Source organism: Oncorhynchus clarkii, chromosome 20 (assembly GCF_045791955.1).
Source record: "Oncorhynchus clarkii lewisi isolate Uvic-CL-2024 chromosome 20, UVic_Ocla_1.0, whole genome shotgun sequence".
Taxonomy (NCBI): Eukaryota; Metazoa; Chordata; class Actinopteri; order Salmoniformes; family Salmonidae; genus Oncorhynchus; species Oncorhynchus clarkii.
Genome location: NC_092166.1, coordinates 10181270 through 10232914, shown reverse-complemented (window position 1 = coordinate 10232914; position 51645 = coordinate 10181270). Strand labels below are relative to the sequence as shown.

The 51645-nt window shown below is 42.8% G+C and overlaps 1 protein-coding gene across 1 annotated transcript; it reads left to right on the top strand.

Moving 5' to 3' along the window:
- The first annotated feature begins 22459 nt into the window (after positions 1-22459).
- On the top strand, positions 22460-44547 carry LOC139375856 (SERPINE1 mRNA-binding protein 1-like). Its single transcript, XM_071117786.1, has 9 exons — positions 22460-22804; positions 32646-32838; positions 37078-37221; positions 37352-37420; positions 37544-37621; positions 38330-38531; positions 42091-42147; positions 42347-42508; positions 44303-44547. The coding sequence occupies exons 1-9, from the start codon at positions 22549-22551 to the stop codon at positions 44360-44362; spliced, it is 1221 nt and encodes a 406-aa protein (XP_070973887.1). The 5' UTR covers positions 22460-22548; the 3' UTR covers positions 44363-44547.
- Positions 44548-51645: the final 7098 nt, after the last annotated feature.

Here is a 51645-nt window from a genome sequence, read left to right as displayed (position 1 = left end):
GCACTCCACACTGCCCTTTTCCACCTGGACAAAATGAACACCTAGAATGCTATTCATTGACTACAGATCAGCGTTCAACACCATAGTGCCCTCAAAGTAACCAAGATCGCATAGCAGTTCAGACGTCTTTTGTCCTCGTCTCGTCCTGTATATATATATATTTACAACTTTTTTCACATACATTTTATTTTTATTTTCCATCAACTCATCTTCAAAACACTCTCCTGCAACCCGCCTCACCAATTTATATTTATAAAAAAGTATTATTTACCTCAGATCTGTAATCCTCCAAGAAGCTAGCCAGAAACTCCAAGAAGCTAGCCAGAAACTAGCCAGAAGCTAGCCAGGAGCTAGCCCAGAAGCTAATCCAGAAGCTAATCAGAAGCTAGTTAGCTTCTTTACTGGCAAATTGTTAGTATTCAGCTAACCACGGTTTGTGGTCGTCAGCTATCCTTTAGCTCGAAAATCTATCGCCAGTTTTGTACGGCGCAGCGAGGCTCGGAACGGAACATACCGGACCAATTTTTCTCTCCATGTCCCTGGATTTCAACTGCTCTCTGGACATTCATACCCGGATCTCACAGCTAGCTAGCTGCTATCCGTGTGACAATCGGCTTTCGTCGATTCCGGAGCAAACATCAATTATTCCGGTGCTAGCCAGCTCCGTCAATCACTCCTGAGTTCCATCATTCACTCCTGGGCTGCAGTCACCTATCCGGACCCGTTTTACTGCCTACGCGGAGCCCCACCGGGCCTTCACAACTGGACTGCCGACGTTGTCTACCCGAAGGAGATCCGGCTGGCTGCTCCGTCGCGACGTTACCTGAACGCCCATCTGCGGCCCGCTAACCGTTAGCTGTCTTACCGACTGCTATCTGAATAGACAATCGGACTATTTATTTATTTTTATTATTATTATGTTTTCTTCTTGGGCCTCTATAACTATATCTATTGTTCTTATTTTTGTTGTTGTTGTGTGATTTGGATAATCCCCTCTACCACACGGAACCCCAGTAATCTACTGACCGAACGCAAGAGGTGGCTAACAACAGACCTCCATCCTATGCTAGCTTGCTACCGATGGCCTGGCTAGCTGTCTAAATCGCCGTGACCCTCAACCAACCTCTCCACTCACTGGACCCTTTTGATCACTCGACTAAGCATGCCTCTCCTTAATGTCAATATGTCTTGTCCATTGCTGTTCTGGTTAGTGTTTATTGGCTTATTTCACTGTAGAGCCTCTAGTCCTGCTCACTATACCTTATCCAACCTATTAGTTCCACCACCCACACATGCAATGACATCTCCTGGTTTCAATGATGTTTCTAGAGACAATATCTCTCTCTTCATCACTCAATACCTAGGTTTACCTCCACTGTATTCACATCCTACCATACCTTTGTCTGTACATTATACCTTGATGCTATTTTATCGCCTCCAGAAACCTCCTTTTACTCTCTGTCCCAGACGTTCTAGACGACCAATTCTTATTGCTTTTAGCCGCACCTTTATTCTACTCCTCCTATGTTCCTCTGGCGATGTAGAGGTGAATCCAGGCCGTGCAGTGCCTAGCTCCACTCCTATTCCCCAGGCGCTCTCTTTTGACGACTTCTGTAACCGTAATAGCCTTGGTTTCATGCATGTTAACATTAGAAGCCTCCTCCCTAAGTTTGTTCTATTCACTGCTTTAGCACACTCTGCCAACCCGGATGTTCTAGCTGTGTCTGAATCCTGGCTTAGGAAGACCACCAAAAATTCAGACATTTTAATTCTAAACTACAACATTTTCAGACAAGATAGAACTGCCAAAGGGGGCGGTGTTGCAATCTACTGCAAAGATAGCCTGCAGAGTTCTGTCCTACTATCCAGGTCTGTACCCAAACAATTTGAACTTCTACTTTAAAAAATCCACCTCTCTAAAAACAAGTCTCTCACCGTTGCCGCCTGCTATAGACCACCCTCTGCCCCCAGCTGTGCTCTGGACACCATATGTGAACTGATTGCCCCCCATCTATCTTCAGAGCTCGTGCTGCTAGGCGACCTAAACTGGAACATGCTTAACACCCCAGCCATCCTACAATCTAAACTTGATGCCCTCAATCTCACACAAATTATCAATGAACCTACCAGGTACCTCCCCAAAGCCTTAAACACGGGTACCCTCATAGATATCATCCTAACCAACTTCCCCTCTAAATACACCTCTGCTGTCTTCAACCAAGATCTCAGCGATCACTGCCTCATTGCCTGCATCCGTAATGGGTCAGCGGTCAAACGACCTCCACTCATCACTGTAAAACGCTCCCTGAAACACTTCAGCGAGCAGGCCTTTCTAATCGACCTGGCCGGGGTATCCTGGAAGGATATTGATCTCATCCCGTCAGTAGAGGATGCCTGGATATTTTTTTTAAATGCCTTCCAAACCATCTTAAATAAACATGCCCCATTCAAGAAATTTAGAACCAGGAACAGATATAGCCTTTGGTTCTCCCCAGACCTGACTGCCCTTAACCAACACAAAAACATCCTATGGCGTTCTGCATTAGCATCGAACAGCCCCCGTGATATGCAGCTGTTCAGGGAAGCTAGAAACCATTATACACAGGCAGTTAGAAAAGCCAAGGCTAGCTTTTTCAAGCAGAAATTTGCTTCCTGCAACACTAACTCAAAAAAGTTCTGGGACACTGTAAAGTCCATGGAGAATAAGAACACCTCCTCCCAGCTGCCCACTGCACTGAAGATAGGAAACACTGTCACCACTGATAAATCCACCATAATTGAGAATTTCAATAAGCATTTTTCTACGGCTGGCCATGCTTTCCACCTGGCTACTCCTACCCCTGTCAACAGCACTGCACCCCCAACAGCAACTCGCCCAAGCCTTCCCCATTTCTCCTTCTCCCAAATCCATTCAGCTGATGTTCTGAAAGAGCTGCAAAATCTGGACCCCTACAAATCAGCCGGGCTAGACAATCTGGACCCTTTCTTTCTAAAATTATCTGCCGAAATTGTTGCCACCCCTATTACTAGCCTGTTCAACCTCTCTTTCGTGTCGTCTGAGATTCCCAAAGAATCAGCTGCGGTCATCCCCCTCTTCAAAGGGGGGGACACTCTTGACCCAAACTGCTACAGACCTATATCTATCCTACCATGCCTTTCTAAGGTCTTTGAAAGCCAAGTCAACAAACAGATTACCGACCATTTCAAATCTCACCATACCTTCTCTGCTATGCAATCTGGTTTCAGAGCTGGTCATGGGTGCACCTCAGCCACGCTCAAGGTCCTAAACGATATCTTAACCGCCATCGATAAGAAACATTACTGTGCAGTCGTATTCATTGATCTGGCCAAGGCTTTCGACTCTGTCAATCACCACATCCTCATCGGCAGACTCGACAGCCTCAAATGATTGCCTCGCCTGGTTCACCAACTACTTCTCTGATAGAGTTCAGTGTGTCAAATCGGAGGGTCTGTTGTCCGGACCTCTGGCAGTCTCTATGGGGGTGCCACAGGGTTCAATTATTGGACCGACTCTCTTCTCTGTATACATCAATGAGGTCGCTCTTGCTGCTGGTGAGTCTCTGATCCACCTCTACGCAGACGACACCATTCTGTATACTTCCGGCCCTTCTTTGGACACTGTGTTAACAACCCTCCAGGCAAGCTTCAATGCCATACAACTCTCCTTCCGTGGCCTCCAATTGCTCTTAAATACAAGTAAAACTAAATGCATGCTCTTCAACCGATCGCTACCTGCACCTACCCGCCTGTCCAACATCACTACTCTGGACGGCTCTGACTTAGAATACGTGGACAACTACAAATACTTAGGTGTCTGGTTAGACTGTAAACTCTCCTTCCAGACCCATATCAAACATCTCCAATCCAAAGTTAAATCTAGAATTGGCTTCCTATTTCGCAACAAAGCATCCTTCACTCATGCTGCCAAACATACCCTTGTAAAACTGACCATCCTACCAATCCTCGACTTTGGCAATGTCATTTACAAAATAGCCTCCAATACCCTACTCAACAAATTGGATGCAGTCTATCACAGTGCAATCCGTTTTGTCACCAAAGCCCCATATACTACCCACCATTGCGACCTGTACGCTCTCGTTGGCTGGCCCTCGCTTCATACTCGTCGCCAAACCCACTGGCTCCATGTCATCTACAAGACCCTGCTAGGTAAAGTCCCCCCTTATCTCAGCTCGCTGGTCACCATAGCATCTCCCACCTGTAGCACACGCTCCAGCAGGTATATCTCTCTAGTCACCCCCAAAACCAATTCTTTCTTTGGCCGCCTCTCTTTCCAGTTCTCTGCTGCCAATGACTGGAACGAACTACAAAAATCTCTGAAAATGGAAACACTTATCTCCCTCACTAGCTTTAAGCACCAACTGTCAGAGCAGCTCACAGATTGCTGCACCTGTACATAGCCCACCTATAATTTAGCCCAAACAACTACCTCTTTCCCAACTGTATTTAATTAATTAATTTATTTTGCTCCTTTGCACCCCATTATTTTTATTTATTTTACTTTGCACATTCTTCCATTGCAAAACTACCATTCCAGTGTTTTACTTGCTATATTGTATTTACCTTGCCACCATGGCCTTTTTTGCCTTTACCTCCCTTCTCACCTAATTTGCTCACATTGTATATAGACTTGTTTATACTGTATTATTGACTGTATGTTTGTTTTACTCCATGTGTAACTCTGTGTCGTTGTATCTGTCGAACTGCTTTGCTTTATCTTGGCCAGGTCGCAATTGTAAATTAGAACTTGTTCTCAACTTGCCTACCTGGTTAAATAAAGGTAAAATAAATAAAAAAGCTCATCACTAAGCTACAAACCCTGGGACTGAACACCTCCCTCTGCATCTGGATCCTGGACTTCCTGACGGGCTGCCCCGAGGTGGTAAGGGTAAGAAACAACACATCCGCCACGCTGATCCTCAACATGGCAGCCCCTCAAGGGTGCTTGCTCAGTCCCCTCCTGTACTCCTTGTTCACTCATGACTGCACGGCCAGGCACTACTCCAACACCATCATTAAGTTTGCCGATGACAGAACAGTGGTAGGCCTGATCACCGTCAACGACGAGACAGCTTATAGGGAGGAGGTCAGAGACTTGACCGTGTGGTGCCTTGCATCACTGCCTGGTATGGTAACTGCTCGTCCTCCGACCGCAAGGCACTACAGAGGGTAGTGCGTACGGCCCAGTACATCACCGGGCCAAGCTTCCTGCAATCCAGGACCTCTATACCAAGCATGGTGTCAGAGGAAGGCCATACAAATTGTGAAAGACTACCGCCACCCTAGTCATAGACTGTTCTATCTGCTACCGCATGGCAAGCGGTTCCCGAGCATCAAGAGGCTTCTAAACAGCTTCTACCCCCAAGCCATAAGACTCCTGAACAGTTAATCAACTGGCTACCCAGACACGCTGCTGCTACTCTCTGTTATTATCTATGCATAGCCACTTTAATAACTCCTACATGAACTGTACATGATTACCTCAATTACATCGACACCAGTGCCCCCACACATTGACACATCGACTCTGTACCGGTACCCCCTGTATATAGCCACGCTATTGTTATTTACTGCTGCTCTTTTATTCTTATCTCTTACTTTTTTTTAGGTATTTTCTTAAAACTGCATTACTGGTTAAGGGCTTGTAAGTAAGCATTTCACTGTAAGGTCTACTACACCTGTTGTTTTTGGTGCATGTGACAAATACAATTTGATTTGATTTAACACCAGGTATGACAGTCTTGTTTAGTAATCCAACAGTAATATATATACACTATATGACTTCTTAAAGGAAAACTCCACCCAACAACCATCATTTGCTATTTGTTTCATTAGTCCATTGTTGACATAGTTCCAAAAATGTTTTGCTTGTTAACAATTCAGTTTTCAAGATATGTAACTTTCCATATACAGAAATCATCCCTGTATGATGCATTTTGCCGGGATCATTTCAGTATTTTGAAAGTTACATATCTTGAAAACTGTCTGAATGCCTCTTGATTCAACTAGCTTCCCACAATTAAAAAATATATACATATTTATCCTTTATTTCAACAGGAAAAACGTGATTTTAATCAGAACAGGACATCCATTCCATTTAGCTACTGTTTGTGTTACAGTTCTCAGGTGAGAAGACTGAATAAAATTATCCCAATTCTAGTAGGCCTGTAGCAGCAGCTTGTGACTAATTAATGTTTAAGAACTTGGATAAGCAGCCTAGGCTATATCAAATAGCTGTGTTATATTTGACATGAACTCACACCTGTCTGAGCTGTTGTTATTGTCTACGGTGGAAGGTTTTAAAGCTCTTTGTATCTATAGAGACAGTTCTTTTTTCCTATAGTCAACCATTCATATCACATCAGAATTCTGAATAATGTCCCCAAAGTAAATTTGGCCTTGTTTTGTAGATTATTGTTCTGCTGAAAGGTGCATTTCTGTCACGGTGTCTGGTGTAAAGCAGATTGAAGTAGGTTTTCCTTTAGGATTTTGCCTGTGGTTAGCTCTATCTTGTTTCTTTTTATCCTGAAAAACTCCCCAGTCTTAGCCAATGTCAAGCATACCCATAACATGATGCAGCCAGCACCATGCTTGAAAATAAGGAGGCAATTACTCAGCAATGTGTTGTACTGGATTTTCCCCAAACATAAGGCTTTGCATTTAGGCCAAAAAGGGGATTTATTTTCAGTTTTTTAAAAGTATTACTTTGTTATTCTGTATATTTTTATTCTTATTTTCTCTCATTTAGGTCATTATTGTGGAGTCACGACAATGTTGTTGATCCATCCTCAGTTCTCTCCCATCACAGCCATTGAACTCTGTAGCTGTTTTTAAAATCCCCAATGGCCTCATCACTAAGCAGTTTCCTTCCTGTCTTACAGCTCAGATCAGCAGGACGACTACATCTTTTATGTGTCTGGGTGGTTTAATACATAATCCATAAAATGATTCTTACCTTGACCCTGCTTAAATTTATATTCAATGTCTGATGTGTTATTGTTACCCATCTACCAATCACTGCCCTTCTTTATGAGGCTTTAGAAAAAGCTCCCTGGTCTTTGTAGCTGAATCTGTGCTTAAAACTCAAAACTTAACTGAGGGAACTTACAGTTGTTGTACAGTATGTATGGGGGACAGAGGAAGGAGTAGTCATTAAAAAATCATATCAACCCCCTATTATTTCTCACACAGTGAGTCCACGTAACTCATGTGATTTTTTAAGCCGGGTACGACTCCTGAACTATATCTGATGGAGAAGTTGGGCACTTGGAACGCCACAGTAGCTCGCTGTCTACAACTTTTTATGACTCCAAACCTTGTGATAATGACCACACTCCATATACAGTCAATTGCTTCCACCACTTTCTTTATGATAGTGTTCATTAAGTTGATCATGGAGAAATTGGGCACTTGGTAACTCTACAGTAGCTCTTTAGCTCTCTGCCACCTAATGTAGTTTAATGACTCCAAGCCTTGTAGCACATTTCATCACTGTACTGAACATGAGGACACAGTCTTTGCGTCTGTAAGCACTTCACTGTAAGGTCTACCTACACCTGTTGTATTCGGCGCATGTGACAAATATAATTTGATTTGACTATTAAGTTGATTATGGAAACTGGGAAGGTATATTGCTTTGTGACTCCAATACTTAGACCACTGTATCCTACATGATCTGGATCATACATGATCTGTATTCTACATTATCTTTATGCTACATTATCATTATTCTACATGATCTCTATCCTACATGAGCTGAATCCCACATGAGCTGAATCCTACATGATCATTATCCTACATGAGCTGAATCCTACATGAGCTGAATCCTACATTATCATTATCCTACATGAGCTGAAACCTACATGATCTGTATTCTACATTATGTTTATGCTACATTATAATTATCCTACATGATCTCTATCCTGCATGAGCTGAATCCTACATGAGCTGAATCCTACGTTATCATTGTCCTACATGAGCTGAATCCCACATGAGCTGAATCCTACATGATCTATATCCTACATGAGCTGAATCTTACATGAGCTGAATTCTACATGATCTGTATCCTACATGAGCTGAATCCTACATGATCTACATCCTACATGATCTGTATCCTACATGATCTTATTCCTACATGAGCTGAATCCTACATGATATTTATCCTACATGAGCTGAATCCTACATGAGCTGAATCCTACATGATCTTTATCCTATATGAGCTGAATCCTACATGATCTTAATCCTACATGATCTTTATCCTACATGAGCTGAATCCTACATTATCTTTATCCTACATGATCTTAATCCTACATGATCTGAATCATATTTGTAGCTGTTGTTGTTATTTCTTGGTGGTGTTAATGTATTCTACCCGCGTGCGAGAATCTGCATGTTCTTCATATATTATGTATTCATAAATTTTATATCAGATAAAAATGTAAATTTTATTACAGCTTGTTGTACTTCACATACATCGTGTGTCAAGCTCATTCCATGGAGGGCCGAGTGTCTGTGATTTTTCGCTCCACCCTTGTACTCGATTGATGAATTAAGGTCACTAATTAGAAAAGGAACTCCCCTCACCTGGTTGTCTTGGTCTTAATTGAAAGGAAAAACCCAAAACCGGCAGACACTCGGCCCTCCGTGAAATGACTTTGACACCCCTCACTTACATGCAAGCGTCACTTATTTTCTTTCAATGATAATATGGTGACTGAGACATGGCATGTTTCATACAGAGCAACATGTGTTATACTGAGATGGGAGACCTGTGCACATACTGATTCAACTTTCTTTCTCTAAATTGCAGCTGTAATCTTTGGAACTCTGTCTCATAACTGAACCTGTGACGTATGTTGGCATGATAAGTCATAGTGTGTGTTCATTATAGTAGAATAAAGTGGATTTCTCTCCTGTGTTCATTATTTTAAAGTGGTTTCCTCTCCTGTCCTTACCTTAATCTGCACTGATGGGAAAGAAATTGGGCATGTGAATTCAATTCCGGGTAAGGATCCACCATAATGCTTTCACATTATTTATTTGATCTTTGTTAATAGTGAAGATGAATGAGTGGCGACAAGAGAGGGAGCCATGTAAGACAATTATTGAGATATATTCATATTTGATGTTGTTCTGCACAAGACAAGCCAATATGAGATCATCACGGACTTCTATTGCCCTCTCATGGTCAAATCAGAGGGCTCTGACTAAAGCGTGAAGCAGTGTATATTTCTTCAGACTTTTTTTAAAGAAAGGCAATGGGATAATTTGGTCAGCATGAAAATGTATTGCTTATTTGCTACGTGATGTCTAAAGCACTTTATGAGGTGGCAAAGCCGGGCATGGAACCCCCCAGATAGAATTTGTCCCCCCCCCCAGTTTTGTTTCCCCTTAAACATAACAAATGGTATATGAATTGCAATGCCCAGTTTTGCCAATGTAGCGTTGTTGGGCCTGCCAGGCATGTCATCCTGGGGCTGGGCCTGCCAGGCATGTCATCCTGGAGCTGGGCCTGCCAGGCATGTCAACCTGGAGCTGGGCCTGCCAGGCATGTCATCCTGGAGCTGGGCCTGACAGGCATGTCATCCTGGAGCTGGGCCTGCCAGGCATGTCATCCTGGAGCTGGGCCTGCCAGGCATGTCATTCTGGAGCTGGGCCTGCCAGGCATGTCATCCTGGAGCTGGGCCTGCCAGGCATGTCATCCTGGATCTGGGCCTGCCAGGCATGTCATCCTGGAGCTGGGCCTGCCAGGCATGACATCCTGGAGCTGGGCCTGCCAGGCATGTCATCCTGGAGCTGGGCCTGCCAGGCATGTCAACCTGGAGCTGGGCCTGCCAGGCATGTCATCCTGGAGCTGGGCCTGCCAGGCATGTCATCCTGGAGCTGGGCCTGCCAGGCATGACACCCTGGAGCTGGGCCTGCCAGGCATGACACCCTGGAGCTGGGCCTGCCAGGCATGACACCCTGGAGCTGGGCCTGCCAGGCATGTCATCCTGGAGCTGGGCCTGCCAGGCATGTCATCCTGGAGCTGGGCCTGCCAGGCATGTCATCCTGGAGCTGGGCCTGCCAGGCATGACACCCTGGAGCTGGGCCTGCCAGGCATGTCATCCTGGAGCTGGGCCTGCCAGGCATGTCATCCTGGAGCTGGGCCTGCCAGGCATGTCATCCTTGAGCTGGGCCTGCCAGGCATGTCATCCTGGAGCTGGGCCTGCCAGGCATGTCATCCTGGAGCTGGGCCTGCCAGGCATGTCATCCTGGAGCTGGGCCTGCCAGGCATGTCATCCTGGAGCTGGGCCTGCCAGGCATGTCATCCTGGAGCTGGGCCTGCCAGGCATGTCATCCTGGAGCTGGGCCTGCCAGGCATGTCATCCTGGAGCTGGGCCTGCCAGGCATGCCATCCTGGAGCTGGGCCTGCCAGGCATGTCATCCTGAAGCTGGGCCTGCCAGGCATGTCATCCTGGAGCTGGGCCTGCCAGGCATGACATCCTGGAGCTGGGCCTGCCAGGCATGACATCCTGGAGCTGGGCCTGCCAGGCATGACACCCTGGAGCTGGGACTGCCAGGCATGTCATCCTGGAGCTAGGACTGCCAGGCATGACACCCTGGAGCTGGGATGCCAGGCATGTCATCCTGGAGCTGGGCCTGCCAGGCATGACACCCTGGAGCTGGGCCTGCCAGGCATGACACCCTGGAGCTGGGCCTGCCAGGCATGACACCCTGGAGCTGGGCCTGCCAGGCATGACACCCTGGAGCTGGGCCTGCCAGGCATGTCATCCTGGAGCTGGGCCTGCCAGGCATGTCATCTTGGAGCTGGGCCTGCCAGGCATGTCATCCTGGAGCTGGGCCTGCCAGGCATGACACCCTGGAGCTGGGCCTGCCAGGCATGACACCCTGGAGCTGGGCCTGCCAGGCATGACACCCTGGAGCTGGGCCTGCCAGGCATGTCATCCTGGAGCTGGGCCTGCCAGGCATGACACCCTGGAGCTGGGCCTGCCAGGCATGTCATCCTGGAGCTGGGCCTGCCAGGCATGACACCCTGGAGCTGGGCCTGCCAGGCATGACACCCTGGAGCTGGGCCTGCCAGGCATGACATCCTGGAGCTGGGCCTGCCAGGCATGTCATCCTGGATCTGGGCCTGCCAGGCATGACACCCTGGAGCTGGGCCTGCCAGGCATGACATCCTGGAGCTGGGCCTGCCAGGCATGTCATCCTGGAGCTGGGCCTGCCAGGCATGACACCCTGGAGCTGGGCCTGCCAGGCATGTCATCCTGGAGCTGGGCCTGCCAGGCATGACACCCTGGAGCTGGGCCTGCCAGGCCTGTCATCCTGGAGCTGGGCCTGCCAGGCATGACACCCTGGAGCTGGGCCTGCCAGGCATGACACCCTGGAGCTGGGCCTGCCAGGCATGACACCCTGGAGCTGGGCCTGCCAGGCATGTCATCCTGGAGCTGGGCCTGCCAGGCATGACACCCTGGAGCTGGGCCTGCCAGGCATGTCATTCTGGAGCTGGGCCTGCCAGGCATGACACCCTGGAGCTGGGCCAGCCAGGCATGTCACCCTGGAGCTGGGCCTGCCAGGCATGTCATCCTGGAGCTGGGCCTGCCAGGCATGACACCCTGGAGCTGGGCCTGCCAGGCATGACACCCTGGAGCTGGGCATGCCAGGCATGACACCCTGGAGCTGGGCCTGCCAGGCATGACACCCTGGAGCTGGGCCTGCCAGGCATGACACCCTGGAGCTGGGCCTGCCAGGCATGACACCCTGGAGCTGGGCCTGCCAGGCATGTCATCCTGGAGCTGGGCCTGCCAGGCATGACACCCTGGAGCTGGGCCTGCCAGGCATGTCATCCTGGAGCTGGGCCTGCCAGGCATGACACCCTGGAGCTGGGCCTGCCAGGCATGTCATCCTGGAGCTGGGCCTGCCAGGCATGTCATCCTGGAGCTGGGCCTGCCAGGCATGTCATCCTGGAGCTGGGCCTGCCAGGCATGACATCCTGGAGCTGGGCCTGCCAGGCATGTCATCCTGGAGCTGGGCCTGCGTGAGGCCTATGACCAACGGTTCCTCATGTTTAGGTTGTTGTTACGAATTAAGGTGCAGTCTTACATTACATTTGATTTTCTTTGTATCTCAGTTGTGCCTGTTGTTCACATGCAAATCTGCCACCTCATTTACTAAAATGTTTCCGCCTCCTCCTGTAAACAAATGCTGAATAGCTTTAAATGACGGCTGATCTATAATATTGATCTCCAGTCCGTGTATCCATTAGGTCCTTCTATGAATTTGAGGGGTTACATTTCTCTAGCTCTATCCCTCAGCTGTTTACCCCCCAAAAATAGTCTGGGTGTCGCCTTGTTATTGTATGATTCCTTGTATTCCCACTTAATATTAACATTACACATGTTTTTATTTTAATAGCCAAGTTATATTTAATAGGCCAATGTTTACAACAGTCAGCCTGAGTACGACCTTTAGTAACCCGACTTAAAAAAGTGAATCATGCTTTAAGTCTGAGTGCCGGTCTGTTTGTGCTATCATGACAAATCCTTCACTCATTGTCCTGCTAAACGTTTGGCTTCATTGACAGCGTATGAGTACGCAAGATCACAAACAGATCTGGGACCAGACTAGGTTGCTTTAGGTTATACAATTTGTCAATGCAAAGAAACAGCTCCCTGCAGAATCTTAAACTTGACAAATAGAACATACTAGCAGCACCCTGCAGAATCTTCAACTTATTAACCCCATCCAACCCCCCCCCCCTCAAAAAATGATCAGAGCACCATCGACTGGTGATGGACTCCGAATAATAAGGTGTCAGTTTAGATAAGGGTAAATTGCTCCTGGGTAAAAGCACAATGGCACAATGATGGAACAGGACACAGGCTAAAGTTGAACCCTTTATTATGCCTCAGACACACACGGCTTTATGGTGCAGATACTGATAATGACCGGTGTTATGTCATTGATGCATTCACACCACACCAGGGACTTTCAGAGTTCATGGAATTCCGTATGGGAAAGAGTGGCTCATGGAGAAGGGGTCCAGTTGTTTGTAGAGTACTCCTTTCTTCCGAAAAGTGATAATGACTTCTGATCCCGGCATGGTCTAATGTACTTGTCCCGGCCTAGAGTTCTTATTTGCTCAAGGCCAAGAGGGGCAGAGTCAGAGGTGGTTCAAAATAAGTGTGTTGTCCAGGAACATGCCATTGGCTACTTTATATTCCGATGGGCTGTGTATTTATTTTTTTTTTCCTTCTTTTTTTTCATTATTGGAATCTTGATGACCCAGAGCAACAATGATGTCACAATGCATATGCTGTAGCCATTTGTAGGCAAATGTGGAAACTGTAGAATGACTGCGTTACCCACAAGTCTATCTGCTACCATTACACGTGATGTCATGTACATGCGTCATAAATGTCTGGGTCATAATGCTTTTGGTAAAAACATAAATGACCAAACTGTATCACCCCTCAAAACAGATGTTGGAGGTTAAAAGGCGTCCACTCCCAAAAACTGCATATATCTCATGGCCCTGTAGCTGCCCTGTTCTCCCTAACTCTTAAACTAACCCTTTAATCCTTTCAAATGGTCCTAATGAAGCGTTCCTACCCAGTGCTCTATTGCAAAAGGCCTTATTCAGGCTGAGGAGGGATTTTCACAGATGCTACACCATGGTCCTAATATAAATATGGGAGTTTTTTAAATGCTTTGAGGTTGAGAATAAGAGTGATAAGTGGCATATCCAGAGACCCCCAAAAACCTGAAACACAGATTATTACCTTGTTCTTTGTGTTATCTTGACATAAAAAAGGAGCCGTTTCTCAACTCATACCTTGACTTTCTAGAAGGTACTGCATGACACAGCATGACAGCGTGAATGTGATTGGTCAAGAATCCCCATTCTCTGAGTTTCCTGCTTTTCTCCATTCATCGCCAGCATCTTCCTTTTATGAATATATCTGGCGGGACTTGCTATAGGTTAAGGAAGGATCACACAAATCCATCCAGGTCAGCAGGAGGGTCGGCCAATTAATTATACAACTTGGCTAGCATTCCATAACTGCAGGTGGCAGTAAATCACCAACCTTGGTTTTATACCTGTTTGGACTGCCCACACTCCAGCACAGCAGGTGGTGGTAAGCACCTTTTCAGGTCATTTACAAACTGCCAATACAATCATAGAAGTAGAAAAATAAGAAATTGACTACTTTATTAAATTAAAGGTATTCCTCAATGGCACTGCGCATTCTGTCACAGAAGTGGCCATTGCAAAGGTAGGATATGAGCTCTTTAGGACATAGGTGTTATAGTATTAGACCAATTCAATAGCACTCAATCTGAATGCACTACATTTCCCTGTGTCCTTTTCTCTCTGCTTCGTCATTGATCTGTCAGGACTTGGCAGGTGGAGGTGATATGGTTTATCTTAATTCTCATCCTTTAGGCCAGGGTTTCCCTAACTCGGATCAACTCATCGTGAAGCTTTGTTATGTGAATCAGCCAGGGCAAAACATGCACACAGGATGGGCCCCAGGACTCAGTTTGAGAAACCCTGCTTTAGGCTTTCAATGGAAACTGTTGGATGTTGAAAAAGTGTTTCATAAAAAAAGAGTGATGTCTGTTTGCTGACTATTTCAAACAGTCAATAAAGAGCAATAAAAGGAGCATCCAAGTTCAACATCATTTTACTTCCATGTCCAACAATTGTTCTTTTTTGGTCTACATCATTTGCGTTCCTTTTAGAAGACATATAAAACATCATCACTCCCACAGTAATGAACAGGTTTTTCAGAGGAGGAATGTAAGCTCGGGTTCTAATTCAGTAGCCTTTGGCTGCCTAACAGAGGCGTTAAACTAACGGCCCCTTCAGCTCTCCAGACCCTAATTGGAACCTTATGTGGATAAGGTGGAATTCTGGGGATTTTTGGCGACATCCCAAAGAACCACAGAATATGTTATTTTCTTGTTATGTTTTTTTCCATTTCTCCTCCTTCAGCGAGAGAGCTTGCTTTTTTACCTCAGCCCCTCTCTTCCTCCTTTTCCAGAAAGTCGTTCCCGGGAAGGGGGTAGGAGTTTGTTGCGGCATTCCCAGATCTGGAATTGTATCCCGTCAATTTTGGAATAATATTCTCCTGGACTCCTAATGATTTTGGAAAGGGAGTGGGGCTGTTGATAACTAAGTGTGGTCATTATTTTCTCTTCGATAACTCTTTCTTTTATAGACAGTCATGTGATGCTGTATTTTGACACTGGTAGTAGCCATGTTTCAGTGACAGCTATGGGTATGGGTTTGTTATCAATCACATTGAACGCTGAGGAAAGTTGAACTATTACCTTGCAACTTAATTGACAAATAAATATAAATAAGTGATTAAACAAAAATATGTTATTTTCCATTAGACAATGCTTCATAATTTGACATTCATTTCATTAATTTGAGGAAAGAGTGGAATCCCTTTCTGTGCTCTTCTAATTATTTATTTGTTTTTTTTTTATGTTAGACTTCATTTGATTGAATACACTGGTAACCTGACATTCTGTAAGTGATATAAGGTCATTAACATAATCAGTACATTGGGCCTCCCGAGTGGCGCAGTGGTCTAAGGTCCTGCATCTCAGTGCTAGAGGCGTCACTCCAGATCCGGGTTGCAGCCTTAATGCCGGGATCATGCCCAATCCACAGATTGACATCAAAGCTTTTTTTCAAGGGCCTATTTTCTAGGTAATGTGTTCAACTTAACCTTCAAGCCATCTCTCAACTTAACCTTCAAGCCATCTCTCAACTTAACCTTCAAGCCATCTCTCAACTTAACGTTCAAGGCATCTCTCAACTTAACCTTCAAGCCATCGCTCAACTTAAACACACACACCATTTTAATTTCTTAACTACTGCAAAACTACACTCCTCAAGTACAAATCAGTTTCCATTTAAACTGTAAAATGACCACAACAAAACAACGTTTGAACCCTTCTTCAGACACTATGTCCATTAAGTGCTCTGATCAGTGGTGTAAAGTACTTAAGTAGTACTTTAAGTTATTTTTACATACGTTTTTTTTGGGGGGTGTACTGTAATTTACCTTACTTCACTACATTCCTAAAGAAAATAATATACTTTTTAATCCATGCATTTTACCTGACACCCAGAAGTATTTGTTACATTTTGAATGCTTAACAGGACAGGAAAATGGTCCAATTCACACACTTATCAAGAGAACATACCTGGTCATCCCTACTGCCTCTGATCTGGCGGACTCACTAAACACAAATGTATCTTTTGTAAATTATGTCTAAATGTTGGAGTGTGCCCCTGGCTATCCCATACATTTTTAAAACAATAAAATGGTGCCTTCTGCTTTGCTTAATATCAGGAATTTGAAATGATTTATGCTTTTACTTTCACTTTTGATACTTAAGTATATTTAGAACCGAGTACTTTTAGACTTTTACTCAAGTAGTATTTTACTGGGTGACTTCCACTTTTACTTGAGTAACTTTCTATTAAGGTATCTATACTTTTACTCAAGCATGATAATTGGTTATTTTTCCACCACTGGCTATGATGTGATGTCATCTTTGTGCTGCAGCAATGCTGTCAACTAGTTTGCCACAGCAGAGGGCCTCCTGACCCAGCAGGACCTCGTCAACAAAGACGGACTACAGGAAGTGTTTGCCACAAACCTCTTTGGTCATTTCATGCTGGTGAGTCACATCTTATCTGATCTTATCGTAACATTTCTCAACAGAGAGAGGTTTATCTCAAATGGAAACAGAGCCTGGAAATTCAAACATAAGGGCCAGGAGTTGTTCCTTACCCACGTAACCTGACCAGGACTCCAGTTACAACTAGGGTATATGGCCTGGAGTTTTCCCTTACCCACGTAACCTGACCAGGACTCCAGTTACAACTAGGGTATATGGCCTGGAATTTTCCCCCTATCTCCAGGTACAGCTAGGGTATAGGGCCTTGAGTTTTTCCTGGTTAGGTCATGTCTCATGGTCACATAGCGAAGAAAGCCAAAAGCACCGAGATATTGGAAACTTTGAGAAACCCAGCTGCTGTTCACAGCCAAAGGTAAATTGATACCCAGCTCACTGTAACAGGTAGTAACGGTACAGTGATCTGGAGACTCACAACATTAACTATTAAACGTCTTTGTTTCCATCTTGTCCATTTTGTTTCCATTCCGCACTGTCCCGAAGCCACTCCTGCGTTATCTTGGCTGCGTGCTTAGGATCATTGTCCTGTTGGAAGGTCAACCTTCGCTCCAGTCTGAGGTCCTGAACGCTCTGGAGCAGGTTTTCATCAAGGATCTCTCTGTACTTTGCTCCATTCATCTTTCCCTTGATCGTGACTAGTCTCCCAGTCCCTGCCACTGAAAAACATCCCAATAGCATGATGTTGCCACCACCATGCTTCCTCGTAGGGATGGTGCCAGGTTTCCTCCAGGCGTGACGCTTGGCATTCAGGCAAAAGAGTTTCATCAGATCAGAGAATCTTATTTCTCATGGTCTGAGTCCTTTAGGTACCTTTTGACAAACTCCAAGCGGGCTGTCATATGCCTTTTACTGAGGAGTGGCTTCCGCCTGGTCACTCTACCATAAAGGCCTGATTGGTGGAGTTCTGCAGAGATGGTTATCCTTTTGGAAGGTTCTCCCATCTCCACAGAGGAACTCTGGTGCTCTGTCAGAGTGACCATCGGGTTCTTGGTCACCTCCCTGACCAAGGCCCTTCTCCCCAGATTGCGACCAGGTCTAGGAAGAGTCTTGGAGGTTCCAAACTTCTTCCATTTAAAAATGATGGACGCCACCATGTTCTTGGGGACCTTCAATGCTACATAAATGTTTTGTTACCCTTTCCCAGATCTGTGCCTCGACACAATCCACAGTTGACATGCACTGTCAACTGTGGGACCTTATATAGACAGGTGTGTGCCTTTCCAAATCATAGACTCCAATCAAGTTGTAGAAACATCTCAAGGATGATCAATGGAAACAGGAGGCACCTGAGCTCAATTACGAGTCTCATAGCAAAGGGTCTGAATACTTACGTAAATAAGGTATTTATATATTTTTTTATATACATTTGCAAACATTTCTTAAAACCTGTTTTTGCTTTGTCATTGTGGGGTACTGTGTGTAGATTGATGAGGGAAAACTTCTATTTAATCAATTTTAGAATAATGCTTTAAAGCAGGGGTGGTCAACTCCAGTCCTTGAGGGCCTGATTGGTGTCACAGTTTTGCCCCTAGACCCAACTAACACACCAATAATCACCTAATCATGATCTTCAGTTTGGAAATCAGTTTGATCAATCAGCTGTGTTTGCTAGGGATAGAGAACAAGTGTGACACCACTTTATTTAACCAGGTAGGCCAGTTGAGAACAAGTTCTCATTTAAAACTGCGACCTGGCCAAGATAAAGCAAAGCAGTGTGACAAAAACAACAACACTGCAAGTTGCTGCAGGGGGTGCTGAAGATGTTGGCCAGGGTAGGGGTAGCCAGGTGGAAAGCATGGCCAGCCGTGTAAAAATGCTTATTGAAATTATCGATTATCGTAGGTTTATCGGTCGTGACAGTGTTTCCTATCCTCAGTGCAATGGGAAGCTGGTCAAGGGGTGAACCAAGGGCTAAACCTGTTCTTAGTTCTACATTTTTTTAATGGGGCATGCTTATTTAAGATGGAGAGGGAAGCACTTTTGAAGAGCAACCAAGCATCCTCCACTGACGGGATGAGGTCAATATCCTTCCAGGATATCCGGGCCAGGTCGATTAGAAAGGCTTGCTCCCTGAAGTGTTTTAGGGAGCGTTTGACACTGATGAGGGGTGGTCGTTTGACCGAGGACCCATTACGCACGCAGGCAATGAGGCAGTGATCGCTGAGATTCTGGTTGAAGACAGCAGAGGTGTATTTAGAGGGCAGGTTAGTCAGGATGATATCTAATCAATCAGGCCCTCGAGGACTGGAGTTGCCCAACCCTGCTTTAAATTAACAAAATGTGGAAAATGTCCAAGGGTCAGAATACTTTCCGAATGCACTGTACATGTAAACAGGGCTGAAAAGTGACTGATAGCAGGAATATATAAATAGAAGCTGTTTAGGAGACTTTTGGTCTGAGCCTTGAAGCACCCGTACAGACAGCACTGGGTATTCAGATAGCACTGGGCATTCAGACGGCGCTGGGCATTCAGACGGCGCTGGGCATTCAGACGGTGCTGGGCATTCAGACGGCGCTGGGCATTCAGACGGTGCTGGGCATTCAGACGGCGCTGGGCATTCAGACGGTGCTGGGTATTCAGACGGCGCTGGGTATTCAGATGGCGCTGGGTATTCAGACGGCGCTGGTTATTCAGACGGCGCTGGGCATTCAGACGGCGCTGGGCATTCAGACGGCGCTGGGCATTCAGACGGCGCTGGATATTCAGACGGCGCTGGGCATTCAGACGGCGCTGGGTATTCAGACGGCGCTGGTTATTCATGGGATTACTGCATTATCACATGCTTATCTGGTGATTTTGTTTTATACAGAAGCTGCTTTTACAGTTGAATGTGTCACTCTCAACAGCTTAAAAAATGTTGAGACTAATTCCTTTGAGTGATTTTTCATAATCGGAAATGTAATCCTGTCTTTTATAGCACTCGCTGTTTGTGCAAAAACCAGAGTCCCTGGATCCAAGAGCAAAGTACCACAGTTTGACGTCAGGCATAGGGAGCAACTACACGCAACCTTGACAAGTGAGTGTGTCTCGTAAAACGTTTTGGGAAAGCTAGGCCCAAGATAAACATCTGTGAAGGTGTGAACAGGTTCTATATGAATATTTCAGTCTGATAAGGGTTGATGTGATAGCTTTACGTTCACACACGCACTATACACACATACACATGGATTTTGTGTTGTAGATATGTGGTAGTAGAGTAGGGGCCTGTTTTTTATATTTTTTTAATTGTATAACTACCTTTATTTTGCTGGACCCCAGGAAGAGTAGCTGCTGCCTTGGCAGGAACTAATGGGAATCCATCATAAATACAAATACAAGGGGATTAAATTCAAATTATATTTGAAAGAAAAAAGCTTATCTAGACATTTTCATGTTATGTCATATTATGTTATAGCGTTTAAAAGGGAAAGTTATCTAGGCCGTTCTTCCATGACTTTGCTGTTTTGTGTTTTTCAGATGGACGTTGATGACGACGTGTCAGAGGCCCTGTATGTGAAACTGCTGGAAATGGAAAAAGCTACGCATAAGAGATTAAAAGAGGAGGATGATGATAAACAAGCTTACAAAAAGTACCTCCACCAGACAGAGTCGTCTTTTGTCCGGCTATTCTCCTCGACTGACCTAGTTTAAAACCACTTGACTTTTATTCTATAAGATAGAATCTATATGGATGAAACGGTTTTACTCACAATGTGAATGGAAGGAAACCGTGTGCTCTGTATAAATTGACCATCGTCATGAGGCACTACACTCTCGTTGTCTTACATCAGATGGCGCTATCTGACGTAAGACAATGGAGGAACCCTCTAACAAAGATCACATGGGTCTCTTTCAGGTTCCAAATAACACCTATACTGAAACGCTATTAAAATGGAATTCAATGGGGGACATTTGTTATCGTCACTTTGAAAGGGACTAGGCTGTAAATTCCTGCTGCTAACTCATTGATCTAAATGTGGTGGCTCTATACTATGAAGACCTTTTGTGAATTATAAAGCGCAGATGGTAATAACTTGACCAAAATTAGATAAATGATGTGAAAGCATTCATTTTCTGTGAGTGTTAGGTGCTGCCTTATGGTAAGATGAAGAGCTCCTTGTGAGCTGTTGAACTTTTATTAAAATGTATGTTTAAAATGAATGATTTTTGCCCATCTCGTTTCATTTGTTAGAACTAAAATGTTGGTGTTGTCTGTATTGCTAAGTGTGTGAGTTGAAATAGCCTCGCTTACTGGTGTAACTAAGACACCAGCCATGTCTCTTTACCTGATAGCTTCATCATGATACACACAGGCTGCTACGGTGTGGCCTTATAGAACATTAATTATTTTATTATTTCATTTTGGGGGGACTTTTTACCCCTTTTGTGATATCCAATTGGTAGTTACAGTCTTGTCCCATCGCTGAAACTCCCATGCGGACTCGGGAGAGGCGAAGGTCAAGAGCCGTACGTCCGGGATTGAACCCGGATCTGTAGTGACACTGCGCCATTTGAGGTGTGGTTTCCTTTTGCCAACACCAATTACCTCAAGCCATTTTTAATTTGCGTTTCTTTTTGTCGTGTTACTTCAATCATAAAAGATGAAGAATAGTTGTGGTGATGGATGGTGTCTCACTTTCAACGAATGAACAGTGAAGTTGATCTATGAGTAATGTCCCTCCCTCTACTAAAACAGGTGTGCACCATATACAGTGGGTCTACAGAGAAACACATTAACTATAATGACGGTTCCAACATGACACAGATACTTCCAATTCGTTAATTGTCACTGATATTGTGCACGGCTCTAATTTCATTGAAACCACTGTTGGGCATTAGAGGTGTATATATGGCTTGATGGTTTAGTTCCCAAACTTCCCATGCTGATAGGCTACAACAGAAGTGACTTGTCCGATTGACCGCTGTAAGACACTACCAGCTGTTTTACTACATGACCCCTGTATGCCCTCCCCACACACTTTTATTTTATGCTTTTTTATAAACAGACAAATCCTCCTTAATCTTCAGATGTGCACTAGCCCACACACACAGCAGCTGTCTATTGGAATGTGGAAATGCTTCACTTGGAAGGTCCCCTTTCTCTCTCTCTCACACACCCTCTTCCTCTCTCAAAATTTTGTGAAAAGCATTAACTGCATAAAAAGCATGTATTATTTTGTTCTAAAGATAATGCAATAAAAATATGTATTGGTAACCTATCTACATGTACAAATTACCTCATCTAACCTGCACCCCCAAACACCAATTCGTACCCCCTGTATATAGCCTCGTTATTGTTATTTTATTGTGTTACTTTTTTATTATTTTTCACTTTAGTTTATTTGGTGAATATTTTCTTAAACTCTTCTTGAACTGCACTGTTGGTTAAAAGGGCTTGTAAGTAAGCATTTCACGGTAAGGTCTACCTACACTTGTTGTATTCAGCGCATGTGACAAATAACGTTTGAATTGATTTCTTAACCAGTCAACAGTGTAAAGTAATTTTGTTTTGTCAATTAACATACATTTTAATAGCAATAGTTTTTCATGGATAATGGAATTAATGAATAATCAAACAGTTGTCACCTTACACGATATCATTTGCATTTGTTTACAAGCGGGACCGAGTTTGGGAAATCCTGGGCTTGACGACTACATGCCCCATATCGCGCTACTGAATTTAACGGATATTCCTCCCGCCGGAAGAGAAGAGGTACATTCCCCAGCCATCTTGTGGCAGTATTTAGCGAATTGTTCGCACCAAGCCTCGTAGAATCGGAGGTGAATTCCGCTGAAGGGGCGCGATCATGCCCGGGCATCTACAAGAAAGCTTCGGCTGCGTCGTAACCAATCGGTTCGACCAGCTATTGGACGATGAATCAGACCCGTTCGAGGTGTTAAAGGCGGCGGAGAATAAGAAGAAAGAGGCGGCTGCAGCTGGTATCACCAAGTCTGCAGCCCAAGCCGCCAAGCAGCCCAAGAAGGAGTCACAGAAGGACAGGAAGAATCCGCTCCTTGACAAGAAAGATGAAACACAGGCTGCAGTACCTCTGAAGAAAGAAGGTAAGGTGCACGCTGATAGATTGATGGTCAAAACCTGCAAAAACCTAGCCAGTTTGCTAACAACAACATGGTCAGAGTCAACATGGGTTCTGTCCTGTTGCGATCAATGTAGAGGGCAACAGAAGAACCCATTGAAAGCATGCACATATCCAATGCATTATTAGACAGTTTAATCATGCATTGGATAGCATCCACCTGTGCACTCTGGCCCGCCTCTCGCTGAAGTCCATTCCACCTGCAGGATGTGGACGTTGTAAATGATGGCGCTGTGGTTGCTGCGCAAGGTAATGTTTTTGTTGTGAAACAGCTCGAGCTTAGTGTACATATTCATAATATAGCTAGCCTAGTTAGCTTTGTATTCGGCTAAGAAAGAAGATATCTATCTGGCTCTTCTAGGGATTCTCGGGACAAGCTGGCTTGCTGCGTAGTTAGCTAGCTATTCTTCAAAACAACACTGATGCTACTGAACCGTTAGAAATATCGAGTTGAATGAGGCCCGTGCGTGATGCTGCAACTGCATCATTAGCAAGCTAGGTAGTTCGCGCGACCTGTCCGGTGCAGGTGGATAAAACGGTACAAGCTGGCTATCAAGTTATTGCATAGTACTGTTTTCATGTAGGTAGCTTATTCACGGAAGTGTTATGACAGTGTAACTAGCGTGTTGGCGTTTGTTTTCATCTGCGCATACGCTTTTCTAAACAGATAATGTTACTGTACTTCACTTTATAGCTAACAAGCTACTATTTCCCCGACGTGCATGCGCAATGTTTTTGTAAACGAGTGCATCTGGCCAGATGTCCACCACAACCAAAGTAACATTGGCTAGCTAAGGCCCCTCGAAATATTATCACTAGCTAAATGCATTGAACGAAGGCGTGTCTGCCTGGAATCAAAAACGCATGCTGTCCAAGTAAGAATGACAGGGCATAGCCAGCTAACACAACACCCTCATGAAATAGCTAAGCAACTTCCTCTGGAGTAACCTAACACCTTTGCTGACAGCTGGCCCATATTTCACGTTGTTAAAGCTGTAATATGTAACTTTTTGAAAACAAATTCACATAGAAATATTAGTTATAGATCTGTCATTACATTGAAATCAAGTCTTAAAAGCAACATATATTTTCTATGTGCTTTATTGCTATGCTTTTTCTATGCTTCCTTTTACTTTCGGTTTTGCACACTAGCTTCAAACAGCTGGATACAATATTCTTGGTTATGGAAAATATATTTCTTAATGGTTTAGATGCCACAATGTGTCTCTAAAACATACTTGCTTGTTTTGTCACATACTGAAATTAGGCAAACTATTACAATTTTAGTAACCAGGAAATGGCTGAGCAATTTCTGCATATTGCATCTTTAACTAGATACACATGGACAGGTTTGGCTTAATGTGACCAGACCCCCGAGTAGGGTACCGGCATAGGGTACTACTGTTACTCCCATGTAATTAGGCTAACTTTGTCATCATCCAAAGCAAACTGCTGACACTTTTTTGTTGTTTCAATAAATGTTTTCAGCAGCCTCACTTGTCGTTATTAACAAACTTGGCTGTCAACAACAACAAAATATTTGCATGATACTTCTTCTGGCACTCTAATTTGTTCCTCGACCTGCTAAGACTGACAGTAAAATTAGTGAAGCTGTCGCACTATACTTGCATCACTGTTTGTTTACCCCTAGCTTTTTCTCCTGTTAGCTGACGTTAGCTACAGGGTGGCAAACTAGTCACTTTTAGGTGAAATTCGCCGTTTTGAATCCAAAATAGGTGACCTACGTGATTCGTGTAGATCCGATGAGAAAAGTTTGGCCAAGAGCGAACGAGTGATGTGCCTTTGGAGCAATACTGGCTGTATCCAAGGTTCAGCAAATCGTTCACAGAACAATAGAATGCAGCACGCATGCAGAGAAGAGACAACCAATGTGCTAGTTACAGTATAAACAAGCGCTGAAAGAGCTGGGAGTGGAATGGCAGTTTACCAGCTACAGCAGCGCCTCCCCTGATCGATAACGAAGAGGTACTGTTGGTGAGAAGCCTGACCAGGAGACGGGAGTGAGAAGGTGATGAACCGTACTTAATAAGGAGATGTAACCGAAAAACAACTGGCATTTGGAAAGTTTGAGGTGAGGGAGAAAGTGTGGTGGAACAAGTATTACTAGCATTTTAAAGTTGATTGCTACTGTAGCTGGATCGGGGGGATTTCGGCAGGCAAGAAAATGGTCTTGTCGAAATCCTCCCCCTTCTAATTTCCTTAATTTTGTAACTAGGAGTCAAATACTTTCTGTGGCACACATCAGAGTCAAATACTTTGTATAGAACAAACTTCACGTCAGGATAGGCAACTGAAATGAATACTGAATGTATGTGTGTTATATAAAACATAGAGGAGGGAGTAAAATGTAGGCAAGCAATAAACATTTCAGAACTACTAGTCGATTTAAGACATGGGAGAGATGACGAATTTTAGCAAAGAGATTTATTTATAGACTAATACACAAATAGCCAAACCGAAAACTGCAGACATTACTAGTGCCTCCCCAACGATCAAACCGCCATAAAAATGTAAATGAAACGCAGCCTAACGTGATCACAGACAGATCCTTGAAGGACACAAATAAACAATGCTTTATGCTACTAAGATCAATGAAATGTAGGCTAAACTGACAACGGCGTGAAGAGCAGAAATCTCAACGAGCAAGCAAGTCGCAGCAATGAAGAGTTGAGTGTGTGTGCGTTCACGTGAAGGGGTGGGGGAGGTTCTGGCATAGGGAGATTTTCGGCACAACACCGTTCCTTAAGTTATAACACATTATAACTTGCTTACTGGACCCTGGCAATCTGTGACATGTTTACAAGTTAGCAAACTAACTAGAGTACTAATGCTTTCCCTCTACAGTATGTGGTTCATTTTCTGAATGAGAGAATTAGGTGAAAATTAGGCATTGCTTGTGGATTCAGGGATGAAGTGTAGCTGGGCCTGGCTTAAGCTGGATGCTACTTTAGAGGTGAAAGGAACACCACACATTTTCCCTCTTTGTCACTTGTTCAATACAGTGGATAAAAAGGGGTATGCCAGGTGTACTCTGCCTGAAAGAGATCCATTATAACAACAAAGGGTTTCATACTCTGCTGGCAACATTGTAGAATAGATGTCCACAGGCAGAAAGTGTACAATGTAATAATGTGCAGTGTAGCCCAAAGATATTTATTTTGTTGTGTTGAACTTGACAGTAACACGTGTGAACGTTATTTTTGCACACATGTAGCCTTGTGCACTTGATCAATGTCTACTTTAGTGGCCACTATAATAAAGCAAAAATAGAATGCCTGTTTGTTTCATTCTATTTCTACTTTAAGATGTTTTTTTCCAAGTGCAATATTTACAGCTGAAGTCGGACGTTTACATACACCGTAGCCAAATACATTTCAACTCAGTTTTTCACAATTCCTGACAATTAATCCTGGCAAAAATTCCCCGTTTTAGGTTAGTTAGGATGACCACTTCATTTTAAGAATGTGAAATGTCAGAAAAATAGTAGAGAGTATTACTTATTTCAGCTTTTATTTTTTTCATCACATTCCCAGTGGGTCAGAAGTTTACACCACTCAATTAGTATTTGGTAGCATTGCTTTTTAATTGTTTTCAAACTTCTTATGGCTTAACGGGATCGATATGACAACAGCCAGTGAAAGTGCAGGGTGCCAAATTCAAACAATAGAAATCTCATAATTAAAATTCCTCAAATATACAAGTATCTTATACCATTTTAAAGGTAATCTTGTTGTTAATCCCGCCACAGTGTCCGATTTCAAAAAGGCTTTACAGCGAAAGCACACCAAACGATTATGTTAGGTCACCGCCAAGTCACATAAAAACATAAACATTTTTCCAGCCAAAGAGAGGAGTCACAAAAAGCAGAAATAGAGATAAAATGAATCACTAACCTTTGATAATCTTCATCAGATGACACTCATAGGTCTTCATGTTACACAATACATGTATGTTTTGTTCGATAAAGTGCATATTTATATCCAAAAACCTCATTTTACATTGGCATGTTATGTTCAGTAGTTCCAAAACATGCAGTTATTTTGCAGAGAGCCACATCAATTTACAGAAATACCCATAATAAACATTGATAAAAGATGCAACTATTATACATGGAACTTTAGATAAACTTCTCCTTAATGCAACCGCTGTGTCAGATTTCAAAAATCGCTACCGTCCCACATATCCCAGAGAGGTTAATGACCTAAGGCTCGTATTTCTGTGTGTTATTATATTATAATTAAGTCTATGATTTGATAGAGCAGTCTGATTGAGGGGTGACAGGCAGCAGCAGTAAGCATTCATTCAAACAGCACTTTCCTGCATTTGCCAGCAGCTCTTCGCTGTGCTTCAAGCATTGCGCTGTTCAAGCCTATCAACTCCCGAGATTAGGCTGGCAATACTAAAGTACCTATTAGACCATCCAATAGTCAAAGTTATATGAAATACAAATGGTATAGAGAGAAATAGTCCTATAATAACTACAACCTAAAACTTCTTACCTGGGAATATTGAAGACTCATGTTTCACATGCTTTCATATGTTCTGAGCAAGGAACTTAAGCGTTAGCTTTTTTTACATAGCACATATTGCACTTTTACTTTCTTCTCCAACACTTTGTTTTTGCATTATTTAAACCAAATTATTTGAAACTAAATTGATATATTGATGTATTATATTAAGTTAAATAAGTGTTCATTCGGTATTGTTGTAATTGTCATTATTACACACATACATATATATATATATATATATATATATATATATATATCGGCCGATTAATCGGTATCAACTTTTTTTTGGTCCTCCAATTATTGGTATCTGCGTTGAAAATCATAATCGGTCGACCTCTAGTAAGAATGATGGTGCAACACTAATAAATATTATTTTATTTTACAACATGCGCTTTCTCCCGCGATGACAGCTTTGCACACTCTTGGCATTCTCTCAACCAGCCTCATGAGGTTGGAATGCATTTCAATTAACAGGTGTGCTTTGTTAAAAGTTAATTCGTGGAATTTCTTTCCTTAATGCTTTTGAGCCAATCAGTTGTGTTGTGACAAGGTAGGGGTGGTATACAGAAGATAGCCCTATTTGCTAAAATACCAAGTCCATATTATGGCAATAATATAGCTCAAATAAGCAAAGAGAAACGACAGTCCATCATTACTTTCAAGAACTTTGAAAGTTTCTTCATGTGCAGTCGGAAAAACCATCAAGTGTTATGATGAAACTGGCTCTCATGAGGACCACCACAGAAACTGAAGACCCAGAGCAGCCCAACAAGTGCTCAGCATATGTGGGAACTCCTTCAAGACTGTTGGCAAAGCATTCCTCATAAAACGGGTTGAGAGAATGCCAAGAGTGTGCAGAGCTGTCATCAAGGTAAAGGGTGACTAATTTTGAAGAATATAAAATATATTTTGATTTGTTTAACACTTTTTTGTGTTGCTACATGATTCTATGTGTTTTTTATTAGTTTTGGTGTCTTCACTATTATTCTACAATGTAGAAAATAATAAAACATAAAAAAAACATGAAAGGGTAGCTGTATCCAATCTTTTGACTGGTACTGTATATCTACAGAAATAAGACATATCCTGCTTCTGTTGCCAGTTTGAATGTTTGTTTAATAGCCTACTGATTCTGTGAGCACCAAGCCTCACGCAACCACATGTCGGATAAAGCAATGTCACAAATTCTGCTTTTTTAAAGTCATTAATCTTAATAAAGGGTTTTTCAATATTGTTTTCATTAGAACAGTGGTGTTACTAAATTTATTTAGTGTTAACACTGTTCCAAAGGTGCATAAAATAATATTTTAATCTAACAGCACCTGTTTGTTAGTCATGATATGCACGCAGCTCTCGCTCCTATACCCTCTTTCTTGATCTCCTTATTGCTATTACGATTATTATTATGATCATCATTAGTAATGTCATTATCAGTATATGGCTTCTTATAGTATTAGGAGTCTTGTACAACCACCATCGAGCTGTAGGTCAAAGAGTGTGTACTGTGTTTAGTCTTCTTAATACCGTAACTTACTTGGGCCTATATTTCGATATATAGGCTACTGTATCAATCAATCATTAATTCCTTCACGTCATCACACAGCATACGAGTAATTCATGCTTTGAAATGCAATCAATCATTTTAGTTTTAAAATGAAATATCAAAGGGAGCTGATGGGATGATTAGCCTAAACAATAAATAAACTGCAATTTGTGATGCAACTTTATTAGTCTTTGCTTTAATAAAGTCTTTATATATTTATTTAATTTTCCTGTAGAACATCCCTTTTCGTACATTTATAAATGATTTAGTATTTACACTGTTCGTATAATATTGTAATCTTACAGCACCTGTGTGGCACACAATATTCTTTTTCTGGTTTACACAACTAAGTCAAATGTCTTCCACACATCTGACTTCCCCTTTCCTTCCTAAGCAACCAGTGAACATTCTCCGTTTCGAGTTTAATTTTCAAGTCCTCTGACCTCTGCATCCAATTAGTGTTCGGAGTTTGTTATAAGCAATTTATTGATGTGATTATGATAGGCTACAGGTCAGGCCCTATTGTTCACGTGCATGCAATGCATTGATGTTTCATGTAAAGAGAGCAAGGGTTGAGGGAATGTTTTTCCTAAACAAATTAGGTATTTAAGTAATTTAAATAAATTCATTAGGCCCTAATCTATGGATTTCACATGGCTGGGCGAGGGCGCATCCATGGGTGAGCATAGGCTCGCCCACTTGGGAGCCAGGTCCACCAACTGGGAGCCAGGCCCAGCTAATCAGAATGAGTTTTTCCCCATAAAAAGGCTTTATTACAGACAGAAATACTCCTCAGTTTCATTAGCTGTCTCAGACGATCCCACAGGGGATGAAGCCGGATTTGGAAGTCCTGGGCTGGCATTGTTACACGTGGTCTGCAATTGTGAGGCCGGTTGGACGTACTGGCAAATGATCTAAAACGACATTGGAGGCGGCTTATGGTAGAGAAATAAACATTAAATTCCCTGGCAACCGCTCTGGTGGACATTCCTGCAGTCAGCATTCCAATTGCATGCACCCTCAACTTGAGACATCTGTGGCATTGTGTTGTGTGACAACTGCACATTTTAGAGTGTCTTTTTATTGTCCCCAGCACAAGGTGCACCTGTGTCATGATCATGCTGTTGAATCAGCTTTTTGATATGCCACAACTGTCAGCTGGATGGATTATCTTGGCAAAGGAGAAATGTTCACTAACAGGGAAGTAAACAACATTTTGCACAAAATGAGAGAGAAATATAAAGTATGGAACACTTCTAAATTAATCACTAACCTTTGATGATCTTCATCAGATGGCACTCACAGGACTTCATGTTACACAATAAATGTGTGTTTTGTTCGATAAAGTTAATCTTTATGTCAAAAAACCTCATTTGAAATGGGTGTTTTATGTTCAGAAATGCATTGTCTCAAACAAACATCTGGTGAAAGTGCAGAGCCACATCAAATAACAGAAACACTCATCATAAACATTGATAGAAGATACAAGTGTTAAACATATGAATACAGATAAACTTCTCCTCCTCAGATTTAAAAAAGGCTTTACAGCGAAAGCACACTTTGCGATTATGTTAGGTCAGCTCCTAGCCACAGAAACCCATACAGCCCTTTTCCAACCAAGGAGAGTGTCACAAAAGTCAGAAATAGCATTAAAATGAATCACTTACCTTTAGTTTATTTATTTTTTATTTTTACAGGGACAGTGCACATTAATCAACGTTTCAGTAAAAGTGCCGGTTTTAGCCAGCCGGCTAATTTTCAACCGCAGTCCCTGGGCAGGTTATTAAAAACAATTACAATATAGACAATAGCAACGTAGAACAAGCAAGACATAGCAACATAGGACAAGCAAGACATAGCATACAGACAGAGCAACATAAAACAAAAAGCAGCAAGACAAAATTCATAAAAGTAACAAAGTGTTTCCACACCTCACAAGCTACAGACAACAGACAACATGGAAAGCGGCAACACACAGCTAGGGACCATGTTCACAAATCTGATTGACCTTTAGCCATGTCTTCAAGCATTTTGTGAAAGTGTGATATGTGGTGCAGTTATGTGTGTCTGATGGCAGTGTATTCCAGACATGGGAAGCTCTCACAGAGAATGCAGATTTACTAAAGGTGCTTTTCCTTAGGGGAACTATACAGTCACCTCTCATGGCAGACCTTGTGGATCTGCTGCCATATGTCTGGGTTTTCTGTTTAACAAAAATATTAAGTGGAGGGGGAGCCAGGCCATTAAGGATCTTGAATACAAGACATGCGTCGGTGTATTGCACAAGATTTTCCCAACTCAAGAGCTCATGCTTTCTAAGGATGTGACAATGATGATGGCTATTGGGCTTCCTATCAAGCACTTTGAGAGCCTGTTTGTAGACAGACTGAATAGGTTTTAATGTTGTACAGCAAGCTTGGGCCCAACTAGTCAAGCAGTATGTTAAGTGGGGGAGTATCATAGATTTGAAGTACAGTTTTGCTACCTCTGTAGTCAAACAATTTCGTATAAATCGGAAATTAGCTAGGTTGAATTTGGTTATTTGAATTACCTTTTTCACATGCTTTTTAAAAGAGAGGTTGGAATCAAGTATGATGCCAAGGTACTTAAAATCGGATACCACCTGTAGCTTCTCCCCTGACACATAGCCATCTGGCTCAGTAGCATCTGTTGCCCTCTTTGTGAAGAACATGCAAACAGTTTTTTTCACATTGAGATGCAAACACGAGTCACTGAGCCACTTTGTAACCTGGACCATTACAGTAGTGAGTTCTTGTGCAGCTTGTTGTTTTGCTTTGATGATCTTCATCTGGTGGCACTCCCTGGTCTCCATGTTAGACAACAAATGTTTGTTTTGTTCGATAAAGTTCATCTTTATGTCCAAATACCTCCGTGTTGTTGGTGCGTTTTGTTCAGAAATCCAAAGGCACAATGCGCACTCTCAAAACCAAGACGAAAAGTCAAAAAAGTACAATAAAAGATAGTAGAAACATGTCAAACGATGGTTAAAATCAATCCTCAGGTTGTTTTTGTCATAAATCATCAATAATATTTAAACCGGACAAAAGCTTCGTCAATGGAAAAGGTAAACAAGAAATGCGCGCTCCTGATCACATGCTTGGCTCATTGATGGAAATGTCCACTGTCCTCTCATTGAAAGCAGTGTATCTCACTCATTTTTCAGAGTAAAAGCCTGAAACAATGCCTAAAGACTGGTAACATGTAGGGGAAGCCGCAGAGCTCGTGAACTGGGTCCTAAGTCTTTGTATGGTGGATAGGCTTTCAATGGAAAAACAGCCTTTCAAAATAATAGTACTTCCTGGTTGGATTTTCCTCAGGTTTTCGCCTGCCATATCAGTTCTGTTATACTCACAGACATTATTTTAACAGTTTTAGAAACGTTAGTGTTTTCTATCCAAATCTACTCAGTAAATGCATATCCTAGCTTATGGGCCTGAGTAGCAGGCAGTTAAATTTGGGCCCGCTTTTCATCCAAAATTCCAAATGCTGCCCCCTACCCTAGTGAAGTTAAGGGCTTGTAAGTAAGCACTTCACGTTAAGGTCCACACCTGTTGTTTCGGCGCATGTGACAAATAAAATAACATTTGATCAAAAAGCATTATTGAAAGAGTGGTGCTCATGTGGTTTTTGGCTGCACCGCCCTCCTAATTAGTCTCTGTAGTCATATCAGTGTCCACCTCTAAAGCCTCCATGTGTTGTTGTGGTGGCAGGTATCAGGCGGGTGGACCGAAGGCCGGACCAGCAGGGCCAACCTGGCTCCCAGCACAAGGCCGGGCAGGGCGAGGGGCGGCCCGCCGGCGAGAGGAGGCCAGACAACAGGAGACCCCCACGTGAGCGCCGCTTCGATAAACCCATCGAGGACAAGCCCGACGTCGGAGAGAGAGGAGAGTTCTCTGCAGACAAGTGAGTAGTTGCTGTACTAAATGACAATGCTTAGAGCAAATGTTTTGTTCATTATTATTATCGTTGATGAAATATGGATGTCTTGGAATCGTGGGATAGACAGATGTCCGGGACACACTGTATGCTTCAGTTTGTTATTTTTAAGTGTCAGATGACACCTCTCCCTTTCACTTGGCTTTGACTGTAGTTTGTGCTCACTACTAGCTAAAGCAATGCAAAAAAAACGGTCAAAATTCAAATCACACCTATTATCCTCACAACCTATAACCTATAGTGCCTTCAGAAAGTATCCATACAGCATGACTTATTCCGCACTTTGTTGTTACAGCCAGTATTCAAAATGGATACAATTAGTGAAAATATGTTTTTAGAAATTATAGTACATTTATTGTAAATTAAATAGAAGCACTTTTGGCGGCGAATACAGCTTTGAGTCTTCTTGGGGTATGTCTGTATCAGCTTTGAGTCGTCTGGGGTATGTCTGTATCAGCTTTGAGTCGTCTGGGTATGTCTGTATCAGCTTTGAGTCGTCTTGGGTATGTCTGTATCAGCTTTGAGTCGTCTGGGTTGTGTCTGTATCAGCTTTGAGTCGTCTGGGGTGTGTCTGTATTAGCTTTGAGTCGTCTGGGGTGTGTCTGTATCAGCTTTGAGTCGTCTGGGGTGTGTCTGTATCAGCTTTGAGTCGTCTGGGGTATGTCTGTATCAGCTTTGAGTCGTCTGGGGTATGTCTGTATCAGCTTTGAGTCGTCTGGGGTATGTATGTCTGTATCAGCTTTGAGTCGTCTGGGGTATGTCTGTATCAGCTTTGAGTCGTCTGGGGTATGTCTGTATTAGCTTTGAGTCGTCTGGGGTATGTCTGTATCAGCTTTGCACATCTGGATTTGGGGATTTTCTCCCATTCTTCCTTGGAGATTTTTCTCAAGCTCTGTTAAATTAGATGGGAGCGGCGGTGAACAACAATCTTCAAGTTTTCCACAGATTTTCAATGGGATTCAAGTCTGGGCCACTCAAGGACTTTCACCTGCTTGTTCTGAAGCCATTCCAGTGTTGCTTTGCTTGTCCTGTTGGAATGTAAATCTTCACCCCAGTTTAAGTTTTCTCAAATCAAATCAAATTTTATTTGTCACATACACATACAGCAGATGTTAATGCGAGTGTAGCGAAATGCTTGTGCTTCTAGTTCTGACCATGCAGTAATATCTAACAAGTAATCTAACAATTTCACAACAACTACCTTATACACACAAGTGTAAAGGAATGAATAAGAATATGTATATATGGATGAGCGATGGCCGAACAGCATAGGCAAGATGCAGTAGATGTTATAGAGTACAGTATATACATATGAGATGAGTAATGTAGGGTATGTAAACATTATATAAAGTGGCATTGTTTAAAGTGGCTAGTGATACATTTATTACATCCAATTTTTTATTATTAAAGTGGCTAGAGATGAGTCAGCATGTTGGCAGCAGCCACTCAATGTTAGTGATGGCTGTTTAACAGTCTGATGGCCTTGAGATAGAAGCTGGTTTTCAGTCTCTCGGTCCCAGCTTTGATGCACCTGTACTGACCTCGCCTTCTGGATGATAGCGGGGTGAACAGGCAGTGGCTCGGCTGGTTGTTGCCCTTGATGATCTTTTTGGCCTTCCTGTGACATCGGGTGGTGTAGGTCTCCTGGAGGGTAGGTAGTTTGCACCCAGTGATGTGTTGTGTTGTGCAGACCTCACTAACCTCTGGAGAGCCTTACAGTTGTGGGCGGAGCAGTTGCCGTACCAGGCGGTGATACAGCCCGACAGGATGCTCTCGATTAGAGAACGGCCGATTATGATTTTTCCGATACCAATCATTGTAGGACCAAAAAAGCCGATACCGATTAATCGGCCAATTTTTTTATATATTTTTTTGTGATAATGACAATTACAACAATACTCAATGAACACTTATTTTAAATTAATATAATAAATATAACAAATCAATTTAGCCTCAAATAAATAATGAAACATGTTCAATTTGGTTTAAATAATGCAAAAACAAAGTGTTGGATGAGAAAGTAAAAGTGCAATATGTGCCATGTAAGAAAGCTAACGTTTAAGTTCCTTGCTCAGAACATGAGAACATATGAAAGCTGGTGGTTCCTTTTAACATGAGTCTTCAATATTCCCAGGTAAGAAGTTTTAGATTGTAGTTATTATAGGAATTATAGGACTATTTCCCTCTATACCATTTGTATTTCATTAACCTTTGACTATTGGATGTTCTTATAGGCACTTTAGTATTGCCAGTGTAACATTATAGCTTCCGTCCCTCTCCTCGCTCCTCCCTGGGCTTGAACCAGGAACACAACGACAACAGCCACCCTCGAAGCAGCGTTACCCATGCAGAGCAAGGGGAACAACCACTCCAAGTCTCAGAGCGAGTGACTTTTGAAACGCTATGAGCGCACACCCCGCTAACTAGCTAGCCATTTCGCTTTGGTTACACCAGCCTCATCTCGGGAGTTGATAGGCTTGAAGTCATAAATAGGGCAGTGCTTGACGCACAACGAAGAGCTGCTGGCAAAACGCACAAAAGTGCTGTTTGAATGAATACTTACGAGCCTGCTGGTGCCTACCATCGCTCAGTCAGACTGCTCTATCAAATCATAGACTTAATTATAACATAATAACACACAGAAATACAAGCCGTAGGTCATTAATTTGGTCGAATCCAGAAACTATCATCTCGAAAACAATACGGAACCGTTACGTATTTTATCTAACGGGTGGCATCCATAAGTCTAAATATTCCTGTTACATTGCACAACCTTCAATGTTATGTCATAATTACGTACAATTCTGGCAAATTAATTCGCAATGAGCCAGGCGGCCCAAACTGTTGCATATACCCTGACTCTGCGTGCAATGAACGCAAGAGAAGTGACACAATTTCACCTGGTTAATATTGCCTGCTAACCTGGATTTCTTTCAGCTAAATATGCAGGTTTAAAAATATATACTTCTGTGTATTGATTTTAAGAAAGGCATTGATGTTTATGGTTAGGTACACGTTGGAGCAACGACAGTCCTTTTTCGCGAATGCGCACCACATCGATTATATGCAACGCAGGAAACGCTAGATAAACTAGTAATATCATCAACCATGTGTAGTTATAACTAGTGATTATGATTCATTGATTGTTTTTTATAAGATAGGTTTAATTCTAGCTAGCAACTTACCGTGGCTTCTTACTGCATTCGTGTAACAGGCGGGCTCCTCGTGAGGCAGGTGGTTAGAGCGTTGGACTAGTTAACCGTAAGGTTGCAAGTTTAAATCCCTGAGCTGACAAGGTAAAAATCTGTCGTTCTGCCCCTGAACAAGGCAGTTAACCCACCGTTCCTAGGCCTTCATTGAAAATAGGAATGTGTTCTTAACTGACTTGTCTAGTTAAATAACGGTGTGAAAAAAAAATGGCGTCCAAAATGACCGATTTCCGATTGTTATGAAAACTTAAAATCGGCCCTAATTAACCATCCATTCCGATTAATCGGTCGACCTCTAACGGAGGCCACAGTTCTCTATACTATCGATACTATAGAAATTGTTTTATATCCCAGATATATGCCTCATTACAATTCTATCTCAGAGATCTAGGGACAGTTCCTTGGATTTCATGGTATCGTTTCTGCTCTGACATACACTGTCAACTGTGGGACCTTATATAGACAGGTGTATTTATTTCTAAGTCATGTCCAAACAATTTAATTGGCCACAGGTGGACTCCCAAGTTGTAGTGGCATTTCAAGGATGATTCTAAAGAAATTGGATGCACCTAAGCTCAAGTTGGGAGTGTCATAGCAAAGGGGTGTGAGTACTTGTTACATGTTTTTAGTAATTATAGCAAGTTTATTGAAAATGAAATACAGAAATATCTCATTTTCATATTGTATGTAAATTAGATAGGTCTGTATTTCATTTTCAATAAATGTTCTAAAAAACACGTTTTCAACTTTGTCATAATGGGGTATTGTGTGTAGATGGATGAGATGTTTTAATTTTATTTAATCCATTTTGAATTCTGTCTGTTAGACAACAAAATGTGGAATGAGTCAAGGGGTATATGACTACTTTCTGAAGGCACTGTATATATCTTTGCATGTTTTAAAAAAAATGTTCAATAAAGTCGTTTTCATAGTTCTGAGCTGCTCATTCTGTATCTGTGCTGCTTGATGCTGAGCCTGTGTGTGTGTGCCTCCTTAGACCTTTCGTAGACCGGCCCCCCAGAGGGCGTGGCGGCGGCCGAGGTGGGCGTGGTGGACGGGGCCGGGGCATGGGCCGGGGTGACGGCTTCGACTCCCGTGGCAAAAGGGACTTCGACAGACACAGTGGCGGCGGTGACAAACCGTGAGTAATTTCTGAGTCCTCAAAGGACTAGTGGTAGTGATGGTCTTTTGGAATGATTAAATCTTCAGATGCTCTGTGATTAGTGGTAGGATTGGTGGAGCTTTTGGTTTCCATTTTTTTCCCTCAACAGTCAGAAATCCGAGGAGAAGCGTGGCGGGAGTGGCTCTCACAACTGGGGGAACCCCAAGGACGAAACAAGGTTGGTGGTTCAAACAATCATTACCTACTCAAATGAGATGACCATTATGTGTAGGCAAGGACACAGGTCCTTTGTTGATATTGACTGGTTTGTTCCTTCGCTGTGTTGAATTTCTGTTCCCAGTGGTGATGCTGAACAGACTGCTGCCCCCGAGGGAACCCCTGAGGGAGTGGAACACCCCCCTGCTGACTCTGAGAACAAGTGAGCACCTTCCTGGACCTGTTCAGTTAACTTCCCTGCACACCTCAGTGCAAAACACCCCAGGACTGCTGCTCTGCCTGTAAAACGGGACAACCAACCCATTTTGCTCCTTTTAATTTCACCTTTATTTATACATATACAGTTAAAGTCGGAAGTTTACATACAGTTAGGTTGGAGTCTCATGACATCAGTCAGGATGTTAAAGCTTGGTCGCAAATGGATCTTCCAAATGGACAATGACCCCAAGCATACTTCCAAAGTTGTGGCAAAATGGCTTAAGGACAACAAAGTCAAGGTATTGGAGTGGCCATCACAAAGGCCTGACCTCAATCCTATAGAAAATTTGATGGCCAGAACTGAAAAACTGTGTGCGAGCAAGGAGGCCTACAAACCTGACTCAGTTACACCAGCTCTATCAGGAGGAATCGGCCAAAACTTGTGGAAGCTTGTGGAAGGCTACCTGAAACGTTTGACCCAAGTTAAACAATTTAAAGGAGTTCTTGGAGTTAACATCACTGTATTGGTTCACTATGGTGCTGCATTCATGCTGATTTGTGCTGCTCTCAACGTTCAATTCATCCCGTGGTCCACAATGCAAGCAGCCCTACAGTTAATCTAGAAGAAATCCAAAACAACAGAAATGTGAAAGCTAACAGACAATGTATGGTAATAGCTTTCAAATAACAAATGTGTCTCTGTCTCCTACAGGGAGAACGAGGTGGAGGAACCAAAGGAGGAAGGCCCCAAGGAGATGACCCTGGACGAATGGAAAGCCATGCAGGACAAGGAACGCGCCAAAGTGGAGTTCAACATCCGCAAGCCCAACGAGGGTGCCGACAGCAAGTGGAACAAAGGTTACGTTCTGCACAAGTCCAAGAGCGAAGATGTCAGTGACGAAAAGCTGAAAGACGTAAGTGACACAAGCAGACAATATATATATATATATATTTTGCTTATCTATAGTTGTGCACTGCACTGTTAGGTATGTATATATATGTTTTGCCATTGTATTTGGTTGTGTTTAGGACTGTGATGGTCATGGAATTCTGGATGACTGTAATTGTCCAGCCAAATGACCGCGGTCTCCGTAATAACCGTTCGAATAGGAATATTTTATTATTATTATTATTATTATTATTGTAAAAAAAAAATTGGGCCCACATTTTCTGCTTTCCTCCGCTCCTGACTGCATGGCTGCCATAGAAATAGAATTAATAGAACAGGCATCCCTATTCAAGCCAATGAAGGCATAATGGGTGGACTGGCCGTTACAAGTGTACCTATAGGAGCAAAGCAGGAAGTAAAAACAGGAAGTGTACCCATCAATATGTGCTGTGATTTGTAATTTACATGACAAAAAATATATTCCATAGCCACCTCAGTTATCATTGGAGTGAACATTCTACATTTCCATGGAAATGATTGCATTACAATAGCAGGCAGCCATTGCCAGTGTACCCATGAGTTTACCATTCAACTATATGGGCTGAAGGAGTCAATTGAATGACCAGATTGTCTCACGTTCAACAAATCTGATCTAACAAAGTGGACATTTGTGAAATCCTTCATGATTTATGTAATGGAACAGGCCACTGTGGTTACTTAAATCCGATTTGGATATATTTGGAAGTTTTCGCAGCAAAACATGTAGAGGATGTCCCTTTTTTAGGTTTAGAAGAAGTGCCTGCTAAATGCTAACTCCCGTTCATATAAGCTGGTTAGAACAGCTAGCATACAGAAATTAGTGGTGGTAGTTTTAACTGTAATGCAGTTGACTAGTAACGATGACATGAACATGTATTGGGGTTGACATCCATACAAGCATTATAAAATTATTTTTACCTCAACATAGTGTAAAATACACGTGTAAACAATAGCCTAAATGCAGGCTAATGTTGTTGGGGGGCAATAGGAGACTCGGGATCTTTCTCCCAAGGCATTTCCCCCTACTCGTTTCCATGGCAATTCCATTGTTTTGGTCGAATAGGCTCTGCGTTATTCCGCCTCCAACGTTCTAATTTACTTCCGACCGGATTGATGACTTCCGGAGCGAGTTCTGCTATTGTTTTTATCATTAGCTTACTAGCTATCGTCAATGCATTTCTGACTGAAATAGTTTGCATTGTTCATATTTCCCCCCAGTCTTTGTCCCAAACATTTGTCATTACAGCGTAAAGACGCCACTGTTTATCATCTGGATACAATCACAAGAAAATGTTTTCTAAAATGTTTCCATTCTAGGAACCTCCAACTCACCTTATTCCATCAGCACACGAAATAACCTGTTAAGTGGGCAATTCTAAATTGGGATTGGGACCCATCACTAATATCTATCTACTGATAAGATTAAACGTTGACACTGTCTCCAACACATTTTGACCATGATGACAGTGTCTCACAGGAGATGTTTAACAAGGTCCCTAGTAGCTATCTATAACCTTTCCCTACTCTCATGCTGTGGGGCTTTTCACTCTTCCAAATAACCTGTTAAGTGGGCAATTCTAAATTGGGATTGGGACCCATCACTAATATCTATCTACTGATAAGATTAAACGTTGACACTGTCTCCAACACATTTTGACCATGATGACAGTGTCTCACAGGAGATGTTTAACAAGGTCCCTAGTAGCTATCTATAACCTTTCCCTACTCTCATGCTGTGGGGCTTTTCACTCTTCCTCATGGAGCTGTGACAGGCAGCCCTCACGGTGATCTCCCCCTGTCATTGTATCTTTGTTAGATACTGTGTGGAAGACATGAATAACAATTATTTTTAGTTAGCAAATATATACGTATATACTGTACTCTATATCATCGACGGTATCCTTATGTAATACATGTATCACTAGCCACTTTATACTATACTATGCCACTTTGTTTACATACTCATCTCATTTGTACATACTGTACCCGATACCATCTACTGTATCTTGCCTATGCTGCTCTGTACCATCACTCATTCATATATCCTTATGTACATATTCTTTATCCCCTTACACTGTGTACAAGACAGTAGTTTTGGAATTGTTAGTTAGATTACTTGTTATTACTGCATTGTCGGAACTAGAAGCACAAGCATTTCGCTACACTCGCATTAACATCTGCTAACCATGTGTATGTGACAAATAAAATTTGATTTGATTTGATTTGATTTGATTTGATATAGCTAGCAAGCATAACTTAACCAAGCTAACGAAAATACACACATTCTCAGGTAGATTCTGTCAACGTTACATCATTTTACGAAGTAACTAGCTAGCTACAGTTAATAGTTAAATTAGCTAGCTAATGATTGTAGCTAGCTAACGTCATATCTGTCATTGACTTGGTACTCACCTTCATAGTTATCTATGTAGCTTCCTATATACATCTTGAACCCCTTTTCATTCTTGCTAGCTGGAGTCTCGGAGGCTGATGTAACAATTTGATGTACATCATTAATATTCATTTGAGGCAAGTCCTGAAGACACCTAGTAAAAAAAACTGCGACATAGTGGTAGTAACGTTATATCGTCCATAACAACTAGACTGACCGGAAGTGTGCCAAACCGATAGGAAGTGTGTTTAGAACGTTCGATCATGGAATGTGCATAAGGGCTATTGACCTCTTTACTGCATCTATTGCCAGGGTTAGAGGTTCCAAGCTCCTTATATTCATAGTTTGCTACATCACCTGGCTTGTTCCAGCAAGGGCAACAAAGTTTCATCACGTTGTTAATAACCTGTCTAGGACACAGGTTCCGCTAACGGAACCCCCCCTATGCTGCCCCCTATCCCTAATAGGTTTAGAGTCCATGTTATCGCAGAAAGTCTTCAATCAGCTGTTCATTCCCCCCTCCCCCAAAAAACACAACTAGGGCTGTCACAATTACTGTATAACTGACGGTAATGGATGAAGACTGTCATGAAAATAAAATATCTATATATCTGTCTATATATATATATCTATATATATATATATGTATACATGCGTCTTCATCCATTACCATTAGTTATACAGTAATTGTGACAGCTCTAGTTGTGTTTTGCATATTTCATTAAGTTTTCAGGTTGTATTTGAGAAAATTCTGTGTTATTTACATTTAGGATGTGACGGAATCAATTAAATAATTTGTTTTTTAATTTCAAATCAATTTGATTTCAATTTAAGTTACAAAACATTTTCAGATATACAGTACTCTACACAGGTGATATATTGGTGAACTGTGTCATTTCAAGTTTTGGGAAAAAAGTTTTAAGCCAGAAAGAAGTTTGATGATTAATTCCTGTCAACAGATCAATACTAAACAATCTGTAAGGTAAATAACTGTGGTGGTCTGTATTTTTTTAATGTATTTGCCAACAAAAGGGCTGATATAAACCAGATAGTAATGTTAACCAGCTAACAACCCTCCCGAAGAGGCTATGTCATTACAAATGTGACTGAAGTGCTTATCCTTCTTGTTGGTCCTTTCTCTTGGTTGTTGCAGAGACCAGCTGTGATTGATGCTCCGGAGATTGAAGCAGACACAACCCCTCTGTTCAAGGTGCCTGTTGTTTCACATATTCACCCCTATACAATTCTGATAAAACAACCCTTTATCTACACACTCGTACACATTGGCATAGTATATCAAGAGATAAATTATGTCAAACAGTAGTTAGCATGTTGGCTATTTGAGTTGAGATGGTTGCTATCAGTAGTCTCTGGCTAAATGTAAACAACGTCAACTGTTCCCCCATAAGGGCAATCCTGACGAAGTTGGCCCGGACCACCACTTCCGCAAGCCCGCCAATGACATCACAGCCCAGCTGGAGATCAACTTTGGAGACCTGGGCCGGCGCGGGCGGGGGGGAGCCCGTGGAGGAAGGGGAGGCCGCGGTGCGGGAGGAAGCCGATCTGAAAAGGTAACACTAATTGAGGCTCTTGTCACTGAACACAAATAGATGTAAATGTTGATCACAAAACGCTATCGTTACTAGGGTTGAATATTTTCCAGGTATTGTACAAATGTTCCATCCCAAGAATAAATCACTTTTCTCCCAGGTAACCCGGTATTTCCCTCCAAAACCGGAAGTGGCATTATAAAGCATATAAATCTGGATTTGATTATAGCTTTGATCAGCATGAAAATTCTAACCTGATGCTCCCTGAGCCTGACGAGACATATATTAAAAACATTTAATATACATTAACCACATTTAATGAACCGAAGCCCAAAAATGCCCAAATGATTGTGCCATTATCCAATACATATATGATATAGGCTACTGCACATTACGCACGACAGAAAAACATTAAAACCAATAGATGTAGCTAGCTATATGCTCTGTTGGGTAAATCAATTAATCTAGCACCAGTAGGCTAACCTTTTTGAGTGTGAACTGTATTACTGTACTGTATAATACTGTTTTATACGGACTGGAATTACGCACATCGTTCAAACCATGATAAAACTAAAGAGAACATGTGATTCTGGTGCAGCACAAGCGGTCTACAAAGTTACAAGCTACTGAATTTGATTTTAATTTTGAAATATAATGGGGCCTATTTGTATAATTAGTAGGCTGACTCATATATACCTTTTATAATATTTCCCCTAATGTTATTAGCCTACCTCCTCTTTCTGTCTCTATTGCTTCATTCCTTCCTCGCGTTCAACAGTTAAATTATCGTCATCATTCTAATGTCGTCTTTTAGTAACGTTGGACTAGAATTAGATGTAGAAGGCTTTCACTTCTCTTCACAAAGATTGAATGCTTCCGGGTCTGAATAAATAACTGCTATAGCTGACCGCCATCGTGTGTTTGCTCTTCTATCAAACTATCCGTGAGTTCTCTTGGCTGCTGTATTCAACAAAAAAGAGCTTCCGCTCCTCTTCTAAAAAATGATGTCCAACAAGTTGTTCTAGTCTAGCTTTTCGTGCATGGAACTCCAAGAGCTAAGGAACGTTTTTTAAGGAGAGGCCAGCGGAGCACAGGTGGACTGCGTATTGCGCAAAAGACAGAGACAGAGAGTGCTCATGCATGCACTGATTTAAAGCAACGATATTCAAGTGATAGGCTGTTTTTAAAACTCTGGAGAATTACAAAACTGATCATCTTTACAAATAAAAAACAAGGTGACCCCCCGAAAGCCAACTGAAGATGGGTAAATTAGACATGCATTCGGTCTTAATATTACTGTAGTATGCTGCAGCAAATTTAGGCCAAGGTCACAAGAAAAAAAGTTACCAAGATGAGATGATAGGTCTACATGCATTGAGAACTGTGCTCCATACAGAGATGGGCTGTCTGTCCCCACCCTGATTCACCATGCACAGTCCACAGAGAAGCCAGATTTACACATTGCATATATTTTAATAGTTCCGTTTCACGCCTTGGTGTTCATATAAATCATTTACTAGATTATACCAGTTTCTCGCTGTAATTTTTCCTGGATATAAAGGGAGGGGTTTTGGTTGGTACATTTCGGTAACCGGGTTCCTACCATTCAAACTTTATGGTTACTGACCATATAGAGCTGTTTTCACTGACCACAAAAAGTCAAATTGGGTGCTCAAGCTGACTGTGATCATTGTTCTACTTGTTGTGTTGAGTTGTGTTGTCCATGTAGTACCTCCCAATCCCTACTGAACACGACCCAGTATTCTCTGATTTTGTATAATAAATAAAAAAATCTCTCTCTCTTTTTGTCCCCAGCCGGGTGGAGTGTCCGTTCCCAACGTTGACGACCCAGAGGCCTTCCCAGCCCTGGCTTAATACTCTAGCACCACTACCAGCCCGCCCCATCAGCCCCTCCGGGCATTAGCCCCGCCCCTCCGGGCCCCTCCTCTACGAGGCTTGCATGCTTACAACTTCTTCAAGTATACGAGAAAAAAAGACTGTCATCACACCTAAGGACTGAAATTTTAACCTGTTTTAAAATGACAGATAAAAGACAAAAAAAAGCGTAAATGGACATCTCTTGTTGAACTGAAGCAAATTATTGGTAAAAGTTTTGTATTTAGAGACATGATAGCAGGGATGTTTTCATACAGTATGTTTCTTTTCTTCAGACATTATGCATACTTCATGGATATTTTTTTTGTATTGCTGCTTGAAAAAATGCATTTCAGTTTGTGTGTGTGTGTGTGTGTGTGTGTGTGTGTGTGTGTGTGTGTGTGTGTGTGTGTGTGTGTGTGTGTGTGTGTGTGTGTGTGTGTGTGTGTGTGTGTGTGTGTGTGTGTGTGTGTGTGTGTGTGTGTGTGTGTGTGTGTGTGTGTGTGTGTGTGTGTGTGTGTGTGTGTGTGTTTTAACCCCGAGGCTTTGGCTGGCTTTTCCTCATGACTTTTTCTGAATATTTTGGGGTCATCTTAGACAAGCTTTTATTTTGAAAGGGTGACTTTTAAGTCATGTATTACTCTGATGTTAAACTCAATACATTTGAGTACCTTTGTACTAAATCTTTTACTGTGTTTTAAAAATGTACCTGTATTCTAGTGACCCCTTGAGCTTAATATTCTTCTGCTTGTCATGCAGTGAAAGTGAATTTCCTTTATTTTCCTGTTGCTCTTATTTTTCTCGACCAGTGGTTCATGTCCCTGGTCCTTAACTGCCTGTGTCTTCAGGGCAGCCAGGGTCCAAATGTATTTCTAGGCTGGTCCTTGAAGGTCGTACAGGCTTTACTACTAGTAACCATAGGACCACTATACGAATATATTGTATTTTTTTGCCTGACCAAATCTTTGTGTGTGTGCGTGCATGCATGCGAAATTGATTGGGTTCACTGTGAACGTGAACAATAGTTACTTATAGAACTTAAAGAATTCCCCTGTCATCTTCCGGGCACTTGACCACAAGTTCAAAAGCAGCTGTCTTTTGCCTGAAGTAGTTGTTATTTCTGAGAACATAGTTGTTTCATACTAGGGAAGATGGTCGACTGTGCACATATCTTGTTTCTATCAGCACCAGTACTCTGAAACTTGTTTATTTTTTATTTTTTTCCCTCGTGATCATCTTTGCTGTTACTGTTCTATTATTGTTGTTGTTATTATTATTATTATTATTATTATTATTACTACAGCAGCACTACTGCATAATTTGTCTGAAAGAAATGGTCTGTTCAATGTGGAGCAATCGAGTGCTACAGAATGTATGACTGCTAACCTTGCGTATAGTCATCTGTGTCTAGCATTTCCAGTAGAGGATTTATTTGACCAAAGTGGGTATACTTCACACCACCGGATGGGACAACGGCCCCTAATAACTGCTGGAGCGGAACTAATGGAATGGCATAAAACACATGGAAACCATCAGTTAGATGTATTTAATTCCACTGATTCCACTCCAGTCATTACCATGAGCCCGTTCTCCTCAAGCTGTCACCAACCTCCTGTGCTTCACACATTTGGGTTGGGGAAGAGGTACATTTAAGGCGAATATTGTAAGTGACTGAAAGCTTTATATTACAGTGCTCTGGAAAGACTTGCTGGTAATGCACTGACACAGGTGACTGGCGCAAGCCTTTTGTAGGACTGTTTGAGCCACTTGACGGTAGACTTCTCTGCAAACATCCCTGTTCTAATAAATTACTTAAGAGGTGTTAAATGTATTCTGCACACGGAAGTGAGTTGTGTGAAATTATTACTGTGATTTAAAAGGAAAAAGAATGGACTATTGCTTTTCTATGTTCAAGCTGTGTGACGTTGGCATTATTTCAATGTTATGTCCATAGAGATCCTATTAAATTACTGTAGGAGCTATGTTATAAACCCTCAAAGTTCCATGGGGTCAAAATGGCAGCCATCTTGGTCAGGGGGAAATCCAAAAAACAGTCTAGTTGGAATGAATGGCAGTAGAGGCATAGGTGATGCATTTCCTGATTTTACTAAATGCAGGAAAATAAAAGTAACGCATGTGATTATATCAGTTCTAGTCAACCTAAAATATTATCAAATAATAATAAATATGGTTTATACAGGTTGTAATACACGTTTTCAGTATAAATATAATCGAAAATGTGAACAGACAATAATGTCTCAGATTTTGTTTTCTTTGAAAGCTGTGAGTGCTATTTTATGAAAAAAGTATGTGGACAGCCCTTCAAATGAGTGGATTCAGCTATTTCAGCCACAACCTTTGCTGACAGGTTTATAAAATTGAGCACACAGCCATGCAATCTCCATAGACAAACATTGACAGTTGAAAGGCCTTACTGAAGAGCTCAGTGACTTTCAATGTGGCACTGCCATAGGATGCCACTTTTCCAACAAGTCAGTTCGTTAAAGTTCTGCCCTGTAGAGCTGTTCTGATCAACTGCAAGTGTTGTTATTGTGAAGTGGAAACGTCTAAGGGCAACAATGGCTCAGCAGCAAAGTGGCAGGCCACTCAAGCTCACAGAACAGGACCGGCGAGTGCTGAAGCACATAGCGCGTAAACATAGTCTGTCCTCGGTTGCAACACTCACTACCGAGTTACAAACTGCCTCTGGAAGCAACATCAGCACAATAGCTGTTTGTCGGGAGCTTCATGAAAGGGGTTTCCATGGCCGAGCAGCCGCACACAAGCCTAAGATCACCATGCGCAATGCCAAGCGCTGGTGTAAAGCTCACCGCCATTGGACTCTGGAGTAGTGGAAACACGTTCTCCGGAGTGATGAATCACGGTTCACCCTCTGGCAGTCCGAACGGCGACGTCAGTGCCCAACCTCAATAAAGCTCTTGTGGCTAAATGGAAGCAAGTCCCTGATGCAATTTTTAAATTTTTAAATTTCACTTTTATTTAACCAGCTAGGCCAGTTGAGATCAAGTTCTCATTTACAACTGCGACCTGGCCAAGATAAAGCAAAGCAGAGCGACACAAACAACACAGAGTTACACATGGGATAAACAAACATACAGTCAATAACACAATAGAAAAATCGATATACAGTGTGTGCAAGTGTAGTAAGATTAAGGAGCTAAGGCAATAAATAGGCCATAGTGACGAAATAATTACGATTGCATAATAATTATAATTGCAATTAACACAGGAGTGATAGACCCGCAGAAGATGAATGTGTAAGTAGAGATACTGGGGTGCAAAGGAACAAACAATAACAATATGCAATGTTCCAACATCTAGTGGAAAGCCTTCCCAGAAGAGTGGAGGCTGTTATAGCAGCAATGTTCCAACATCTAGTGGAAAGCCTTCCCAGAAGAGTGGAGGCTGTTATAGCAGCAATGTTCCAACATCTAGTGGAAAGCCTTCCCAGAAGAGTGGAGGCTGTTATAGCAGCAATGTTCCAACATCTAGTGGAAAGCCTTCCCAGAAGAGTGGAGGCTGTTATAGCAGCAATGTTCCAACATCTAGTGGAAAGCCTTCCCAGAAGAGTGGAGGCTGTTATAGCAGCAATGTTCCAACATCTAGTGGAAAGCCTTCCCAGAAGAGTGGAGGCTGTTATAGCAGCAATGTTCCAGCATCTAGTGGAAAGCCTTCCCAGAAGAGTGGAGGCTGTTATAGCAGCAATGTTCCAACATCTAGTGGAAAGCCTTCCCAGAAGAGTGGAGGCTGTTGTAGCAGCAATGTTCCAACATCTAGTGGAAAGCCTTCCCAGAAGAGTGGAGGCTGTTATAGCAGCAATGTTCCAACATCTAGTGGAAAGCCTTCCCAGAAGAGTGGAGGCTGTTATAGCAGCAATGTTCCAGCATCTAGTGGAAAGCCTTCCCAGAAGAGTGGAGGCTGTTATAGAAGCAATGTTCCAACATCTAATGGAAAGCCTTCCCAGAAGAGTGGAGGCTGTTATAGCAGCAATGTTCCAACATCTAATGGAAAGCCTTCCCAGAAGAGTGGAGGCTGTTATAGCAGCAATGTTCCAGCATCTAGTGGAAAGCCTTCCCAGAAGAGTGGAGGCTGTTATAGCAGCAATGTTCCAACATCTAATGGAAAGCCTTCCCAGAAGAGTGGAGGCTGTTATAGCAGCAATGTTCCAACATCTAGTGGAAAGCCTTCCCAGAAGAGTGGAGGCTGTTATCGCAGCAATGTTCCAACATCTAGTGGAAAGCCTTCCCAGAAGAGTGGAGGCTGTTATAGCAGCAATGTTCCAACATCTAGTGGAAAGCCTTCCCAGAAGAGTGGAGGCTGTTATAGCAGCAATGTTCCAACATCTAGTGGAAAGCCTTCCCAGGAGAGTGGAGGCTGTTATAGCAGCAATGTTCCAACATCTAGTGGAAAGCCTTCCCAGGAGAGTGGAGGCTGTTATAGCAGCAATGTTCCAACATCTAGTGGAAAGCCTTCCCAGGAGAGTGGAGGCTGTTATAGCAGCAATGTTCCAACATCTAGTGGAAAGCCTTCCCAGGAGAGTGGAGGCTGTTATAGCAGCAATGTTCCAACATCTAGTGGAAAGCCTTCCCAGAAGAGTGGAGGCTGTTATAGCAGCAATGTTCCAACATCTAGTGGAAAGCCTTCCCAGAAGAGTGGAAGCTGTTATAGCAGCAATGTTCCAACATCTAGTGGAAAGCCTTCCCAGAAGAGTGGAGGCTGTTATAGCAGCAATGTTCCAACATCTAATGGAAAGCCTTCCCAGAAGAGTGGAGGCTGTTATAGCAGCAATGTTCCAACATCTAGTGGAAAGCCTTCCCAGAAGAGTGGAGGCTGTTATAGCAGCAATGTTCCAACATCTAATGGAAGGCCTTCCCAGAAGAGTGGAGGCTGTTATAGCAGCAATGTTCCAACATCTAGTGGAAAGCCTTCCCAGAAGAGTGGAGGCTGTTATAGCAGCAATGTTCCAACATCTAATGGAAAGCCTTCCCAGAAGAGTGGAGGCTGTTATAGCAGCAATGTTCCAGCATCTAATGGAAAGCCTTCCCAGAAGAGTGGATGCTGTTATAGCAGCAATGTTCCAACATCTAATGGAAAGCCTTCCCAGAAGAGTGGAGGCTGTTATAGCAGCAATGTTTCAACATCTAGTGGAAAGCCTTCCCAGAAGAGTGGAGGCTGTTATAGCAGCAATGTTCCAGCATCTAGTGGAAAGCCTTCCCAGAAGAGTGGAGGCTGTTATAGCAGCAATGTTCCAGCATCTAGTGGAAAGCCTTCCCAGAAGAGTGGAGGCTGTTATAGCAGCAATGTTCCAGCATCTAGTGGAAAGCCTTCCCAGAAGAGTGGAGGCTGTTATAGCAGCAATGTTCCAGCATCTAATGGAAAGCCTTCCCAGAAGAGTGGAGGCTGTTATAGCAGCAATGTTCCAACATCTAGTGGAACGCCTTCCCAGAAGAGTGGAGGCTGTTATGGCAGCAATGTTCCAGCATCTAGTGGGAAGCCTTCCCAGAAGAGTGGAGGCTGTTATAGCAGCAATGTTCCAATATCTAGTGGAAAGCCTTCCCAGAAGAGTGGAGGCTGTTATAGCAGCAATGTTTCAACATCTAGTGGAAAGCCTTCCCAGAAGAGTGGAGGCTGTTATAGCAGCAATGTTCCAGCATCTAGTGGAAAGCCTTCCCAGAAGAGTGGAGGCTGTTATAGCAGCAATGTTCCAGCATCTAATGGAAAGCCTTCCCAGAAGAGTGGAGGCTGTTATAGCAGCAATGTTCCAGCATCTAGTGGAAAGCCTTCCCAGAAGAGTGGAGGCTGTTATAGCAGCAATGTTCCAACATCTAATGGAAAGCCTTCCCAGAAGAGTGGAGGCTGTTATAGCAGCAATGTTCCAACATCTAGTGGAAAGCCTTCCCAGAAGAGTGGAGGCTGTTATCGCAGCAATGTTCCAACATCTAGTGGAAAGCCTTCCCAGAAGAGTGGAGGCTGTTATAGCAGCAATGTTCCAACATCTAGTGGAAAGCCTTCCCAGAAGAGTGGAGGCTGTTATAGCAGCAATGTTCCAACATCTAGTGGAAAGCCTTCCCAGGAGAGTGGAGGCTGTTATAGCAGCAATGTTCCAACATCTAGTGGAAAGCCTTCCCAGGAGAGTGGAGGCTGTTATAGCAGCAATGTTCCAACATCTAGTGGAAAGCCTTCCCAGGAGAGTGGAGGCTGTTATAGCAGCAATGTTCCAACATCTAGTGGAAAGCCTTCCCAGGAGAGTGGAGGCTGTTATAGCAGCAATGTTCCAACATCTAGTGGAAAGCCTTCCCAGAAGAGTGGAGGCTGTTATAGCAGCAATGTTCCAACATCTAATGGAAAGCCTTCCCAGAAGAGTGGAAGCTGTTATAGCAGCAATGTTCCAACATCTAGTGGAAAGCCTTCCCAGAAGAGTGGAGGCTGTTATAGCAGCAATGTTCCAGCATCTAGTGGAAAGCCTTCCCAGAAGAGTGGAGGCTGTTATAGCAGCAATGTTCCAGCATCTAGTGGAAAGCCTTCCCAGAAGAGTGGATGCTGTTATAGCAGCAATGTCCCAGCATCTAATGGAAAGCCTTCCCAGAAGAGTGGAGGCTGTTATAGCAGCAATGTTCCAACATCTAGTGGAACGCCTTCCCAGAAGAGTGGAGGCTGTTATGGCAGCAATGTTCCAGCATCTAGTGGAAAGCCTTCCCAGAAGAGTGGAGGCTGTTATAGCAGCAATGTTCCAACATCTAGTGGAAAGCCTTCCCAGGAGAGTGGAGGCTGTTATAGCAGCAATGTTCCAACATCTAGTGGAAAGCCTTCCCAGGAGAGTGGAGGCTGTTATAGCAGCAATGTTCCAACATCTAGTGGAAAGCCTTCCCAGAAGAGTGGAGGCTGTTATAGCAGCAATGTTCCAACATCTAGTGGAAAGCCTTCCCAGAAGAGTGGAGGCTGTTATAGCAGCAATGTTCCAACATCTAATGGAAAGCCTTCCCAGAAGAGTGGAAGCTGTTATAGCAGCAATGTTCCAACATCTAGTGGAAAGCCTTCCCAGAAGAGTGGAGGCTGTTATAGCAGCAATGTTCCAACATCTAATGGAAAGCCTTCCCAGAAGAGTGGAGGCTGTTATAGCAGCAATGTTCCAGCATCTAGTGGAAAGCCTTCCCAGAAGAGTGGAGGCTGTTATAGCAGCAATGTTCCAGCATCTAGTCGAAAGCCTTCCCAGAAGAGTGGAGGCTGTTATAGCAGCAATGTTCCAACATCTAGTGGAAAGC

What these genes read in the sequence shown, in the direction of transcription:
- LOC139375856 (XM_071117786.1), top strand. Translation starts at nt 22,549, where the DNA reads ATGCCCGGGCATCTACAAGAAAGCTTCGGCTGCGTCGTAACCAATCGG. An exon ending in AGTACCTCTGAAGAAAGAAG is followed by an intron (nt 22,805 to 32,645) that starts GTAAGGTGCACG and finishes TTGTGGTGGCAG; the next exon opens with GTATCAGGCGGGTGGACCGA. An exon ending in GTGACGAAAAGCTGAAAGAC is followed by an intron (nt 38,532 to 42,090) that starts GTAAGTGACACA and finishes TGGTTGTTGCAG; the next exon opens with AGACCAGCTGTGATTGATGC.